This window comes from Sus scrofa, chromosome 1 (genome assembly GCF_000003025.6).
Source record: "Sus scrofa isolate TJ Tabasco breed Duroc chromosome 1, Sscrofa11.1, whole genome shotgun sequence".
In the NCBI taxonomy this organism is placed as follows: Eukaryota; Metazoa; Chordata; class Mammalia; order Artiodactyla; family Suidae; genus Sus; species Sus scrofa.
In genome coordinates, this window is record NC_010443.5 from 183,008,302 (window position 1) to 183,080,390 (window position 72,089).

Below are 72,089 nucleotides of genomic sequence, written 5' to 3' on the forward strand. Positions count from 1 at the left end.
GGCCCTTTGTTTCCCAACTGGTTTCTAGATTGGTGTTGCCATGTCTGTGGCCTCTTCACAGAGATTTGGGCTGCTCTGGAAGGGGGTGCTCCTAGAAAGTTCCTGAGGAGGCTTGTTGACACAACAGTCATAAATACATGAGAAACTGGGTTTCATCAGCAACACCCTGAGCACCCGGGTACAGACTATGGATGGCTGTTGTGCAAATGTTTGGCAGAAATACGGACTTTCCTTACTTTTAGGCATATCTGTGGCTTTTTGATACTGTAAACAACTGACACAGCCATGGAGGAGTAGTGTATCTGAAATTGTTTATACGAAAGAATTCCATCTGTCAGTCTGTTTACAGTTCACATGTGAATGGGCAAAACTTTCATAATAACCCAGCAAAAAAAAAAAAAAAATCTGGGATTTGCTGCAAATAATTGTTTCATTAGGGTGTATTGAGAGTTTTCCTCTATGAAGAGAAGAGTGATTTGCTAAGAAATGATGCACTTTGATGACTTTATGGGATTCAGTGTCCTTTAAAGTTAAGGATTGGAATGCTGGGGTCACATTTGGTGGTGTTTTATGTCAGGAGGTGCAGTGTTCTCCAAGGTTGGGCAAGAGAATTGGAAAAGAAAAAGGCCTTGTCTGAGGCAAGGTCAGATGCTGACCTGCAAGCATTGAAAAATCTTCATCATAAAAGATATTATGAGTCCCTAGCGTAAGGGAGTCCTGCTTAGTTTGTCCTTTAATCCTTATTGTTCCTCTTTGAGTAACATTTTATTAAGCATTTGCAGCTCTTAACTCCTATAGCTGGAGCTCTTCATTTGGCTCATCCCTGTAATTGTGGCCAAAGATGTAGGCACACAGAAAATACTAAAATAGCAACAGGAGTGTTTGTGTTGTGACTTGCTTACTAATGGTGTCCTGGTTTTTATTTTGAAGAACATGTTCTTTTAAACTGCTCTACAGTTGCTTCATGTGGAATACCATGATTTGAAACTTCATTGGGTATGGACTTAAATGAGGTCATTCAGTGAATGAGATAAAAAGGTTTTAAATTTTAAAAATTTGCTTAAAAGGATGAATTAACAATCATAGAGTTCAAAATTTTAAGGGAATTTTTCTTTGAGGAAAAAGAAGATCATCAAAGAAATAACTGTGCCTGAAAAATGAAACATGGGGGCAGATCTACCTTCTAATCACCTTCACAATGACTTATCTGTACATATCTACCATATGTAACTTTTTTTCTTTGGGCTTTCCTATAAAATCTCTACGTAGACTAGAATTCCTCCCTTAGTGATATTTTTGAACACCTTGGTACCTCCACCATCAGGGCATTTTCCTAGTATCTAAACTAACACCTGGGTACTGCTCATTTGGCTTATATTCTTTTCTATTTTGTCAACAGAAAGTTATTTTTTTAAAGTTATTTAAGTTATATTGATTCATATCTTCCTTTTTCACCAAACTGCAATCTTGGTAGGTCCTAAGTCCTCAACTTTTAGCATCACTGACATAAAAGAGATTTAGGCACTTAAACCTCATTGGGTTAATGAGTATTTTTTCTGGAAATATCCTTTCACTTGACTGGATTTTTAGCAAGTCAAAATAGCTTTATCTTCCTCTCATTCCCTGTTCTCCTTTCTTCTTCCCCTTTTATCTCCTTTCTTTCCACTGCATCTTCCTACTCGTCTTACATTTCTTCCCTTTACAATTATATCTTGAGTCACCACACGTGATGGGCTCTGAGAATAAGACAAACCCAACCAAAGGTACTGTTAGGTGGTTCCTAATCTGATGCATTAGACAATCAAGAATATTAGTGATTAAAACAGCCTAAGTGCATCCACATGACAGATGGGAGGAGCACCTACTTCCACAGGGAGAGTCATGGGAAGCTTCTAAGAGGCAGTGAGACTTCAGGCAAAAGAGAAGTTGGCCAGGCATATGAGGTTAGGAAGGAAGTTCCCTGCAAAAAGCGTTAATACCTTCCAAAGCCCTGAAGCAAGAAATGTGGTGGTTTTCTTCCTTTTTTCCTCCCTCCCTCCCTCCCCTCCTTCCTTCCTCCCTCCCTCTTCCTTTGCTCTCCCCTTTTTCTTTCTTTCTATCTATCTATCTATCTATCTATCTATCTATCTATCTATCTATCCATCTATCTATCTATCTATCTATCTACATCTGCTAGGGCTGCCATAACAAAATACCACGACTGTGGATTAAACAGAATTTTATTTTCGCACAGTTCTAGAGTCTGGAAGTCCAAGAACAAAGTGCCAGCGAGTTTGGTTTCTCCTGAGGCCTCTTTTCTTGGCCTTCTCGCTATGGTCTCACATGGTCTTTTCTCTAGGTATCTAAATCCCTGGTATCTCCTCCTCCTCTTATAAGGACACAAGTCCTATATAATCATAATTACATCTTTAAAGGCCCTATCTGCCCATGTAGTCACATTGGGAGTTAGGACTTCAAAACATTAATTTTGGGGAACACAGTTCAGTTTCATAACACTGGTTACTATATTAAACTCCAAAGCATGCCTACTACTGGTTGGCATTAAATGAGAGATGATTTTAGTCAATGCAAAAGTAACTATTACAATTAACTATGAATTAATCAAAGGCTGCCAAAGCTCTGGGTTTAGCAAAAAGCACTGATTCTATGAAATCAAAATCTCTATTGAAAGAAGCTTTAAAGATAACTAATTCATCCTCTTCATTTTTCAGAAGGAAAAATCGAAATCCAGAGAGTGAGGCAACTTGCCCAAGATCATATAGTTTGTTTTTGGAAGAACCAGGATCAGATCTTGGGTCCAGCTATCACAGCTAAGGCTGCATGTACAGGTTGAGAATAGCCTTTAGTTATCTCTATCAAATCCAGAGACTTTCAAGGTATATTCTGAGTTTTTGTTAAGTCACTATCATCAGCATAAAGGAAAAGAGGGTAAGTGGAGTAGAAGAAAGGGAAAAAGAGAGAAGACAGGGAATATATACTCATCTGGGAAGAAAAAGAAGAAAAAAAATAGCCTGGCTTCATTTAAAATTGCACAATCTCTTGATCCTTCTTGGAGGTTTTAAAAAATGATTTTATAATATGTGTGGTATATAGTAAAGGAACTACTTTAGGTAAATCAAATCTTATTTTAAGTTATCTTATTATTAATTTTATTTTGGTTCCAGCCACAATAATATTGATAACATATAGACCCACTTGTATGTTCCCTATTTCAAAAGTGATCCATATGATTTAATTTTCTTTCAGTAAATTATATAGTAAAAAGTATGGTATGAGGCAAATACACTGAAAATACCATTGTACTTGGTATGAAGACAAATATACAGAAAATGTTAGTTGAAATTTAGTTGTTTAATGGCATAAAAAATAGACAAAAATCCTTTTACTATCTATGTAATTCTTGCCTTTGGTGCTTAAGTTGTTTGATTTTATGATTTTTCTGTTTTCTTTCTAAATCTAAATCTGGGGGAAGTTTTGAGGTTGCCATTTACAAGTATTTCTGCAAAAATAATACCTTTCAAATATTGATCTTTATTGCCAGCAAATGAAAGCTAAATCAGGTAATAAATGTGACTAAAATTTTTTGTAATTTTGAAGTACCAGGGATTTCTTCATATATATAAAATTGTGATGAAATTAATATACTTTGTGAATCTGATGAAGATAAATTGAGTTGACTATGCGGAATTATTATTTTTATTCTTTTCATTTTTGTTATAATTTTAACATCAGGGTTCCTGATGCTTTTGAACTCTGAAGATCAATTGTGAGTATATGAATTATTCATATGTGCAATTTATATGCTGTGTGAATTATGAATATATGATTAAACAAATGAGAAACCGTAAGAAGATCCTCCCATAATGTCAGAAATATAAGAATAATTATGGCTAATATTTTTTAGAGCTTTCATGGAACAGCTTAATTTTTGCTCACAATAACCTCAACAGGAGGTGACTATTGGCATTTCACAAACGAAAACAAAACAAAAACAAAAACAGAGAAGTTAGGTAATTTGCCTGAAATCACACAGCTAATAAATGATGGATCTGTGTTCCCAGTTTGATTTCAGAACCCACACTCTTAACCACGTTGTTTTATTGCCACCTGCTGAATAAGTCCTAAGCAGACTCACCTGATATACACTTGGATGATCTCGATCAGCTCTGTTTAAAAGGTTAAAAAAATCGTTTAATTTTTGGATTAAAAACAAAAACAAAACTGGAGGAGAAACTTGCTACCATTAGCATCAATGCATTCCTTGTACATCTTGCTGTAGGTTTCCCTCCATGGCTTTGCTCATGGTGGACCTTCTGCCAGGTATGCCCTCCTTTTCTCCCTTGGCTTGGCTGACTCATTCTTGACCCCATTTAAGGCAATGGCTTCCTTCTCCTTTCTCTTTGCCTGGCTTAGAATGCTCTAACTTTCTCTGTGTCCTGGAGCACCCTCTCCTTAGCTGTGGTGGATTTTTTGTTGTCAACTAATCCCACCATCACCACCCACCCCACCATTACTGTCTAAGCCTGGGACTGCATTTACTAGAATCACTTCTTCTAGATAGCTGCAGATTTGACCTTGCCAATGAAAGGAATTCCTGTGAGATTTGGGAGTGGAAGTGAAGTGGAGACTATTGTTATCTGCATTGCTTGGGCACGGCAGCTCCCATCCAGTGGTCCTATGGGCTTCCCACCTCTGCACAGACTCTCACTCTTCAGACTTCCTGGAGAGCTTAGTTCCTCCACCCACACTCAGGGGCTCAGCTGGCCATCTTCACCATCCACCTGTGACTTTCGGAAGTTTTCCTGGTGTCTGCTTTCCCAGAGCTTCCAACAGGCCTGTTGTTCCCTCGTTTTATATTAAGTCTTTCATAGAGAGAGAGTGGCTTCTGTTTTAGGACCAAACCTTAACTGACAGGTCATTTTCGTCAATCTAACTATCTCATTAGGTTGTAATCATCTGTAATCTTGCATGACTAGTCCCCAACTAGACACAGGTGCTCTAAAGGCTGGACTGACTTTCAATGCCAAATACCCTGCATGGCATATAGTAGACCCTCGGTAAATATTTGACTGATGAAGACACTTGGCTTCAGGAAGCCTCAATATTTAGGGAGTGGAAGGTCCATATTTGGAGGTCTCCAGTGGGTTAAGTCTTGCCAACAGCTGCCACTTGCAGGCATAAGAGACAAAAGGAGGGAGAGAAACTGAGAGAGGGAAAGGAGAAGGCATAGGAGAGGAAAGTTAGAGGAAAGGAGTGAGGAATGTGAAGAGAGGGGAACAGAACAGGAAGCAGAAAGGCTTGGGTGGCTGAGTGTTCCCTGTTACAGGCTCTGGGCCAGGCAGTTGCTCACCCTGGAGCTGGAATATCTCACCTGGAGTGGCTTTTCTGTCTTCTCCACAATCCTGTCCCAGAAGAAGAACTTAGCTTTCCACCTTCCAGATTTCTGCCAGTGCCATAAGCCAAGGCTAGCCGAACTGAAGCTAGCTGAACCCTGGGGTAGGTACCACAGTGCCTCCTGCACCCTTGGGGACAGCCAGAAGCACAGCCCTGCAGGGAAGCCCATCAGGTTGAAAGGCACCCACTCAGGTTTCCTCAAAGGGGTGGGAGCAGGCAGAGCTCTAAGGGAAAGTTTCATAAAGGATAGATTCCAATTCTAAATTTTTTAAAATCTCAGGCTAATAAATTCAAATAGGTTTATTTTTTTTTGTTTACTAATAAGGAACATTTTTATTTTAGAGGCTAGAGAGATTAGAATGTTTTCAACCAGAAATATTAGAAGGGTTTTTCAAGGCGCATATTGTTAAGATATTATTTATGATCAGACGTAAAGTTTTCATGACCAAATTCTCGTGACTGAAAAAGATGGTTTTTAGATGAGCTGATTTTTTTAAATAACTTTAATCATTTGTGTAGACTTCTCTGTGCCTAGCTGACATGCTGTCCACTCATGATTCAAGACAACTGGAAAATGGCTTTTTTGGTTATTTAGTATAATACACACAGCTTCTAGCCTCCTTCAAAGAGGCTGCTTCCCCTCATCTTTTGTTCCCTTTTCCAAAGGGAATAGGTACCAAAACATTAACTACCAGAGAGCAAGTTGAACTCTTTGTGTAGATCAGGATGCAATGAAATTTAAATTTAAATAAGTGATTTGAGGCAATGTAGACTTAACAATTTTCTTTAAATTCAAAGAGTATGTGCTGCTCCCACTGACCCACTAGGAATATATCATTTTTATTAAGGTCTTTCACTGAATTTGCTTGCATATAAACTACAATAAAATTACCTTAAAATATTAAGTTTACTTACTTTCTTCTTCTTTTTTAAATGGCTGCACCTGCCACCTATAGAAGTTCTCCAGCCAAGGATTGAATCCACACCTCAGCTGAGGCAACACTGGATCCTTTAACCCACTGTGCAGGACTGGGATCTAACCAGTGACTCCACAGCTGCAGCCACTGCAGTCTGATTCTTCACCCACTGCACACAATGGAAACCCCTACTTACAATTTTTATGAAGTACCCTGGAGAGTTTAAGAAATTATATGTAAGAAATTGATCTGTACATATCGTTCTTATATATTTTAAGAAATTGTATACTTAACTCTTTAAAATAATTCTCAAATGGTACAAAATAGTGGAAACCAACAGGAAACAAAGGCATTAAAGGTGAATTGGGAGTGAGGAGAATTGTGTGGGGTGGGGTGGGAAGGGGAGGTGGAGTGAATGTTTGAACAAATGGAAGGCTTCTCTTTTTATTTTACTTAAATCTTGCTCTCTGCCCTGGTCTTCTGACATGTCCACAAATACAAATTCAACATTAAAAGTAAATCAAGCAGTAAAAAGAAAGTCTCTTTGGGGAGAGGGCAGGGCTGCCCACGAGGGAAGGCCAGAAGCCCATCCTGGGTTGCTGTTTCCTGCTTCCACTTCCTTGCGAGGTGAACTTGGATGCTGGGAGCCTGCAAACCCGAGTGGGCTAGAGATGTCCTGTTGAAGGCTGAATAGCAAGGGGGTGTGCCCTCAGGAACAAGTTTCAAGAGACTAGAGCCCTCTGGTGTGAGTGGTGAGCCTGCAGGGATGTATGGTCTTAGAGGGGATGATGGAGAAGTGGGGGATGGGGGTGGTAGTGGTGGGAAAAGAGAAGGACGGAGGAGGTGAACTTGGCAGTGCTCATCCCAAGCTGTCAGGCCCTTGGCTGCCGGCATCAGTGCTCCCTGCCATCCCAGGAGCAGGGGCAGTGCTCTCCCTCCTCCCGGTGATCGGGCAAGGACCCTCCCTAGCACACTCATCAGGAAAACACAGCCTGGTGCATTACATCAGCACAGGGTGGGGCCTGGAGAACAAAACAGCCCCTCACTGCTTTGAGTGGGAATGATTCAACTCCATTCAGGAATGGGTCAAGGGGGAAAATCCACAGCTCAAACCTAATAATTTTTGCCTCTTGTTTACAAAGAGTTTGAAATGTGAGTGAGGTAGTGAGCCAGAGCTGTTACAGCCTTTTGCTTTTAAAGGTGCTCCTTCTGAGGATGCCTTTGATATATCCCTTTGGAGTACTTTTTGCTTTTCTATACTCATCTTTAAAAAAAAGAAGAAAAAAACTGCTTTAGTTTTTAATAGTCCTTGTCATGATTTGAAGGGCCAGACTCCAGCTGTTCTTCCCAAAGCTCTGGGAGAGGCCTGGTTACATCTCGTTCTCGTAAATCTTGACTCCAGTTCTAGCAAGTCTTTAAGCCTGACCCTGACATGCCCAGGCAATAGCTGATTAGAAACAGAAGAGGTGGAAAAGTCCACTGCCAAGTTGTGTCCACTTAAAAAATACATCATCTGGCAACAACCATTTCAACATGTGGAGCAAAGTGGCACATGTCCTCTGTAGGAAGCAATGCAAGGTTACAGACTTACAGTTTTACTTTTCTATTTTTGTACAACTTTACAGAGAAGACCAAAGTCAAGACAAGTCTGCCGATTTGCTGACAATATTTGGGCCCACTGAGAGAGGCTTCTGTTAGTCATAAAAGTATATTTACCTGTGGTGCTTTGTGATGGTGATATAATTTAATAGATATAAAATAAACTCTTTATCAATACATATTTATCAGCACATGTCTTTGTATCAAATATTACAATTTATTAATAATAAATATTTATTGGTGTCACTCAATGTTTACCAAAGTTAAAAATTCAATTAATCATTGAATGTTCAAAATCCTTGGGTGGGGCTACATGACTTTTTCTGCTCAAAGCACTTTGAGTGAAATAATGTATGTCAGCTCCTGGCTGATGTGCTAAAAAGCTCTTACTTAACCCTTCAGCTCTTTCTTCTTCCCCTACTTCAGCCAGGGAGACTATACATTGATGTAGCAGAACCATCTGATAGAAGCGGTTGGCCCTGAGTCACAGTAGGAAGCAAAACTATTATGGAGAGTTTTCAAAACCTAAAATGGACTTTGTGTGAGCAAGAAATAAATGTCCATGTGTAAGTTGGGATTTCTAGTTTTGTTATTGCAGTATAACCTAGTCTATACTAGCTAATATATCCTTTACCAACAACTCCCTGAGGAAGAAAAGCTGTGCAAAGTAGAGGAATTATGTAAAGTATGCAGTTACAGAGGTAGCATCTTTACATTACTAGAAGTGTTAGTGGAACAAGGAGGAAGAGGCCATGAGGAGAAGGTGGCACCAGGCCAATATTTCTTATGCAGTGGAAAAGTGGAATATTAAAGCTTTTCAATGTTTAATACATAAAGCATTAGCCAGAAATTATTGAGAGGTAAATTGGTACCACATTTGTGTGAGGCAGTTGGGCAACATGTATGAACAATTAAATTATCCAGATCATTTGGCCTTGAAACATCACTTCTAGAAATCAATCCTTCAGAAATAGTTGGATAGGTATGAAAATGTATGTGTTTAAGAATGATTATTGCAAAATGAATTATAAATTATAAGCATCCTAAGTATACAATAAGAAATTGTTCAAATATCTATTTCTATTTTAGAATACTACATAGCTTTAACAAAAAGGAGACAGATTTATACATACAAACATGGAGTGACTGGCACGCTGGTAGGCAGCTCCCAGTGATCCCTTCCTCTTGGTGTATTCATGGCCTGGTTTAATCCTCACCTCCTGAGTGTGGGTTGAATCTAGTGACTTGCTTCTAATAAACAGACATGGCAAAAGTAATTGGATGACACTTTTGAAATTAGATTCCCAAAAGACTAGTTTCTGTCCTGCTCTCTCTTGCATCTTACTTGTATGCTGTTAGGGAAGTCAGCTGCCATGCTGCAAGCTGACCTATTGTGATATCATGATTTATCATAAGAAATACACATTTGGTATTCATCCCCATGCCTGGCAGAAAGCTCCTAAAATGTTTGGAATTTCCTAAATGATGAGAGCTATAGAGATGTCTCTGTATTATTAATGAGGGAAATTTTGGAAAGCACCTAGGTACCTTAAGGATGGGAACTGGTTTCTAGGGAACCCAACCATCTGATTAGAGGGTTGGAACTTTAAGTCCCACCCATCCCCCCGACTTTTGGGGAGCAGGGAGAGGGACTGGAGGCTGACTCAATAACCAATGGTCAATGATTTAATCAATCACGACTAAGTAATGAAGCCTCCATAAAACCCCCAATGGACAGGGTTTGGAGATCCTCCATGTTGGTGAAGGTGTGGAGATCCAGGGAGAATGGCACAACCAGAGGGGCATGGAAGTTCTGCACCCTTTCCCACATAGCTTGCCCTATGCCTCTCTTCCATTGGGCTACTCCTGAGCCATTTCCTTCTATAATAAATCAGCAATCTAGGAATAAAACATTTCTCTGAGCTCTGTGAGATGCTCTAGCAAATTAATCAAACCAAAGGAGGGAGTCATTGGAAGCTCCTGGGTCAGAAGCACAGGTGACGACCTGGACTGGTAATTGGCATCTGAGATGAGGGCAGTCTTGTGGGACTGAGCCCTTAACCTGTGGAATCTGAGGCTATATGGGGGTAGATAGTATTAGAACAGAGTTGCATTTTTGGACACCGTGCTGGTGTCAGAGGATTCTTGGTGTGGGGAAAAATCCCCACACACTGGAGTTGGGTGCTGAATCTTACCAGGGGGTGGAAAGGTTCTCTGTCTCTCACCATACCTGGTGCATAACAGACCTCCAACAGATATGTGTTGAATAGTTTTACTCATGTATTCAATCACTGTTTACTGAAGACCTGTAAGCCAGGTATCATGCTAGCTCTGTAGATACAGTGTTGAGCTGGTGGTCACAGTCCTTTGCCTCATAAAGGGTAGAATCTAGGCAGGGAGTCTGACATCTAGGGAGCAAAGAGAGCAGAAAATCCTGAGGTGAGGATGGTCTTGGAAGGTTTGGGAAAATAAGACATGGCTGAGGCAGAGTGAAAGGGGGCAGTGGGGAGAGGTGAGGCTGTAGAGATAGGCAGAGGCTGCATGAAGATTCTTTTTTTTTTTTTTTTTGCCTTTTCTAGGGCTGCTCCCGCAGCATATGGAGATTCCCAGGCTAGGGGTCTAATCGGAGCTGTAGCCACTGGCCTATGCCAGAGCCACAGCAACATGGGATCCGAGCCACATCTGCAACCCGCACCACAGCTCAAAGCAATGCTGGATCCTTGACCCACTGAACAAGGCCAGGGATCGAACCCGCAACCTCATGGTTCCTAGTCAGATTCGTTAACCACTGCGCCACGATGGGAACTCCTGCATGAAGATTCTTGATTTTCTCCTAAGGGCCAGGTGAAGCCACAGAAAAGGTTTTGTGTAGGCAAGAGGCCATTTTATTTTGAAACATTAATTTTGAAAAGATTATTCTGCCTGCTCTGTGGAGAAGAGGTTGGCACTGGGCAAGAATGGAAATAGAAAGGCTTGTTCTGAGGTGATGGTGTTGGTCCACAAGAGAGAGGTGGCCATGCATGGGAGGGAGCGGCAGGTCTGGTATGCTCTTTGGAGATAGTAAGACAAGGTTGGTGATGGATAGGGTGTGAGACCTCAGGGGAGGGAGGTGCCAGAATGACCCCTGTTTTCCTGTGCCATTTACTGAACAGGGGAACTATGGAAAAGTAGCTGCTGTATGAGGACGGATGAGAAATTCACTTTGAGATGCCCGAGAAATATTTGAGAAGAGCTGCCAACCAGGCAGTTAGACTGTGAGTCTGGAATGCAAAAAAGAGGTCTGTGGTAGAGACAGCAAATTTAGTGATGATCAGCTTACAGGTGGTTTTTAAGTCCGTATGAAAAGGAAGAGGGAGATTGAAGTGAGAAGTCAGGGCCTAGGGCTTGAGATAATACCTGGAAATATACTTATTAGCACTGTGTCTGGGTCAGAGGACCACTCAATAAATATGTTATTATTATCACTTATAAAAATGATTGTTGTTGCTGCTGCTATTGTTGCTTTTAGCAGAGACAGAGTTAAAAACAGAGAGGGTATGGTGTCATAGAAGGCAAGAGAAGAAGGTGTGCAGAGGAGAGGTGGCCAAGGGCTATAGAGTCAAGAGCCAGATGTGTTGATTTAGAAACATTTCACGTTCTTAGAGTGAGGCAGGTTCTGGGAGCACAGCAGTATACCTGACTCACTTACTGCCATTAAACTACCAATGGTTCTTTGCTGTTTAAACCAGGCCTGGGAGACCCCCATGGTGCTCCTAGCAATCTCATCTACAACCAGGCTAACAGAGTGAAGAATCTGTACCAGCTATGCTGAAATGAGTTTGTCCAGGATATGGTGGGACCTAGACACAGAGGCACTGGGGTTACTTACACTGTGTGATGTGATGTGGGGGATTTAGAGAGACCTCCCAGCTTGCCTCCAATTCTCTGATTGGTGTGGGGGAAGGACAGGAGGTGAAGTTTGTGAGCAGCTGGGGAATGAGCTGGTGATGCTGAACTCACTCCAGTGAGGCCTCCCATAGAAGGTCTGAGACAACTGAGAAGTATAGCCCAAGACACCAGAAACTGTGTGTTTGTTCAAATGCTTGTGTTTGATGAGTGAGCAAAGGACAGCCATGGCATAGAAAAGCAATGGAGGGAGGAGAAGGAAGAGCGACTACATAATTTTCCTCAGAGCTTGCTCAATCCTGGGCAAATCACCTTTGCAAGTTGGATTTTCCAAGCCATTTCAAGCTCAGGCCTGACCCAGCTCTGAGGAAGGTGCATTATCTGACTGCAGGGTCTTATCACAGTCTGCTTCCTGGGCACAAGGTGAGATTGGGACTTCTTGGATGCTGTATGTTATACAGGTGGCCTCATTTTAAGAAAATTCGATAAATAAAAAAATTAAATTCTTGAATCAATTCCCTGAACTGGAATGTGGTTGAGGGCAAAGATCGTGTCTTATATTTCTTCCACATCCTTCACCCATTAGGCCTTCCATAAATACACATTGTTTCTCTACTAAATCATTCATCTCAGGGCTCTGGGAAATAATGAGGTCCCCAGCACTCTAAAGATACATTTCTATTTTCAAAGATTCCTGGCAACTCTTAACGGGTGTATCTATTCTTTAGTCAAAAATACATCTGTAGACAATTTTAGTCCAAGTGCATATATAACCAAACAGAATCAAATTCATGCATTCATAACGATTTATCATGGCATTGCTCAGTCTGGCAATTGTATTTTAATAGGCAAATATGTGCTTTATAATCAATAATAATTCTATTCCCAGGTGCATAGAGAAAAAAGGAACATAAGACATACCACTTATAGGAAACTGGGTACTTTCAATTTGAGTTAACTTTTCCAGGAAAATAATTATAACTTTTTAAACATTTTCTTGGCTCTTAGAAGAACAAGTTTCAGGGACCCCAAAACCTGCCCAGAGGAGAAAATGAATCTGCTGGATTCAAAGAACTTGCATTAATTCCAGGTGGCCACATTCTTCTCCATCCCTGTCCCTGGTGTCAATAGAGCAGAGGGGACACCTTTGGTAGAAATGGTCCTCAGTGTGTGTGTGTTGGGAGGAGCCTGGGGCCTGCTGTTGGCTGTGCTGACTTGCCCTCCTCAGGCTCAGATCCTGATACACACATGCCACTCCAGCAACCCTGCATAGCCCTTGGGAGCCCTCTTACTCCAAGTCTGAAAAGGGTGAGAACTTTCACTTTTAAAGGAGTCTTTATCTTGTGTAACTAATAAAAAGTTAAGAGACTCCTTTCCACCAAATCTTTGTATATTTATTTATTTTTATTCTTCCTAGAAAGGTAGATTTTAAAGTATGCTACTGTTGGGCTTAGGATTGGGTTCATAGACACAGCCTCCCTTTTGGCATTTCTGTTGAATTCCAAGGAGCTAAGATGTGTCAGAGCAGGGGGAAGGGAGCTCAAGGGTCCTATCCTATAAAGAGCTGGATTTATTTTGCCCTTTGGTATTCTAACTCCCCTTGGTCTGTGTCTCCTGGTACCAGTGCTGCAGTACGTTATGACCACAAATATGCCTCTCCCCACAGAGTGCTGTGTGGCATGTTCCCAGAGACACGAGTTGTTTGAAGTGAATACGTTCACTCCTTGAGGCTCGTTAAGAACAGACTTTTATGCACTTATACCTGTGCGGCCACCCAGGGTGTAAGTGTCTTGGAACTTTGGGCTCGTAATTCAAGGAAACCACTTTTATGCATAAATGAGAAATGCATCCCTGTTTCGTGCATTACTGAGGGCTGGGCTGTGAGGAAATGGCAGCCGCAGCTCACAGAAGGAACAAGAAAACCACAGCTTTGCCTGCAAAGTTGGCTGTGTAAAGCAAAGTGTGCTAGCACTTTGGACAGGTTATATGCTCAAATTTGCTAAATCATTTATAGGAATCTCTTTTAAAAACAGAAATCTTTCCTTAAGCATCTGTGTTCTGAATTAGACACATCTCTATTATAAACTTCTTTACTTTTTACTATTATGGTGAAGTGCAGGTGCAAGTGTGGAAAAGTAAACATTTGAGAGAAGCAATGGTCTTTATAGAGCAGCAGGGCTCAGTTCCTAATCATCTGCTGCTTGGCAATGGGTGAGCAAAGAACTTAAAGAATTATATTCTCTTTAAGACAATGAGATCGTGAAAGAGTCCATTATTTTGACTTGTTGACCTAAGTAATGGAAAATAATATTACCAATTCTCTTTAGGCACAAAAGTGTCACTGAAGTCCTTTGTCATGGACAAAGTAGGAACTAGCTGCAGCTGGCCAGGAAGAAGGTCTTGAAATCCTGCTAACAATGAAGAACTGGCCCAGGTCTGCCAGCTGAGGAGTAAGTCCAGAGTAGGTGCCAAGACAAAAGGGGAAGATTGATTACTGTAGGTAAGAATACAGGTGTTAGAGAGTTAAATGCTGGTCCTTGGGTGGAGGTCAAGTTCTATGTTTGCTTTTATGCTTTCTGTTGGATGTGAAGAGAAGTGAGTTTACAGATTCTGGTTCCTGGCTGAAAGCAGATGAGAGATCTGGAGGGGGGGATGACAACGATGATGACCGTGACAGGGATGATTACCTGATGACTACCATGCTTCCTGTTCTAAACATTTTTATCTATTTTAACTCATTAATTCTCATAGTGACTCAATGGCATAGATCCTAATTGTCATTCCCATTTTATGGATGTAGAACATGAGACAGAGTGTACATAACTCACCTAAGCACAGTAAATGACAGAGCCAGGATTTGAACCCAGGAAGCCTATCCCCAGCATATGAATCCACACTCATAACTTGATTTCTTGGCATATACTGTCCAGCATAATTTGGCTAGCCTATTAAATACTTTTTCTGAGGAACCTGCTATGCAAGTCAACTTGGAAGCATAAAGCTTCAAAAATACACATATTCTTTTAGCAAGTATCTTTGGCAGCTGGGAAAATATGAAATAATCAGCTTCTATGATTTGATGTATAAATTGTTTCCATTTTTATTTGCCTCAAGAGTGTCCTTTGAATCCTTCTTTTGCACGCCCCTTAAGTGCTGACCCATGGCTAAGCAGGGGAAGAGGTTCCTGGCACTCTCTTCACACATCTGATTCTAAAGTAGTTAGCTCTTGAGAGCTGATGGTAGAGACCATTAGAATAATAACAGTGACCACTTTCTGGACACTGCCAACACAATAGGCACTCTGCTAGCATTTTGTCTGCATCATCTCCCTTAATCTTTGACCTGACTGAGAAGGTAGTTATCATAATCCCAGTTTTACAGATGAGAAAACCGAGGCGCAGAAAGCTCAATCATTTGTGTGCCCAATGTCCCTAAGTAAAAAGGTGGTAAACCTTGGATTGGAACTTGTGTTGGGAAGACTTTAAAGTTCCTGCTTTAGAACCCAGTAGTATTGGCATAGATAAGAATGCCAGGTATAACATAGGGAAGCAAAATTTTCCATCCCCCACTATCTCTTTGCCACGTGGATTATTTTGAACTGAAAACAACAGAGGCCCAAAAGGCTCAGGAAGAAACTTTGACCATCCCTCTTGGCTGCCTGAAGAATTTAGATAGAGGTTCTGCTACTGTAATAGCTATCACCAGAAATTTGCTCAGAATTTGGGCTAAGTGTGATGGAGGGCCTAGAGATCAGAGTCCACCTTGTGCCCTATTGTCTCTGTGTGGCCCAGCAACTGTTTGTTTTGTTTGAATCTTACCTATGAGATAAACAAGGATGGAACTCCTGTTCCATATTACAGAAGAGGAAGCTGAGGTCCTGTGAGGTTTGACGGCTTTCCCACAGATTGCGCAGGATTAGGACTGTCAAAGAGAAAACCACAGGCTCAAAATGGTGTCATTTGTGCTAAAACCCATGATACCAAACCTAGATTAAATACCTGACCTAACTGCAGTTTCGAACATCCCCAGGAAAGTAATCTTAATCAGCCAGTCTAGAATTTTTTATCTTCCCCAGGAATGCAATCTTAAACAGCCAGTCTAGAATTTTCTGGTCAGCACCCATGAGATAATGTATCACATGGGCCCATGCCCAATAAGCAGAAGAGAGTCTTCATGACAGACCCTCGCCTTCCCAACCTTCCTGCAAAAGAGAATGTGACCTGGCTTGAAACAATCCTTCCTTTTCTATTGCTAACAGCTGCCTTGCCCCACCCTCCTGCCTATAAAAACCCTTTCTGAATGCCCTTCTATTTATTAGTTGGGATGCTACCTGATTCATGCATTGTTGAAAGAAGCCGATTTGATCTTAAAGTTCACTCAACTGAATTTTGTTTTTTAACAAAACGTTTTTTTATTACACACAAAAAATGATTTATATTTCTAGGATTTTGGACCTAGAAGTTAAGTGTCCTAAACTTACTCTGAGTTTCAATATCATGATTTTTCAAACAAATGCACATACATTTGGTGTTAGATCTTGTTGCCTGGGTCACCTTTCTCTGTCTATGGTTTCAGCTAAGATTTCTTTCTTTCTTTTTTTTTTTTTTTTTTGGCCATACCCATGGCATGTGGAAGTTCCTGGGGCAGGGATTGAACCCACGCTGCAGCAGCAACTCAAGCCGTTGCAGTGACAAATTCCAGATCCTTAACCCACTGTACCACAGGAGAACTCCTGAGCTGAGATTTCTTAGTGGAAGTCAAACTATAAAGGAGCTTGATTTGGCATTTCCTCCTGTGTTTGAAAATAACCTACTTTTATAGACTGAATGTTTCCATCCCCTCTAGAGAGCTTAGCCTCCAATGTGATGATATTAGAAGTTAGGGCCTTTGGAAAGTGATTAGATCATGAGGGTGGTGCCCTTGGGAATGGGGTTAGTGCCCTCATAGAAGAGACCCCAGAAACTCCCTCATCCATTGTGCCGTGTGAGGACACAGAGGGAAAACTGCCATCTTTAAACTAGGAAGTGGGTCTCACCAGACATAGAATCTGCTGGCACTTTGAGATTGGACTCCCCAGCTTTCAGAACAGTGAGAAATAAAATTTCCTTTGTTTGAAAGTCACCTGGTCTATGGTGTGCTGTCACAGAAGAACCCAGAATGACTAAGACAGGTGCTGAGGAATTTTTTCAAGGCTCAGGCACACTATTTACACTCTCTTGTCTTTCATAGGCAAAGGTATTAGTCTAGGGCAAGGGAACCTAATAGTCCTAGTCCTATCTTCTGATCAGGCACCTTATAAAGGAAGCAGACCACTTTGAGGAAGAGCCATATTATAAAGTCTTTTGGCAGTGTATAAAATGGAAGTGATATATTTACATAGGAATGACATGATCAGGTCAAGCTCTAAAGGTCATTAACACATTAATCTCTTGCCTCTGGACAGAGAAAACTTTTTTTTTTTTCCTTAACACCGAATCTTACTTGAAATTTCTTGGAAACAGTTCTTGGCACTCATGAACCACAAGAGCACCCAGCCCACCAGAATATGTGCTACATGAAATCAGAGAGCTTGTCCGTCTTGCTTGTGATGGTCTCTAGCACCTGGTACATTACAAGTGCTTAGTGCCTAGGAAGCTCTCAAAAACACATAGAATAATTTTTTTTTTTTAAATTGAAGTGTAATTGATTTACAATGCTGTGTTAGTTTCAGGTGTACAGCAGACTGATTCAGTCATACATATATATAAGAATCTGAAAAAATATATTTCAGATTCTTTTCTGTTGTAGATTATTACAAGATATTGAATATAGTTCCCTGTGCTATATAGTTAGATCGTTCTTAATTGAATTAAATAAAGAGAAACCTTTGAAAATGAGTATTCCCTCTTGTAATGATAGCCATCAATGAGTGGCTATTTCATCCCAACTCTTTTAATTATGTGTATTAGATGGGTCTACACAGGTATACACATAGGCATGCAGATATACACACAGACATTTACTCTTATGACAAATCTCTTTCCCAAACTCTGCATTATAATCTCATAGGAATTTGCCACAAAAGGGTTAATATCTCTTTAGTGCAGGAGCTTCCCTGTCACATGGCTACACTCCCATCCTTACTATTGACTGGCATTCCCTACTGTCTTTTGGAAAGAGGTGAGAAGTGTGAACAGGAAAAGAGTAGGCCACATGGACACTTTGGTACCACAAATGTGGAAGAAAGAGAAGGAAGGGAGGGGTCTTCTGAACTGCTCCCAAGCTGAAACCTCTCAATAGACAAGTGATAACAGTTCTCCTTAAAGTTTTAACAATGGAATGGGAGGGAAGGACTTTTTAAGATGCAAGGGTCGGGGTCTCTCTGCTCTCCTGAGTTAACTGTCACGATGTAATGAACTGAAAAATATCATAAAGGAATAACTGAAATTTGGGAGCTGGCTAGTCTCTTTATCTCACTGGTTCCCTCTCCCACTCCCTCTCACCCCCTTCCCTACTATTTGTTTCAACTACTCTGTTTTCTTGCCCTGCTCTCTGGGATTGATCCTGATCCTGCCACATTTCCTTGGTCATCACACACCCTGACTATGAGCCAGAGCCCAGCTAGTGAATCCAGGTTCTCATTTGTTAGAAATTACAGCCATTTCTGGTGCTGTTATAAAGCTTATCTGCTCAGGTTATTTCTCAATATCAAATCACAGTAGAAAAACAGAATTCCCCAGCTTAACACAGGTAGGATTACACTTGGGAGCACTGATGACTTAAGCAAAGATTTTCCACCTACAGCCAAGTGATTGATGGCTTTGCCATCTGCACATAAAACCAATGTTTAAATCTTGGTTCAAATGGGTCATATCACCCGCAGTTTCCAAACAACCACATATTTTCCCCCAAAGTAAAATACCAAACAATGAGAACAAATGCTTACAAGTTAGCTTTTTTTTTTTGCATATGTAAGTTCCTGGGCTAGGGATCGAATCTGAACAGCAGCTGTGACCCATGCCATGGCAATGCCTGATTCTTAACTTGCTATATCACAGTGGGAACTCCAGCAAGTTAGCTGTGTATCCCTCCTTGTTCAAGGAACTGGAGGAGGCTGTTGCTTGTTCTGTTACTGGTTCTGTGTGACTCTGGGGTGGGCCCTGACAGGTTGGCTAGATTTAGTCTGTAGTTTGTTCCCATGTTGTCTTCTCACAACTGGAGAAGAAGTCCATCCCAGCAGGTGTCAGAAACACCAATTTCTTTATCAGTTAGAGCTAATCATGTAACTAGACACAATGGGTTTTTGACTTTCCTTGGAAAGCTGGGAGAATGTTTTTGCCTTAAAAAAGAGGAAAACTTAGATGTATTTCTGTTTTTTTGTTTTTGTTAAATTTTCCATCAATTTCATCTATCCCTAGATATCAAAGATTGCTTTCTAGTAACTTCTGGTCCCAGTCTAAAAATATGATGCATAAACTCAAGCGTCAATGTATGTATACATAATGTGTACACACACACACACACACTGTTAAGTCATTTCTATTTTGAACAGCATTCAGACTGGAGGTCTGCCTAATTGTCTAAAGTCTAGTATACATGTTACTTGAGTTATGCTGCCTCCTGTGCCCATATTAGTTCTCACCTGGACAGTGTGATCAATTCCTGACTAGACCTCTTGCTTTCACCCTTGGCTGGACAGCCGCTTTCTACATGATGGCCAGAGGGATTAAGTAAGCCAGACCATATCCCTCCCCCACTTAGCACTTTCTGGTAGTTTCCACTGCACTAGGAGTAGAATCCAAATGCCTTACCATGGTCTCAACAGTCCCACAACCTGCCTTTCTCTGTAACCCATCCCTATAAGGACACCTGGACTTCATTCTATTTTGGGATAAAAACCTCTTCTGCCTCAGGAGCCCTTGCACTCTCTTCCCCAGAGCTTGGTATGGCCAGCTCTTTCAATTCATTCAGGTCTTCAGCTCAAATGACATTTTCCATGGGACGACCTTCCTGCTCACCCTGGCTAATGTAGCTGCCCCCTCACTCTCTATCCTATTACTTTATATACATAAAGTAGGGCTGCACCTGTAGCATATGGAAGTTCCTGGATAGGGGTTGAATGGGATCTGCAGCTGCCAGCCACAGCCACAGCAACATGAGATCCCATCCGCATTTGCAACCTATACCATAGTTCATAGCAATGCCAGGTCCTTAACCTACTAAGTGAGGCCAGGGGTTGAACCTGCATCCTCATGGATGCTAGTCAGGTTCACTACTGCTGAGCCACATTGGGAACTCCTTATTTTATATTCTTTATAGTTTGTCATGCCTAAAATTACCATATGTATCATTTGTAAAAGTGTTTATTGTGTGGTACCACCACAAGAATTCAAGTGCCATGAAGGCAGTGCCTGTATCTGCTTTTCTGGCATATTCTAGGGACTCAGAGAATTATTTGATGAGTGGATGAATAAATGAATAATTCTACTTTAAAAGCAGTGTTGTGTCAATTTGTTGATTTGGTGCCAGCTTTTTTATTTTGAAAAACTTTAATCATAATTACTAGTGCTGATTGGTACTTAGGGAATATTTTAGTTGGAAATATTACACAAACATTATTCCAAAGAGACATTCCCTTAGTAACATCCCTGAGAAGAAGTCATCTACTTTTTATTAAAATATCTTCGGTGTTGAAAAGCTTACTCCTTATTTATGTAGCATGTTCAAATGTTAGACAACTCTGATTTTTTTCCCTTAAAATAAAAGCTTCCCATTATGCTGAATCTGAGTCCTAGTTCTGCCCTGAGAGGTTACACAAGATAAATCTTTTTTCTCTTCCACATTGAAGAACTAGCCCACAGGGTGTTCGCACGGCTACATTTCTTTTATAACCTTAGTGATTCCTTATATGACACTTTTACCAGACCCTTCATTGTTGTAACATTTTTCAGAAAACGTTTGCTTCCTCTTCCTTTCCCCTGAATGCATTCTTCTTTGCCAACATTCCTATTAAATTCTGCCTCCCAATGTAGAGCACAATATAAAGCCATTGGAGAATGGAAAAAAGAAAAATAAAACAGAGACTTGAGGTCCATAAAGATGTTGAACATCGTGAGAGTTTCCTAGGAAGGAAAGGTCATTTTTACCAATAAGAGTTCTTTTTTTTCATTTTGTTCTTTCTCTTAAATGTGGTGTTTCCATAATTAGTTTGAGGGAAAGGAATCAGGAAAGGCCACCATGGAGATGTCTGGGCTTGGCAAATGTCACCTTTCTCCTTGGACCCTCAGTAGGAGAGGAAGAAAGGGCGTCCTTGACTCGTTGACTGTATGGTTCTGCTACATCTTCAGTATGAAATCGTAACAAATATAGATGATTTTTTTCCAACACTTACTATTGCCTCAAAGGCCACAGTTAATTTCTTCCTGGTCCCCTCCCAACTTCAATAACAACCACGGTACAAAAGCTGGATTCAGAGTAGGAACAAAGTGGTGACTCTCCTTCAAACAGAGACGTGATCGAAGGGTAATCTCTGCCCCTTGGATTTTGCTGAAATTACTTTGCTCTGTACACTCTGTATGGCCTATGAATTACCTGGCTGTGTTGAAATGGCTTGAACGGATTCCAAGAAACCACTGAAGTCAGAATAAAAACAAACAAACAAAAAACACTTAGGTTTTTAAAAAATACCAGACCAGGAAATGTTATTTACTTATTTTTTTGGTTCCAAATGACTAGGTTTCTTAAAATCTATTTCTGTACAGTTAAGCTCTCTCTTGAAAACTAAAATCCATTTGATTCTATTATCTTAAGTGGTAGTCATTGTTTAATGAGAAAATAGAGTTCTTCAATGGCCAGTGTTGTCCTAGTCATGGGGTAGTTGATTTGACGAAGGCCATGGCTTGGGGACCCCTGTGCTGTTAGCACTGGGCAGGGAGAAAGACGGTGGCTTCACAAGCCTGTAAGGCTCACGATGCCCTCAGACATTGAGTACGCATTGCCCTCATCTTACTCAAGGCACAGAGTTGGACAACACTGTCTACTTCTGTACACACCTCTTGGCTGGCCTCTTGTACTTGGACTTTATTTTCCCATCCAAACCTGCCCTTAATCTCCATTGAAACCCTATAAAATTTTACAGCAATAGTAATGCCAGATAGAAGCTATGAAAGTGACCTGAATGATGTCCCTGGGGGACCGCCTTACTAGTTTTACTAATAGACTCTAGCTCTCCTGATACTTCCTTGAAGGTCCAGTGGTCAAATGTATGGCACCTGGACTTCACTAAGCTGGGAAGTTCCAAATGGATCCAGCTCAATTTTTTTTTTTTTTTGACCTTCAAGGTTATTCATTTGGGCACATTTGCAGGAAAGGAAAGATTTTAACACCAGGAACATCACTGATTCTAGACATTTGTGGTTAAGGATTCCAGATGAGAGAGTTTAAATATTCTTAATTTTCTTTGACGGTCATGGTGTTTTTATGTGATCTTTGTTAATACGTAGTCCTTGACAGAATGAAAAGAATGGGGAAAGGGTATATGCAAGAAGATAAATGATGTGCCTGAACCCAGACATGCTGTGGAGACTAGAGTGAGAATTTGAGGAGACCAGCTAAGAGGATTGGTAGAGTCCAAGGAAATTATTGTATCACCTGTTTCATAGTTCTCCAGGGAGAAGATACATATTTTGCCAGAAGAGAAGCCAGAACAGATTTATTTGGTAATTCCTGGCCCATCTCCCACAACTGGAGAAAATTAGATCTCCATCCATGAGGCAGAGCTGGCAAATGTATATTGAGAGCTTTTCTTCGTTACTAAAACATCAGTGCACAATGTCAAAGTCTAGAGCTCCTAAAGACAGTACCAGAAGTCAAAGATATATGCAGCTTAAAAATGACATCTCTTTTCTAAAGATGGTGGACTTTTTTTTATTATTTTATTTTCCCACTGTATAGCAAGGGGATCAAGTTATATACATTACATTTTTTCCCCCACCCTTTGTTCTGTTGCAACATGAGTATCTAGACATAGTTCTCAATGCTATTCAGCAGGATCTCCTTGTAAATCTATTCCAAGTTGTGTCTGATAAGCCCAAGCTCCCGACCCCTCCCACTCCCTTCCTCTCCCATCAGGCAGCCACAAGTCTATTTTCCAAGTCCATGATTTTCTTTTCTGTGGAGATGTTCATTTGTGATGGATATTAGATTCAAGTTATAAGTGATATCATATGGTATTTGTCTTTGTCTTTCTGGCTCATTTCACTCAGTATGAAATTCTCTAGTTCCATCCATGTTGCTGCAAATGGCATTATGTCATTCTTTTTTATGGCTGAGTAGTATTCCATTGTGTATATATACCACATCTTCCGAATCCAATCATCTGTTGATGGACATTTGGGTTGTTTCCATGTCCTGGCTATTGTGGATAGGGCTGCAATGAACATGTGGGTGCATGGTAGACTTTTATATAGCTATTGCTCATATAGAAATTTTTTACTTAAGTGTTCTTGAAGAATATATATAGGGTAAGAAGAAAATGAGGGTAGTAAAAGTTGCAAGTGGTAAACTGGTGTTTGTGGTTGAGATACTTAAACCTAAGTCTTCATCTTAAAATCAAAGAGAAAATATAAACAGAGTCCCTTGTAAGGGAAAGTTCTGTACACACTTTCGAGCTAGTGCTCTAGAAGAAATGTAAAATAGAGTGAAATTTACATGCGGAAACAAACTTTTGTTGTCTTTGTAGACAATTTATTCTCCTAGGGTAAATCAAGACCACCCATCATTGCAAAGACATTTGTTGGGATGGAAAGATGGGAGGCAGAAGACCTGGTAGCTTTAATTTTCCTTTGGATGCAGACAGCTAACACGATAGCATGCGGCACCTGTTCTCTGACTTTGTTCTACTTCTTTCTTGTTTAGGAATTCAGGTAGGGCTATCACTGTCCTTTCATTAGAGTCCAACTCTTTGCTTCATCTGCATGGCTACCTGGCATCTCTGTTCACCTGTGTTTCACAGCCAACGTTAGCTCCAGTTTCCATCTCCGCTCTCTCACAAGTCGCATAACACTAGGGAAGTCACTTATCTTAGCCCACCGTTAGCGTGAAAAACAAACCCTGAGGCAAAACTTTATGGTGTTATCACTCTAAAGGGAAATGCCATCCTAGAGAAATAATAGTGAAGGAAAAAAAGAGTGAGGCAGCACAGGAGGAAGAGCAAATGCAAAGGGATATATTCCCAAGCTGGCCAAAGTTTTATAACTAGCACAGTCAATGGCTGCATCTTTTAGGACATCTTCAGAGGTGCCATGTGAATGGTCATGTCTCAGAACAGTCCACATATGGGAAGGGAGAGAAATCATTTATCCATCAGCTCCCATCTCCCATTGGTCAAAGTTTGTCACACAACCCCTCTGCACTTCTAGGTTGGACCAACTGGTCTTCCTGTAGCTGCTGTGGGAGCCTGGACCCAGGAGAGCAGCTGTGTCTATAGTGAGCCACAGCCACCAGCCAGGGGCTCCACTGACCACTTCTTGTGCTCTACAGAGCAGGCACACCAGTCTATGTATTTGACCACCAAGAGGGCCTCCTGGTGACTAAAACAAAGCCTTTGGCAAGAGGCAGGCTGCTCTGGATGGGAGGTGGTAGGAAAGATGTTTTCAGTCACGTCCATATGACATCAGTTTCCGGGAGCAGCTGCTACAGCGGGCCCAGCGGGTGCAGCACACAAACTGCCTCCTTGAAGACAGATGAGCTTTCTGTTGGCAAAGATCAAAACCTCTCCTGCAGCCTGCCAGGCAGTACTTGGTGCTGGGTGAGCTTCTTGAGGGGTCATAAGAAAGAGGAAACGGTTACTGAATTAAGTCATATGGACCTTGCCTGACCCAAGCTCTCTGCCTCAGTGGGGAAAGGGTCTTCTTCTGCTCTGGTTCGAGCAGCCAATAATGAAACCAAAGCTGAGATCAACTCAGTAAAATCTCTATTCAGTGACCAAAGAATGGCGAAGTGAAAACAAGTTCACAGATCACCTTCTTGTCTGTGTGGCAAGAGGGATTGAAAGAGTAGAAACAAAGGGAGGAGTGGAGGCTCACGATGGGGAGGCATAAACATTAGTCTGGGGGGGGGCAGGGCTTTTTGAGGGAGTAGGGGACCACTCTCTTTTATCCTTTTTTGGTCTCTAACATCCAGTCTTGGTCCCTGGTAGGAGTGTCGTTTAATATTCTGACGTAGGAAAATCAGCCTGCCGTGAGACTTGAGGTCTGCTAGAGGTCAGATTTGTCACCAACTTGGTCCCAGCTGGTTCCATCTGGTTTTTTGTTTATTTCCCTATAGCTTCCTTTCTTATCTCAGGACCCTGCAACTTAAAGATTCATGTTAACTCCTGCTAAAGGTGGGGGTTGGTGGAATGTGAGCAAGGACTTGGGGCAGCCCAGGCAACAAACCCCTTTCTGAGTAACTCTAGGGCAGGGAGGTAGCAGAACTTGAATCTGGCGCATCACCCATCCTTTCTAAACCTTGGTTTCTTTACAGGTCATGAGAAATAGCTGCTGTTATTTCCTCTTCTTCTCCATTATGTGCTTCCCTCCACAACTCTCTTTCCCTCTTTCCAAACATATACCCCTCTCAGCTTCAAGTCTGAGTGCTTGAGGTCTCTCAACCTCTGATTGCCTCTTTTACCAGACGTCCCAAATTGCTTCACTGCTGGTTTTCAAGGATCTTAACAACCCATCCTCTTGTGTGATGCTTTCTCTGGACTGAATGGGAATGACTCTTGCATATCCCTTACCTTCCAAGCAAAATATATGAGTCTGTTCTTTAGGTTTCCCTAATGTGTCATGTTTGACGATGATTCGACAACGACAGGCTTTGGAATGCCCTGCTGAAATATTGTGGGTATCCACAGTGCCAGAATCATCTCTTAAAAGGCAGCATCTCTTAAGAGTACGAGCAGCACTCTCGCCATAGGAGCAAACTTGTTATAGCTTTTGGCTGTTGACATCGAGGAGTCAGGAATACTCCTTACTGTTACTGCTTTTCTTATTTTGTGTTATGAATACTTGCTAATGTCACTTTATTTCCTCTGGCCCTCTCACCTAAGGAGAGGGTTTAATCTTATTAATTTCTAAATCTAATTAATTTCTGTCCAGTCCCATGGTGTGAGGCTCCTTAATAAGATAACAAATTGTTCTGCAATACGGACAGATGATACACATCTCAATCCCTCCCTCAACTCCATGGGGTGGGGGCTTGACAGGTCAGGGCTGCAGTTTGGGTCTCAGGGACTAGAGCTGGGTAAGTAGATGAGGAGGTCACCATCAGGGTGTCCAAGAGTGGACAAATCAATGGATGATTCTGGTGCACTGTCCTTAGGGAGTGCGGAAGCTTAGCACGAGCACAGGCAAGTGCTGCTGTTAAATACATGGCACTGCCTTCAGGTTGGCTGATGAAGTCAAGTGTTAGGGGCTGGGTGGATCCAGAATGAGGCAAGATCAGGAGCAATAAAATGAAGTTTGGATCATTGCAAGAATGAAGCTAGGGCATGGGAACTCAACTTTAATGGCGATTAGTTGGACAGAAGTGAGCATAGGAGAGTGGTGAAATTGATTAAAAGTATGGCATTTAATTGGGAGAGATGTGCTGTATGACTGGAACTGCCCATGTGGAAGGAGCCTTTTAACAAGAGACATACCTGTCCTCACCTTTCCAGCTACACACAAGCATTGAGCTACACCTTGATGGGAAATACATACATATATATATATATATATATATATATATATATATATATATATATGTAATTCCAATTTGGTCAAGGAAATAACACAGCAGCAGGTGGCATTTACCCTCTTGCCTTGGCTTTCTCCCTATTGAGTGACGTCCATATTTCATAATTGGTAATAACTGCAAAGCATCACTTACCACCCTTCCCATGTGTACACCTTGGCCTGCACTTACCTTAGGCAGAAAGCCAGTAAGCCTTTGTTTCACACTGTCTCGAAATATTTCACCTTGCGTTGGACAGGGAACCTCCTTTTCTTGTTTTCGGAATGGTGCCTTTTCAGCTGACAGCCTGGGTAAGGAAGCCGTGTTTGGTTAATGTCAAATTTACTCTGAACTTTGCTGGCCTCAAAGTTCGGGTTGTGGAAACTGCAGCTCTTCCCATGGTTTGGATATTTTACATCTACACATTACATTCAAAAAGCCAGAGTTCAGACTCATGGAAAAAAATAGCTCAACTGATGACTAATTTTACATCAGAAACTTTCAACTGGAGAAATAGTGTGCTACAGAGTAAGCAGAGCCACCCCACCCCTGGCCCCCTGCCTTTTGCTTGGATCAAGGAGGTTTTCAAGTGTCTCTTTGAGAGGAGGTGGAGGAAGGACGATGCAGAGGCCCAGCTGCGTGGACCCACAGAGCAGATGGTCTTCGAAGCACAGGCGGCCTGAAGTTCCTCTCCACTAGTCTCCTCTGACTGAGCTACTGAGTCATGCAGCCACTTGTTACACTGAAGAGGATTGTTTAGGAGGAACATGGGGTGGTTTTTCTTGCTTAATATATCTGTTCCAGAAGGTCACAACCCATCTTTCTTATTGCACACACTTTTATTTATACACCATAAGGAATAATTTCCAACTCACTTTCCTTGCTCCACTCCTTAGCCAGAACATATAGAAATGTCCATGTTCAAAATGAAAGGCTCTTGTTTTCTTGGCTGAATATCAAGATTTTTGCAGACTGTCAACTCCTTAAGAGGAGAGAAGCATAAAATCCAGCTGTGGAAGCCCAGAAGTGACCTAACATGATCCAGGTGTTTCTAGTTTTCTTAGGAAAGAAGGCGAATGTATATTCAATGCCTGACTGACCATATCTTGAGGATTCTGCCCAATAACTCTAGGTTGCTGATCATTGTTTGGATGGGGGTTGGGAGTGAGTCCACAGTGTGTAACAACTATATTTGATTTATCAAGATTGGTTTTGCAGTGGCATTCTGAAAGTTTGTGACCCTTATATTTATCCACGTCCCATCTTATTCAATGCTTGTAAAAAAGGATTTGAAAACAAACTTGTAAAGACAACAGGGTGGGCTGGAACATGCAGGGAGTGAAGAGAAATGGGTTTTAGCCTCAGTTCAGCCACTTGTCTGCCATGTGTCTATGGGCAAGTCTTCAATCTCTCTGATTGTCATTTTTAATCCATAAAACTAAATAACATTTTCCCTTCATACCCTACTATAAAATGAAGCATTGTGTTGGGACAGATTTATTTATATGAATGAAATGGACAAAGCTATGGATGAAGGTGTACTTAGCAGTCTGCAGGTTTATCTGTTTTGTCTATAGTAACATAGTGATCCACCATTCATTGACCAGATATGGTTCACTATATTTTTAGGTTTTATTTTTTATTGATTAAAATTGAGCTCATTTGGCAGAATGAATTATTTCTTCAGAGTGAATAACAAGACACCTGCCAAAATCTTCCTCATTCACTCTGAAATGCCACCTATTTCTCAGAGCAATCCAAATTCTTTTAACCTGGAATGACTCCCAGCCCTGGCTATTTCCATGCAGCTCTTCTGTTAGTCCTGACTCTGGCTAATGGTCATCAGTGAATATGTCTCCCTCCCAGGGCCCAGGGACTTAGCCTTATTCAGCTTTATACCTGCCCACCTTGCCTTCTAGGGTGACATCATGAACACTTTCTTAATCAAATTACTTCACTTTTTCAGTAGAGTTGGCATGGGAAGGAAAAATGCTGGTGGCTGCTGAGGGGCATCTGGTGTTGGCAAGGATGGCACAGGGAAAGAAAATCAGAGTAAGAGTCAGAGGACTGGACATAGTAATCCAAGATTTCCTGCCATGTTGTATTATGGCCTTGGACGAGTCACTGAACTCTCTGAACCTTTGTTTCCTCCTCTTTAAAATGAGAGAACAGGATGAGTTGGCCTTTAAGGCTCCTTGTTTTATGCTACCTTCATCTAAGGTAAGCTGCGAGAAGAGCTTCAAGCAAATCAAGAGATGTTTTCAAATGGTCATCACCCAACAGGGTGATCCCAAAGCAGTAAGACTCTCCTTTGAGTGGTAAGCATTATTTTATCTAAGTATGGAATTCAAGGGTAAGGAATTTATCTAGGGTATCTGGGGATAGCTTAACATTTAAAACCTAGCATGCTAGGAGTAGTCCAAGATTATATCCACTTGGACTGTTGTACAAATTGTAAAATACGTTGTTAAAAATAAACATGGGAGTTCCCATTGTGGCACAGCGGAAAAGAATCTGACTAGGAACCACAAGGTTGTGGGTTCGGTCCCTGGCCTTGTTCAGTGGGTTAAGGGTCTGGCATTGCTGTGAGCTGTTGTGTAGATCGCAGACTTGGCTCGGATCCTGCGTTGCTGTGGCTATAGTGTAGGCCGGCAACTGTAGTTCTGATTTGACCCCCAGCCTGGGAAACTCCATATGGGTGTGGCCCTAAAAAGTGGAAAGAAAGAAGGAAAGAAAAAGAAAAATAAATAATGGTTAGAATTTTAATAAAAACTTTGAATATTGGTGGTTATTATCTTTTAAATTTTGCCATACTTTTTTGTTTCCACATTAGAAAAATTTGGAATTATTCTTGAAACTTGAAGTATGCTTTAAAATAGCACTGTATGAAATATATCTTTATTAGTAGAAAAGGACAGAACTCTTCTTTCACATGTTTTGGTTAGTTTCAGTTCTAAACTGCAGGACCTTCTCTTGTGGAGTCAAAGGAAATTTGGTAGGTAACTTAACTATAATCTTTGAGTGGTATGCACTACACCAAATTATTTTATTGCTGGGTCCTTCGTAATTTACTAAGACCACTAAAATGTGATCTCATTGGATCACATTTCACGTTTCTCTATATCAATTGTACTGAATCTGCAATGTAAATTTGGCAATCCAGCCAACTTTATGATCCTTTTATCAAGACTGACTTTCCATCTATCTTCTTAAAGACCAAGAAAGAAACTCAATAAATTTCATGGCTCTTCTTTTTTCTTCTTTTAAATGCAGTGGAATCTTTACCAGATGAAGTCAACTATTAAATGAGTGAACTATTTCCATTGTCCAGTTGTCCAAGTAAATTTAAAGCAGAGGGTGTTTCTGACAGCTTTGTTATTGTAGCTCTTTTTTTTCCCCTTGTTGGGTAATTCAAGCATAATTGAAGTCTAGTATTGAGCTTTAAATACATTCTTGAGACTTGAAAAGGAAGCTTGATGAGGCGTGCATAGCAGCATAACCTCCCAATTATTCACACATTTATATGACTGTAATCACCAAGGCCTCTCACTGTAAATATTATGAACAACTATTATAACCAGACATTGAGCTAACAGACAGTGAATTGCAACTAAAATGATGAAAATACAAATAGTAATCAGAATATATATAGTCAGGGTCTTCAATCATAATTAGCGTCATCACTGTTCATTTCCAAAATGTCTGATGCTGTATCAGGTCATATTTGAGAATTAGCCGAGTAATTTCCAAAACTTCAATCAAAATGTCAGATGTGTTTGATAACTCTATGGCCCCCAAACTACCCACTAGCTTAGTTGAGGACGAGGAGGATGGTCATTTTTGTGTCTTGCTCTTTTAGATTTAAGTGAGTTAGAAGGTCTCTGTTTATCACTCAACATGATCCAACAGCTGTATTTAGCAGAGTATCCAAATTTGGATACTGCTGGTCTAGAAATAGTTAACAAGATGGGAAGAAAATCCTGCAAAAATATTATTAGTGATCCCTACCTTCCTTTGTCCTTTCCTCCCCTCCTATCTAATATCAATTAATTAATTGAATCACTCCACAAATACTAACTGAGTCGTTATCTTGGGGAAAATACTGTACTAGGTACTGGGGAAACAACTCAGGCACTCTCTCTCATTGCTCTTACAGAGCTTAGGTCCTGAGTCATAACGAAGATTTTGAGTATTCCTGACTTAGTCTTATCCTGGACACAACCTCTAAGTCATTGAGCAATGAGTTGAAATGTATTCTGTTAGAATTTAAGTCTGGGTAACCACTTCCTTCTCCTTCCGTGGTGGATTAAGAATAGAGATGTAAACTAGAGCATTGCTGGTCATTTTTGTTTCTTTCCTTGAAGCAGCTGGGGAGATGGCTCAGAAGATAATAAAGGAGTAGGCAATTGCTTAAAAACATTTTGAAAAAAGCAGTTCCAGAAAGCCTTGCTGTGCAGTTTTCCAATTTCTTGAACACTCTTGGGATGAGCAGCAATAGGTGTCTATTTCCAGATTAAGTGAACAAGAGAGATCGTGTGTTTAAATTCTACTGTGGATTGAAAATTCCATATAGTTTATTACACATCAGTTAATGTATAATTATGGGTAACAAATGATCAGCAAGATCACAGCAGGGTTTGGCCACTCTTTTCCAAGTCCCTTCTCACTAAGGAATGTTGAAAACCCAGACCAAAGATAGCTAATAAAAGACATTAATACAGATACTGGAAATAATGACATACCATGCTAATAATGACATAAGCAGCAGTATTTCCTTGACGTGTGTTTCTTCGCTTGGGTCTTATAGTGGCTGTTGTTTCTCTTCCTAGTGTCACTATTACTCTTCTGCAGACTATTCTGGCATGATCATTCCCATGCATCAGGGCCCCAAGAGCATTTGCTCCAAATTTATTTAAAGCACATTTTTGTTGTTATTGTTGTTTAGTTTTCAACAATTTTGTTTCCAGGGATACCTTGCTCCACCCATTTTAGAATGAAAAATGCTTGCTTCTAATGACTTATTAGCTGCTGTCTTTTTGTGTGTGTGTGCACTCTTATAGTCTGAGGTTTTTTCCCCCTTTTAACCAAACAAAAAATACAAGGGAGAAGACTTTTACCTTCGAATCATTTCCGGACTGAAGTGCAAACAGAGTTCCCCATCAGTTGGAAACACAGCTGCCATACGCATCTTTTGTCTGCTCTTAAGCATCCTCCCTGACAGCGACAGACCCCTGGTGGAGTGTTTTGCCAGTTTCATGCCCTTAGTGTTTTGAGCGTGCTTGGACCTGTCCCTTCACAGCCACTGCCCTGCTGAATCAGTGACTCCACTGTCTGTCAAGACCAGATTGGATTGATGGGGCACACAGGATCCAAGGATGACCTGTCACCTCCAGCAGGGGTGTCCGAGTGGAAAAGAGGAGACATCCTCTTTCTGTTCTCTTGTTGGAATTTAGAATTGTGGGAATTCAGAGACGAAGCAAGTTAGCTTGAGGAACAGAAGCGAAGGGCTACGAGGTAGACTTCTGGTCTGGGCAGCAAATATAGGCTGAAAATTTGGGGCTGAAGGCCAAGAGCATAGGGGGACAAAGCAGAGATGTACTGAGAAAGTGTGAGTGGGCATCTGTGAAGTCCCCCAAAGGGAAAAAGACTCACATGGAAATTCGCGGACAGACACACAGCAAAACCCACTGCAATTCCTGACTGCTTTCTGTTTCCAATTTTGCCATGCTTCTTATTTGCGGCACCTGAAAAGAGGCGCCTTTACCCCTTATGACCAATATCAGCAAGGTCCATGAGTTTTTGCTGAATAATTAAGAGTACTGCAGCAACAAGATAAGTTAACGAAAAGATATCCGATGTAATCACTGCCCTCCTGCTACCACTTGACATTTGTGAAATTTTCTTCTAAATGCCTTGATATAGACTATTGTTAGAAAACCACTGGAAATTGTCTTTTCCTTTGTTGTCATTTAGAAAATTCAGATACCATCAATATCGCAACTTAGAGGTCCATATTATGTAGTCTTCTGTTATTTCATTTTAGTGAATGCCTATGGAATTAGTAAGTTGTTACATCAAAATTGGCTGTGAAGTTTTGCGCTGAATACATGATCTGGAAAGTAGAAGACATCTGTGTTTCACTCTCGTGTGTGATAGCGTCCAGCAGATAACTTAGTGGGGAACGCCATGTTCTGAAGGAATTTGAATATAGATATCAATCCTCTGGGAGGTTAAGTGAAATAAGTGTATTTGGGACCATTTACATAAATAACTACCCTACATTTGTTTGGTTGCCTCTCTCTGTAGAACATGGTTTGGCAAGGGGATATAATAAAGCTTTTATTTTGGCAAGTGCAGGACATCACTCATGACCAAGGTAGGTTTTCCCCAAAAAGCTGCTATATAAGATTTTCATCATCCATGCTCACTCACATATTTCTCTTGGGCAGTGTGTTTTTCTTCTTTTATTAGCTTTCCATGCTTGTGTGGACATTGTTCTTTCCTTCTGTCATCCCTTCAAGTGCCATGGAAAGAGTGAAGGAGTTAGGTTGGAATCTAATGCCATCTATAAACATAAGAAGGTAAAGTACTTTTAGGTACATAACTCTTGTGGTCCAGTGGAAAACAGCGTTCCTATGTGTTTTTAATATCCATGTATTTGATCATCATTGGTCTATATTTCCTACCCAGTGTCTCTAACTACACACACACACACACACGCACACACACATGAATAAAACCCCAAACAACCTAACATTGAGTTAGAAACTGTGTTTTTGTGCAGACATGAAAAGGAAAATTTTCCTGGCATAGAGTAATTCTAATGGTAATTTTATGGTGACTTTTCTTTCTTTAGAATTTTTCACTACAGTAGGCACAGTGAATTCAGCACTGGAAGCAGCCATCGTCCTGTGGGGAGAATCATCCATCTCATTAGCGCAGCAGGAGTGCCATGAAAGGCTCCGTGACCTGGAGCCCATATTGCTTTAATAATGGCTTAACACTCGTAAAAGGTTTTTAATGGCTACATGAGACATATTTAAATATTAAAGGCCATTCCTCTTGGTTGATTCACAAGCCCCAATGTGCCTGGCTTCTCACGCCAACAAGTGAACAAAACAAACCCACGAGCAGAAACACCTCTGCGCTGTCCTGCTCACTGGCTGCTAACCTGGGCTCCTCCCCACCTCGCAGTGCCTCATTCAGAAACACGATTTTTATCTGATTCTCACGTCTAATCCTGGTCTAGGAGAATCATGAAGATGGTCAAGTAGATGTAATGAGACTGTTTCCCCCCAACACAGCCTTTTGGCTTTTGTCACAATGCAGTTCATTTGCTTTGGTTCTCCAGCCACAGCACTGCAGCCTGAGAGGGGATCCTGACACCTGACTTGAAGAGTGCTTTATGCTTCTACCTAAATTTGAACAGACTGGTGCTCCTGGGCCATCCATAGTTAGCTTTTGGGAAGGACTCACATGTTCAGCAGTGACGCTACTGTCTTCCCAGGGCCTCATGATGGAGGGTATAGTTGCAGGAGACCCAGTGCTGTCTGCTCAATCAGAGCAAGTCCTCTGAGGCCAGCACCTGACATCTCCCTGCACTATTGCATGCAGATCCTGTGTGCCTTGCCTTCTCATGTGGATGCTTTCATTTATGGAAGAGTTACAGACTTCCTGGGGGTGGGGTGGGGTGGATAGACCTGTCTAGGGAAAACCATGGACAAAAGGTAGTTTCAAGTAGAGAGCTGGGCTATGTGAGCCCAGAAGCACTTGAGGTTTGGCAAACTCTGTGGTATTTTTTAAATATCTGGGGGGTACAGCAGAACCCAAAATATATTTTGCTCAAAGCACCATTTCCGTTTCATTTCCCAAAACTGTGTATATTCTAGGGAAATTTAATCTGTGTACTTTGGAATCACTTAACCCTCATTCGTCCAAACACTGCAAGGTAAATACTAGATCCAGGTTCAAGAAATCTCTTGAGCTCTTTGATAAGCAGTTTTTTCCTTTGAACTCAAAAGTAAAGTTTTGCCAGCTTTGAATGAACCCTGAACCCAGAGCAGTACAGAGCTAACTTCTCAAATTATCTCCCAGCCAGTGTGTAGAGCTTGACAGGTATCCAGTACAGAGCCACCATGGGCTTTTGGGGGTCAAGGCCCTTAAAAATAGACTGGGGACATTTCTGGGCTTTTCTTTTGGGGCCTCCTGGCACCCCTTTGGCTCTGTCAGCAGTAGGTCTCTCCTAGTGCAGCACAAGCCCAAGTTAGTTCTAGCCCTACCCAGGCCTGGTGCTTCTCAATCTCCCAATCCTTTCTTTCTTTAAAACTATATTTTGTCTATCGTGGGATTTTATGCACTAATTTTTATTTTTAAAACATTGCACTGAAACACTATTTATCATGATCACTGAGTTTTTTGGTGCCCTCTTAAATTTTCTGTCTCACTTGCCTCATCCCAGTCCCAGCCTTGCCTTGAACCTAGGGCTTCCCTGTCTTCTTCACTCTTTGATTCATGTCAAACATGTGCAGGGCATCTACACAGAGAAACAGCTCTTACTTGGAGCGGTTGGTGCAGGGGTGGGGGTGAGACTTGAGAAGGGGATCAAATCTTGAAGTGCATCTCTAATCCATTTGAGGCACTCTGTGTGGGTGGGCATGGTGGTTGACAAAGTCTGCTCTAGTCCACCCGTCTTTTGGTTCAGCTGGATTTTCTCTTCCTGGGGATATGGCCTGTATCCAGCGTGTCCAATCTGGTGCCCCTTCTCCCATCTGTCTTAGTGCTGAGGCCATGGGTTTGTAATTTCCCTCTTACGAAGTACAGTGCAGAATAAGAATGGAATAGACACTTGCTCCTAGGACATAGACTTTTTCGCTCAAAATGATTATTTTGTTTTAATCTCATACAGTTTGGAAACAAGAAACATTCTATTCACTCTATTATTCATCCCAGTCATACCTAGGGGTAGGTCCTGAGTCAAAGGAAAGGGAAGAAATTTGTGTTCACATGGAATACTGTTGTTAAGACTGGATTTAAATTCAAGGTCTTTATAGTCATAGTTGATGCCTTCATTGTAATCGTTATTGCCAGCAATGATTGAGCAATGCCAGGCCCTATGTTAAGTATCTTCTTAGGTGCATTGTATCATTTAATCCTTACAACAGTCTGAGGTCAGAACTATTATCCATAATTATAGATTAGAAAACTGGGGTTTTGAGAAGTTAAAGATCACCAAGATCACCCTGATAGCTAATAGCGGGATCCAGGACTTTCTAACTCAAAGCTCTGGTTCCTACCCATCCTTTTGCATGCCTCTTTTTCCTATAGTCTACACAGTGGAAAAAATTCAGTTTCTCCCTTTTTTATGGGGCATGCTGATAGCAGCTGTTCGCACTTAGACCCTGAATAAATAGAATGCTACAATTCTTTCATTAAAGTTTTGATTTTAATATTTTTTTCAGATTATATAATGAAAAAAATGCTCGCGTCTAAATTACAGCAAAGCCAAATCATTTTGCTTTCCCATGTTGCATCCCTCACAGTGCTTTTCTTCTGGAGTTCAGAGGCCAAGTTTCATCCAAGCAGCTGCCCCTAAGCTTATTTCTAGAAGTCTAGATGGAATCAGATAGACAGCAATTTACTGTGAAAGTTTTGAGGTTGGGTTGAGGGGGAGAAAGCTCTAAAGAAATCACATTCACCTGGTAACAAGAGTGTCCATCTGCTCTTTTTACAATTTGGTCTGGACCTACTGTGGGTTCTTTACTGGCTCCTGCTCTGAGCACACTATGGACTCTACAAGGAGTTTCCAGCAGGTCTTCTTCAGTCTTCCTTTTCTGGGAGAGCTTTTCTCCAGAGCGCCAATGAGAGCTTCCCTAGGCTGTTCTCCAACTAAGATCCCAGTCTTTAGATCTGGCCTATTTTTGGGATATCTGACTTGGTACCTTGGGAACTGCCAGGCCCTGCCCTCATGTGGAAAAACTCCCACCCCCCACTTCCCACCTGGTGAACTTCAAATGCGGAGGCCTTTAAGAAGGAGCTCTTTAGCTAACAAGGCAGCTTCATGGGTCTGGGATTGAGAGCACAGCAGCCTGTGTCCAGGACTGGTTATATAAGAGAGACTCCAAGAGAGGACGGAACATGGCTTTCTACAAATAAATAAGGCAGAAAGGCTGCACTCACAAGTGCTGCAGCTGGGAAGCAACTATGAGCAATGGATTTCTCATGCTAACAAATCCAAGCTCTTTGGAAAACAGATGCTGAGCCCTGGGACTGGCACTGGATCTCCCCTGGCAGGAGCTGCAAGGTTCAGTGATGGAAGGGTATCTAGAGACCATTTGTTCGTAAACACAGCTGAGGGCCAGCAACCTGCTTTTATGCCCTGCCTGGGTTGCACCGATGGACTCTTTCCATGCAGCGTTTGCACAACGATGAAGGCAGACATGCAAGGCTTCTGCAGCCCACGCTCTAGAGAAATAATTAAACAGTTTTTCCTGACCTCTTGAACTTTTCATTTATTATTGCCATCCATTATGTCTACCTTCTCAAATCACAGAATCCTGAAACTGAGCTCTGGGGTCAAGGGTTTATTGTTTAATGGAGATAGAACATTTTGTAAATTGCACGAAGTCACAATGTTTATAATAGAAGCTTCTGGTGTACTGAATCTTTTCCATTTAACAAACAGTGAGCTTTGACATGTGTTCTTCCTACATAGCAAGAAATTTGGGGTAAGTGCAGTACTGGCATGAACACGTTACCAAATCTTTCCTGTAAACCAAGTGACATCCGCAGTCAAATAAAAACATTCCTTCTACCAAATACCAGGAAATGCTAAAAGTATCACTATTCTTCTAAGGTCATGCTAAAATGAAGTTTTGGCTTTTAGAACACAGAACAAGGATGAAGAAGGCCAACATTTTTGTCCAATACACATTTGCTGCTGCAAGTCTTCAGGGACGACCTCCTGGTTCAAATATGAACATGTGTAAGGGGAATTTTCCTAGGATTTAACCCTCAAATGAAAAGTGTAAATATTTTAAGAAAACGTACAAATGGTAAAAAATATTCCTGTTGTCTCTGTTTTTACTAGAATTTGTACTTTCAAGTCAGAAACGGATTTGCTTAAAACAAAGCAAACATCCTCAAAAATGTACCCAGCCAAAATAACCAATGTATAAATACCTAGGATTAACAAAATATGAATATTCTTCAGTAAAGAAACAAGCATTGAAAGTTATGAGGGAAATGATAGGAAAGAATGTCTTAAACCTACATTTTTAACCCTTTGTGTTGGAGATCTAATCACATTTTTAAAGGAAAGAGTGTGCATGTTAACACATTCCCTCATGTTTCTTTTGGGACTTCATTAAGTTAATGCTACATAAAATCTTTTGGACTATAAGTGAGGCTGGTGAAAACCAATGTTAAAAGTGACTCTCCATGAGTGATTAGCATAACAATTTTCTTAAGGCTTAATAACTGGTTCATAGTACAAGATACATTTTTGCTCAAAACATACACTATACCTAAATTTTATATTTGTAATGGTTCAGGAAGATTTCCTAGAAAAGTTCCCCCTTCCTAAGTTGCCCTTTGAAGGGAAAGGCTCACTCATTTTTTTTCCTCAGTGTCTAAAATAATTTTATAGTATTTAGTGTTTGTTTCAATGGTCTTACTTGCTTACCTCAGCCCAGCCAAGGCCTTTCCTTTGCAGGGACTCAGTCCCGCCATTCTTGATTGACCAGCAGGTGTCACTGTGGGTTCGGGTGGTAATCCAGATGACCACAGAAAAGAATGACTGATGGGGGTAAATAGTAAGAGAAGGTGAGAAAGAAAAATGTAAAAGCAGGTTCAAAGAGGAAGAAAAAATTAATTAAAAATCCTTATGTTTACCAAGACATTTTCTTTAGGAGCTCAGAGTTCTTTGTACCACTTTCCAGTTCCTTGTAGACCCAAATTTGATGTTGCTAAATTAGTCCCTGATGATAACATCACAGGATAAAACAGCATAAAGTTGAGAAAAGTTGAGAAGTGGATTCTTGCAGTCTTTTCCTAATCTCTCACGCTTTAGCTTTGTGCCTCATGGATATACATCTTTTTGAACCATGGGCACCTCTGCTTAACCTCAGAAAGTACAATGTCTTCCAGCTCTTTGGTAGGTCATAAACTTGTAGTCCAGAATAAGATTTTGGCTATCATTAGCCTTAGCGGTAAAATAAATTCTGCCATTTTATTAGTTGAAGGGGCATCTTGGTCTGGAAAGCTGGTTCTTATATCTTCCCCAAATCTGGATTGCTCATTTTCAACAAAGCTAGCCTATTCAAGTCATATATCTGAATATGTGAATTTCTTAATAAATAAAATTTCAATTGGTGAAATTAACACATATTTCTTGAACAACTGTCAACTTTAAGAATGGATGGCCATAAAATCTCCCTGCACAGAGAGGAATTCACAGCTGGCCTAATTTGAATAACAGGCCCTACAATAATCTCTTTTTTGGCTTGATACATGAAAATGACATCCATGTTGAGGGTGCAGAGCGAGGGCAATTTGTTAAGAAAAGATACATAGCTTGACTTCTCCAAATAAGGCTTAACATACATGAAACATCTTAATTTTAGTCAAGTTCTGAAGAAAACAAATCAGAAAGGGGTTCTGAAGGAAAACAGAAATCATTCTATGCTCTGGAGAGCTTCTGGGCCCCTGAAACTCTCCAGCATCAACTCTGTACCATCCCTTTCAGATCATGGACCATCATCTCATGATGAAATTGGAGTACCTCACTGCTTCAGGTACTACAGCCCAGGAGGGTGAAAACAACAATTTCAGCTCTGTTATGAACCTCCTACAGTTTCTATTTGATTTTACTTCCCTCGCCTTTGTGTATATAAAAGGTTCTAATGATATATTCTTCTCTTGCTGATTCTAATTAACAATTAAAACAATAAAGCTAAAAAAGAAACAGACTAAATGTGCAGGTTCAGAAATACTTAGAAAATCACAGAGTGTGACTACTTTGTTTCCAGCTATCTTCGTTATCCATTCACAGAGATAAATCATTCTGAAGTGAGTTGATTTGGTTCCATGGAAGATAATACAAAGGATGACTTATAACTATTAGTAAAAGTTCTTCAGAAAATTCATGCATTTATATGCACATTGTGGTATATGGAATGACTGACCATTGGGACCTGCTGTATACCACAGGGAACTCTACCCAATATTCTCTGAAATTTATATTGGAACAGAATCTGAAAAAGAATGGATGTGTGTATAACTGAATCACTTTGTTGTACAGCAGAAATTACCAAAACATTGTAAATCAACTGTACTTCAACAAAACTTTAAAAATGAATAAAAAGAGAAAATTCATGTATTTATATATACGTACCCTTCCCAACTCTGAGTAGGCCATTTTGTTTGTACATGAGAATGTGTCATTAATATAACATCATTTTCTCTGGTGCTCATAGATTAAGACAATCTTGCTTGGGATTTCTGGCAGAATGTGAAGGAATCATAGCAACAGGCACTATAAACTCAAGCAGCTGATGGGTGTGGGGGTGAAAAGAAGAAAGAGGGATGTTAAGGTATAAAAATATTTATCCAGGGTAACAGAGCATCAACAGAATTTTCTTTTCAATTAGATGTATACATCTGTGAAGAATGAAATCCTTGGCCATTGGTTTATCCTTTGGAAAAGTGCCCACTATTTCCATGACAACCTCTTAGACTGTTAAAAATAATAGTGAACATGATTTCCTCTGAGACACTATGCCTTTTGTGTATCAGACTGCTACTGAACCCATAATCACGTTTGACTGGGTATTCTGTGGATGTGTAACAATGTGTGCACACATACTTGTGTGTTTTATCAACTAGAATCTACTTACTCAAGGATAGGAGCTGTGTGTTATATATCTCCTATCCCTTAAAACTTCTGCCTTGATACAAAGCATTTGGTAGGACTTCAATGAATCTTTGTTGAATGAATGAAAATTATAAAGGATACTTTTTTTTGGCAAGCATTGGTACTGCTAGATTACTTTTATGTAGTCCATATAAATAACTCACTTCTTGTGGTTCCATATCCTGAAGTGAAAATTATGCATTTACTGTGTTTTCATAGATATTAATGGGACCTATTAAAAACTAGAAATTGTTTCTAGGTTGGTGGTCTTAGACCTCTTACTGAATGAAAAAGATGTGATGTAAATTTTAATTGTGAAAGGAACAAAAACTCTACATGTTGCTTTGTTAAAGATTAGCAGTTTGTGTGCATCACTTTTCTATTTCATGAAGAATAAGACATTAATTCTCTTTAATTTCAGCATTTAGTATAAAAGAGCAAATGGAGTGGAGAATAAAGAGACAGGAGTAACCAATCTGGCACTGAGATATTTTCCTTCCTTTACATCAACTGTTTTGTTTAAAAAGTGTAGCTTAAAAATCAAACTCTACATATATGATTCAGTTAAAAACTGAAAGAAAAAGTGTTATGTTTATGTTTTGGTACGTCAGGTTTAGTTATTATGAATCAGATGATATGATGTTTCTGTTGGGAAGATATTTTCAGAAGTTGTTTAAAGAATTATTGAATAAGGCAAATCAAATCATTATTATCTATCCCTTTTGGAGAAACACTGTAAAAATGTGCAGAAAAGACTAATGTTTATGTACAATGATTTCATTAACATATTTCTACTTTGTCATCCATGGTAAACTCTAAGGATATGTCATGAATTCCTGAGCTGCAATAAATCTGTGAATGTCAGACTCTGTGTGTGGGTAAAATGGATAATTTTCTGACCTTTAGTAAGCTTTCACCATAGTAAAGGAAGTCCCTCCACATCGTGTGTTTCCCTACTACAAAATATTGGCAGGAAGCCAAAGTATGCCCTCTGGCAAATTTCCAGTCTGGATGGCTTTCCTGGAGCTAGAAGACATTCATGAATCTGTCCAGCCCTGTGAATTTTTTTTTTTTTTTTTTTTTTCAGAAAGCCTCTGGAAAGACCTTTCCAATGTGCAACCTGCTGAGGGAGATGTGCGAACACATTAATCATGGATTTCTTCAAAAGGAACTGGAGGCCGTCCTGCTCTAACACACCAGGTCCACCCTCGTGCTCAGCGTGAGCCGCAAGACTATCACAAAAATGCTGGAGATAACCTAGAAGTGGATCAACTGAAAACTCAGGTTAGGATAAAAATAAATTGGAATTTTCTGACTCTTGCTGATGAGGTACAGCCACGGTTGGCTTTACTTCTGGAGGACAGAACTGATAGCAATTAAACTATGTTAGTAAATATATTACTTATTCTTATTCTCCAAAGTTTTATCCCAAATCTCAATTTTTCCCATCACTGTTTAAAATTAAATCCATTTTCATCTTAAATCATCACAAGCTAGAACTATCTTACAGAAGTAACACATGGTTCTTCTAGTCCTTATCAACCTTAGAAGTTAAATACATTTTTCTTCTGCTTTTATTTAATTACTTCTCATACTGTCAGTTGGTTTGACATTGTTGGAGAGCAGCTGAAATTTAGTTATTAGCTGCTCAACAAACTATTCTGAAAGTTTTCTTGTTCTCAGATGTATATTCAGAGCATGACCTCTCCCCTCCCAATACTGAAAGAAAAAAATGTAAGGAAGGACCTCTCAAAAATGTTTAGGTAATATTTAAGCCTTTTAGTGTTATAAACCAATACAATTCCTGAGATGATTTTTTTACACATGCTTATAAATAATCCGCTCTCTTTTGAAAATAAAAGAACCAAATAAAAACCAGCCACGTCCACAAATAAATTATTGGCCTAGAATAGACTCACTTCTGGAGAAAATAAAATTAAGAATTACAATAAGAATACTAGAGTGTTTTTCTCTTAAGACTGAGCTGTTTGGGTAGCTAAGACTTGCTCAGACATTTCCAGAAGCTGATTATAGATCAATAATATTCTGGTGTTATATCTTGCCATTTTTCAAATTTACTCCATCATCCAGCTTATTCACGACTTTCTCTTCCTCTGTCCATGTAATTTCCTCAGCAGCGAACATCTCCCTAATTTAATCCAAGCCCAGTACAACCTCCAGAGCCCAGACAGCTTACCACCTCCCCAAAGCCTTCCACCTTATCTAGAAGAGAGTCCCAACTCTTGGGGCAACTTGTTTGTATGGCTTACAGCTAGAAGGCAAGTTGCTTGACACTAAAGATCATTTCTCATTTGTATGTATATGCCTGCAGTATTTAATATAAATTGCTTAACCAACATTTGTTGAGATTAAAATGTGAAATTATCTTAAGAATGCAACGAAATGATCAGATTCCTTCTTTGAACATAAATGGTTCTATAGAGAATCTGAATTACAGTTTTGCTTCATTCCCTTTAATCACTAACTTCATTTGTTTATTCATGCTTTCAATAAGCATTTGATTGACTTTTAAGGATAGCGCTTAGTGAGGGGCCAAAGGGCTTGACAATATGTGGGAAAAGACTGCAATTAAAATTAAGATGGTAAAACAAACTTTAAACAGTATGAATACTGCTGATGACAGGTTAGCAAAGAGGTGAAGCAGGTGCCCTGGATACCATGCTCTGATATAAATGCCTTGCTCTTTCAAGCCAATTCAGAACAAGTCTTAAGGTTGATCCCACCGTTGAATGAAGCTGGGATTAGGGATTAGGCTGAATCATTTGAAAATGCCAATATTTTAGTATTTGACCTCCAAAAATTGACAGCTGTTCAATGAATTTATTGACTCTTTCCCCTGCACTAAAATGTAATTTTCTTCAATACCATATCACAGTACCTGGGATAGTGTCTAGCACATAGTAGGCTCTCAACACATGTTCTGGATGAATTAATTAAGAAGTGAATTACTTAGCCCCAAATATGCTTTTGGACAGAATTTACTATATTCCTTAGGACACCTTCAATTATAAATAGCAGAACCCCCATTTATATTATTTAAGCAAAGAAAGGAAGTTACTGGCTTACACAATTGGAAATCTGAAGAATATCAAGTACTAGTTTCAGGAACAGGCAGACCCAGGGGCTTGAATTATGTCATAAAGATTTGTTCTCTTGCCCTTGTTCAACTCTGATTTTTTTCTGTGTTGGCTTTATCCTCAGGCGAGATCCCTCATTTTGATGATTCCTAATGGTTCTGGGCTTATAGTCATTAGCTTAGAAAACCCCAGTCAAAATAAAATTGCCTCTTTACCAACTGTTCAAATCAAAACTCCTAACTTTGAATTCTATAGAGTCTACTTTGGCAATATCTGAGGAACTAAGGGAGAGGAGTCAAGTCCACCTTGGACATATGTACTAAGAATGAGAGAGATGGCAGTTCCCTGAAGGAATATCATGGTGCTGCTACCAAAATAATAATTATAGTAATAACTGATACTTACTGAGCACTTATCTCCTTCAACAGCCCTCTAAGGGAAGCACTATTAATTATCTCTACTTTATACATGAGTCAAATGAGGTATAGAGAGGTTAAGTAACTTGCTCAAAATCACATAGCTGGGAAGATAGAGTCAGGATTGAAACATACACAGTTCCATTTACAGCCCATTCCCTTTACCACTATACCTTGCTACCTAAAAAGGAGTTTTGGGATAAGGGAAAATAAGGATATTTTTAATATTTAAGGATAATGGATGTCTACTTTATATCCCTTATTAAATTACAGAGCCAATCATGTGGCAGCATCTAATTCATGATGGCAAATGGAGTATTTCTGGTTCAGTAGTTGTCAGAATGTTGCCAGGGTGACAGTTTCTCTAAGACAGTCCCAGAAGTTGTTCTCTGACTGCTAAGAAAGTGATTCCCAACAACCATAGGAGCTCTCTTTTTTTATTTCATCCCACATCATTTTTCTCAGCTTGACGACTTCCACCAAGTCAATGTGACTGTGTTCAAAAGTGCTATTTAGAGTGTCTTCAATGTACTCAAACAAGAACCCTCTGTGGCTGCTTGAAAATATTATTAAATACCCGAAGTTACATTATGTTTAGACCCTTTCTAGCTTTGACATTCCAGTAACTTCAGGAATATAGGTCATCCACACTCTAGCTGACACACTGGGTGCTGAAACTGATTCTCCAGTAAATTCCATAGTTCCTTTTTGTCCCTCCATTGCCTAACATTTCCTTGAGAATAATTATCAAAGCTCATTTCTACCTGGTAAAGAATGTGGAGGGTCAGATGTTCTATTTTCCATTAAAATTTGTGCCTGGTGCTTGGTTAAAAGGAGATCTGGAAAACTGGAGAAAACAGAGGGCTGAAAGCATGTCTACTTACCTGGGGTTGATGGGGCTTGTCTTTGAGGTAGAACATCTGATCAGCTTTTTTCCCTGTACAATGGGAATAGTCAGGTGAAAGATTTAGGTCAAAGTTCTTCCCAATGAGGCTTCTACTTGGCTGACTCATGCATGCAGAGCTGTTGGCCTGGTGGTTGTAATCTCTGTTCCTCTTTGCAGATCAGGATCCTCTGCAACTTAGTTTCTGTTTTCTCAGTGACATTAGCTCTGTCTTGTCTGGGTGCTACCTCTGGCACTCACTATGTTTAACTGATTCCACCTCAGTTATTTCAAAGTTTTAAGACCCTTACTGGTTCATCCAAAATTATCAATGAGGTCAGTGTTAGGTCAATGAATTTCCTTCATCCTGTAAACTGTGGCCAGAGGGGTCCCAGATGATGTGGTATTGATACGGACCTAGGACCAGCCCTTTACTAAGGGCTTGGGTGAAGAGCAGTTTCAAGGGAGAGCATATGTGTGTAGGAGTGGGGGTGGATAAAAGAGCATAGAAATGATGTCTTCTACCTTATTCAAAGTGTTTTTTGTTATGTAACAAAGTGATTTCTTAACTGATATATCTAAGGGGAAAATACAGGGAGTACTAGATTTCATAATAACGATCTATAGATTAATTCTGAGGTGACTTCTGAATTCTCATAGACTATGGTCATGGAGGGGTTTTTACCATTATAGGTGGTTCATCTTCTCTTGCTTCAAAGATGGCAATCTGGCCTGGCCATATAGATAGCTCTCCACTAATCGGGATATTGTGTTACTCCCAATACCAACAAGAGCTGCACAAGTGCTCTCTGGCTCTTAAGTTCTCCCCTCTCCTGCCTATGGCACTCACTCTGGGGAAGGTTATCTGGGCCTTGTTGCCCCATCTCCTAGCTGTCTGACATAGAGGGGAGGAGAAGTGGAGACCATGAGGAGTCTGAGTGATACCTGGAACAGTGATGATAAGACACGGAAGAAATGCAAGGAAGTGCTGAGCTACAACCAGGGCTGTAGATGAAAACCAGTGGAGAGTGGCTCCAATTCTGCCTCTTGTGGCTCTTTTTGGACCTTGGTTTCCTCATTGGAAAAGTGACATGGATTTCGTCCAGCTCTGGTAGTGTATGACTCTCTCTTGCAAGCTCTTGCTGATGAAAACATCGTGTGGAGAGATGGTGCCCAGAAAGCATGTGCCTGCTCTTCACTCATAGCCTAAGGAAACAGCCCACTGCCCTCCGTGACCCAGTGCCAAGCACACACAGGGTCTCATCCCAGCCGCCTTCCTGTTAGATAGGGAAGTAAGACAAACATGTTTGCTCTGATCCTTTAACATTTTTTTTTCCCCTTGGAATTCTTCTAAGGAAATGTGATATGCAGAGATAACAGATAAAACTGGCACATTTAAAGATGCCTTTCTGAGGGCTGTGTTGTCATTCCTTTGAGTGATTAATTGTGTAGGATCATCTGAAAAATAGGAAATAAGGTAGAATTACACTTTGTATAGAAACCATGTGAAAGCAAGCTCCTCTTTTAAAAGGTTCAAACTATGAAAAGCACCAACAGTCTAAAATAAAGTGCCCTTTTCATCAAAGACTTTTTTAATTAGGAAAATATAGGAACTCCTCCTCTCCCTTATTTTTTCTGAGTATTTCTATTTTCTCCCCAGAACTTTAACATCTCTTGACCAAACAGACATGGGCATTTATTATATAAGCCAAAGCTTTCAGGCTAATTAAAATCAGTATTAACATGTATCACTTTCTTTTCTGATGGCTTCAGCTCTAAGCTGCTCCCCCAAAGGGCCACAGTCCACCTCGGCCATTCACAGTGATGGGATTCACGAGAGGAACACTGTTGAGGGGTTATACACGATATGCAACACAGCTCTGTTGCCCCAGCAGGGAAAAAATGTCTTTCAAACGCCAATGTTGAATTGTACATTTTCATTCTGCCTCATGAAGAAAGACCCTCATTAATTTTTCTCAAGGTTTGAAAGCATTTCTTACAGAATGACAGAGGTGTCCTTCCCCACAGAATCAGCACTCTATGGCATGTTGTAGGATCAGTGGTCAGCTGAGCAGCTCTTCCCCCAAGGAAGATCCACCTCTCTATTGGTGATTGCTGCAACAGACCAGATGTTTTCCTTTAACCTCCTATTGGTTCTAATCTCCCTCAATCTTTGATCCCAGCCCCACTTGAAAGTAACCCCTCATTTAGCTCCTCTTGGGTGGTCCTCAGTGGAGATTTAGTTAATTCTAACTTCTTGTACAGTCTTCCCCCATGTGCTTCCATGGTAAAATTCTACCTTTCTAATTGCTAAGAGGAAAATTGTTAATCCTTTTGATTCAGGGAGCAGTGTAATAGCCTTAAAATGGGCAACTTAATTGAAAAACTCAGAAATTGCTGACTCCTTGTGGTTGTTCTTTAATAGCATTTACTTCCCCATTCTTTTCTTCATTTTTTTTCAAAATAAAAGAAAATAAAATTTGTTATTATTTAAAATGTGCTTACAAAAAGACTATCTTCTTATTGCTATTTCGAGGTTCTGTTTGGATTTCATGCATGGTCTCAGGTATTTTATTGGCTGTTAAAGGTCAGCTTAATGGGTTATTATAGAAAATGATCACCAGAACCCAGAAAGGACATGAGACACGGACTAATGGGAACTAGACATTCTTCCCACCTCCTTTCCCATTATGCGAGAATAAACAACTTAAACTGCTACTCTTAGATTCCAAGGGTTGTCTAGGCTACATATGTCAAATATCAGTGTGAGTTTTGGAGATTTAAGTTATTCTGCATTGCAACTGGTATATATTACTATTTTCCTGACTTCATTATCAAAAGCTAACCAAGTAAGTTAGTTTTTTGAAAGAAATTTCCAATTTTGCTTTGGGTTTATAAAAGCAAATTCCTTTAAAAAATTCTGGGAATAGAAAGGTTTCTGGCTTCTTGGCATATTCCATTGATCTTACTTATGAATAGTGAAAAGGTCAAGGATTTTGCTTATTTGTTTTCCATAGGCACTCTACATTTTAAGAGATTTGGAGACTTTTAAGGGACTTTTAAGAGACACTTAATTTGTTACAGATGCATTAACATATTGCATTTATGTGAAAGAGTGAAGGCCAGGCAAAGGATATTAGGTTCATTATTTATTAGTGGAGCTAGTCAAAACCTCCCTGTTTTAACCAAGTAGTGGTTTGGCCCCTATTCAAGAAGCCATCTCTTAATATTGCTGTCCCCAGCAATTAATGTAGGGTGGTGTGCCTTTATTATACTCAACTGTATCAGATTCTAGACTATGCAGGTCTGTCTTGCTTCTGCACTGGACATGATGCTTCTGTGTAATTATCTCAAAATATGTGCTACTCTTCCTTTCTACTCAAAATGAAACCCATCAGTGAGGCCTACAAATTATGCAGTCTGGGCCCCTTTTCCCATCACATCTCACTTTCCATCATATTCCCCCATATGATTTCCCTCATATTCTCCATTTCTGTACAAAGATATCTTGGCCTTTTCTCAGTGCCTCTTACCATGTTCCCTCGTCTGCACAGAAAACTATTTACTCATGGTCACGTAGTTTACTCCTGTCCTGCCAGTCTCTTCTCATGAAAGACTTCCCTTCCTGACCATGTCACATACGGTTATAATATGCTCTTACATTACCATGTTCTTCACATCACAGTATCAATTTTATATTTATGTCTTGCTTTATTGTCTTTTTACTCCACTATTTTGAGAGTGCCATGAGGGCAGAGATGGGGCTGAGTATTGTTCACTCTTATTTCTCTAGTGCTTAAGAACTTGCCTAATAAAAGCATTCAATGAACATCTGTAGAATGAATGAGAGAATGAGTGAAAGAATGAATGAATAACATTAAGGTTCACTTGACCTGCATCTGACTATTCCATGTAGGAGGTCAAAGTTTTTATTCTGAAGTTCATACTTTTGGGTGTATCTGCATCTCCTCTTGTATTTTTAAAATTCTAAAGGGTGAAGACTGGCTCTCAATCTTCTGAGACAAGGTTGTCTGGTCCAGTACTCAGTTCAGTCTGAGAGAGTGGGGTAAGGGAGCCAGGACCACCCCTACAGGGTTGCAGAACAGAGAACCCAATAACACATGCCCCTTTTCTTTCTGTACAGAGAAAAGTATTTAAATCAAACAAGGGGAAAAGAAGCAGAGACAGCACAAAAAGGCAAAGGCAGTCTGAGAGGTATGTGAGACTTAAGTACCTAAGTACATTTGGTAATGACTCACTGGAATCTCAAAGCTGAGTTAGTGCATAAAAAGTCTTGCATTTCTCTGAGCACCAGCCAGCACTGGACACTTTCCTGCCTTATCCCTATAGGAAAGAGCATATGCCATATCTCCACTGGAATCATAACATAACTTTCAAAGCTATATGACATTAGCTATGCAAATTGCTAACCATAAACAGTTTTGTTCTGTAATGATATAATCCAAAACGAAAATTAAAATGGACCATGCCATGTTTCAGTTGCCTGTCCTTTCCTTTATCCCCAAATTTAGTCTCATGGAGCTTCTGCCCCTTTATGGTTTTGTTGTTGTTACTGAGTGACACTGCAGTTCTGAGGCCCTCAATTTGGCCATTGGGGGCTCTGACCACACAGGCTGTGCCCCAAAGGACAGGTGTTGATAAGGAACTTGCATTTAAATAATCACTTATAGCACTAGAGTTTCCTACCTGATTATCTCTGGCAGAATCTAAAATTTCTCTTTCCAATTAGCCTTTACTCTAGAAATAAAAGCTAGAATTCAGTATTAAAACTAGTTTTAGACAGTACCTCCACTTATTTTTGCTATTACTTTGCATGTTTTAATTTTCTTCTTTAAAACTATGTTCTTGAGGAGTGATTTAAAGCAAGAATCCAATTTTACTATGTCTTCTACCCACACTTGTCTGTGTAGAATTTATGCTGCTGCAATGAATAAGGCAAACTTCAACCTTTTGAATAAGAAAAGTTCATCTTTCTGCTGGTAACTATCAAGGGGAATATAATTTTATCAATATATATTTTCTTTATCCATTGCATTCCAAATTTAGAAACAAAAATTGGAAAATCTCACACTTTCTAAATTAGTCCCTATAGTAAAGAGAACCTTAGCTCTATTCTACAATACTGCATAAGACAGTGCTTTTAGAAAGCGTTTACAGATAGGTAACAATGTGTCTCAAAGACTGGAGATATTGATTTATAAAGTTAGGTGTGAATAAAATCTAAAGATAAATAGAATATCATTAAAAAGTGAAAAATTATTATTTTGATTCATACTTGACAATTTTTGAAAGAATGTTAAGCTCTTGTATAAATACATGGCCTCCCCAGCTGTTCAAATAGTATGATTAATTAAATGGATTCTGTCTGAAAACCAACACTGGCCCTTGTTCTCAAGTTGCAAATACGTCCAGTGTAAAAGGAAATGGGAAAGTATTTCTTTGGTATCTACTGTATTTGAGGTAAAGAATTAATATTAAAAAAAAGAATATTGTTGAAATTCCAAAGTATTCCTTAGGATGTATTATGTATGTATATGTGTGTGTGTGGGGGGGTATGCACACGTGAGTGTGTGTCATATGTGTTTTTCAGTTTTAAACTTCACCTGCAGGGAACTTAGCTATCTGACAATCTCAGCAATCCAGAAGAAAGCCAAGAGTCTGTTAAAAGCCAACAAAAGAGACTTCTCAGAAGCCCAGACAGAGGTGGTCAAAGCCCACTCACTATATCTCCTCCACTTAAATATAGAAAGAAAAAAGTCATAGACCTTGAATTAGAATATTATCATGCTTTATTTTAGTATAAGTTAACCAACTTGCCTGAAGGCTGCAAAGCCTTGAAGGGGCTGCTAAAGTGACTGAAGTAGTTAGGACTGGAGAATGGAAGGCCTTAGTTATTAGTGGTTAGGACTGGAGAATGGAAGGCCTTAGTTCAGTATACAACAAGTTACTGAGCAGGAAAGAGACAGTATCAGACAAGTTCTTCAGGAAAAATAATCTAAGTGAGTAGAATATATTTCAGAGGCTGGAAATCAAAGGCAGTTATCATACCAATTCATTGGTCCAGAAACTAGGGCATTAGCCCAGATGAGCTAGGGTATGGAGAAGAACATCAAGTCTTAAATATTACCAAGTAGAATAAAAAGGAATTGTTTTCGTTGAGAGGAAAATCAAAGGTGTTTGAAAAATTCAAGTCTGTGATAGTAAGATGGTGCTACTGGCAGAATTAAGAAACACAGGAAGCCAGAAGTCTGTTCTGCATGTCCACGATTTTCTTTTCCATGCAAAGGTTCATTTGTGAGTGTATCAGATTCCAGATATAAGTGATATCATATGGTATTTGTCTTTCTCTTTCTGACTTACTTCACTTAGTATGAGAGTCTCTAATTCCATGTTGCTGCATGTATGTGTAACTGGGTCATCTTGCTGTAGAGTAGAAAAAAAAATTGTATTGGGGAAATAACAATTAAAAAAGAAAAGAAAAGAAAAGAAAATTGACAGAACACTGTAAACCAGCTATAATGGAAAAAAAATTATTATAAATGAAAAAAGAAAGAAACACAGGAAGGTTTGGGTGGGGGTGCAGGATGATGGAAATATCCAGGAGGAGATGTCTAATAAGAGCTGCAAATGCAGAGTTGGACTATCTCTAGGAGCAGGCATGAAGGCAAAAACCATAATAGCTAATGTTTACTGAGTACTCACTAGGCATAGGGTCCTCTCCTACACATTTTTCATGTGTTATTCACACCTCTCTCATGAGGTAAGTACTATTTTTAATTCTTTACAAATTTATTTTTAATGATTTAGAAATGGAAAAGTGATAATATAATCATTGTAAAAATTCAAACATTAGCATGATGAGTCAAAAGAAAGAGTAAAATGTAGTAAGTCAAGTGAATAACAGGGTTTTTTTTTTCTCTAACTAATGTTTATAGCAAATTAGAAGCAATATTCTAAAAGACACTTTAACAGGAAATTAATAGCTACATAGAAAAGGAAAAAACACTGAGACCATACGAAGAAGGAAAAAAACAAACAAACATGCCTCCACCAAGGGGGAGGGAGTGGGATGGATTGGGAGCTTGGGGTTAATAGATGCAAACTATTGCTTTTGGAATGGATTAGCAATGAGATCCTGCTGTGTAGCACTGAGAACTATGTCTAGTCACCTATGATGGAGCATGAGAATGGGAGAAAAAATTATGTATGTGTAACTGGGTCACTATGCTGTATAATAGAAAAAAAAAACTGTATTGGGGAAATATCAATAAAAAAATTAAACAAACAAACAAAAAAACCAAAGCTTATTTATAGAAATCTTGGGAATTTTAGGAAAGAAATAGTCTCTCTCACTTTACTAAGCATTGAGGTTCTAACTCTATAATAGTCCAGTAGGTAATCGATTTTAAAATTATATCAGGAAAAAAGTTAAATAATAGTTCATGTAATCTTAGAAAGGCATAAAAATTTCATCTTATAATGGTTAAAATCAAAGATCTTTTGCACAATGAATTAAACTATAATGTAGTCAATAAAGCCAGCAAGACTATTGAGTTTCATATTATGTTTGTAACAAGCTAGGTAGCAAATTTTCCTTCTCAGGCAAGCAGGGACCAGGCCCAGGTTAAAATTCTACCAGCAGGAACTAGTATTGGAGTGGGTGTGTTTTCTCTGCACTTTGAGGGCTCTAATTAAAGGGGAATCAGAATCAAAGTTGAGGTAAGGGCTGGGGTGAGCCCAGGAAGTATGGGAAGTTCCAAAACATCTGGTCCAAGGGTAATGGCTGAAAAAACAAAAACCATGTTTAAAGCAATGGATCACATCAGAGAGCTGCAGACAAGATGAAGTATTGAGGTTTAAGAGCAGGCACCAGAAAGAGTCCCAGAAGCAATGGGTTAGAGAAGGTGCAAGACTTTTCTAGGGTAACTAGGGTTAAACATAAGGGTAAGGAAGGAGCAACAGGGGGCTAAATTCTTTAAGCAAAGAAATCAAAGTCCCATGATTATAAGAAAATGAAAAAAATCCAAGGAGTTTACAAAGACTGTAGAGAACCATCTGGAAGGCAAGAAAAGCAAGATGATAAATATCTATTTATCTCTTTCATATATATTTATATATAACATGTATAATTATAAGCATTTATTTTTATATATGTATGTGTATATATACAAAAGAGAAGGTGAAGGCTAGACAGTGATCAAACAGAAAGGAGAGAAAGGAGCTTAATTTTTAATGAGAGAAATTTTGTTAGCTTTTTAACTATTTAACAATATGTATTCTTCCCTTTGCATGTGAAGATATCTCTCCAGAATTATAAGCTGTAGTTTTATACAGCCATTCATTCATTCTTTTAAAAATTAATTCCTCCATTCATTCAGTAATATACTGAATGGATACTATGCGCCAAGCACCCTACTAAACACTCACTTTACACTGGCTAATAATTCAAAGGCACAAATCAAATAATTACAAATTGACAAAAATTCATAAAAGAAAACAAATGGGATAATCAGATTAAGATCTAGTTCAGATCCAGCATTTAGAGAAATTTTCTCTGAGGAGCTAACTTTTAAGCTGGAACCCCAAGGGCAAATAGGATTAATATGAGTGAAGAATGAGAAGAATTGTTACTTGTTATCTATTGTTGCATAACAGACAACTCCAAAATTCAGTAGCTTAAACAGTAAGCAGGTCCCTGTTTTTGGTACTCTTATAGTGTACAACAAAAAATCATGGACAAAATACACAAAACAATATTAGGAGACACTGAAAGGTGGACAGAAGCAAGTAGGACTCAAGAAACAACCCAGAAAGGAGGTTCCTATTTTTTTGTTTTTCCTCCCATACATGTAGGTTGAATGTAGCCAGAGGGAAAAAATAACTTCAAGAAAACAGTTTATGGAGTTCTCACTGTGGCACAGTGGGTTAAGAATCCGACTGCAGCAGCTCTGGTCACTTCAGAGGTACAGGTTTGATCCTATTGACCTGTGCTACAGCTGTGGCTCAGATTAAATACCTGCCCCGGAAACTTCTATATGCTGTGGGTGCAGCCATTCAAAAAAAAAAAGAGAAAAGAAAACAGTTGATGAGACCATCTCTACTTGATATCAAATCTTGACAAAATTAGTATAAGAAAACTACAAATACCATTTATGAACAAAGTTAAAAATATTTTATCAAAATATCAATCCAGGAATATATAAGAAAAATGAATTACATACCATTGCAAAAAAGGATTTATGCCAGAAACACAGACTGGATCAATATTCAAAAACCAATCAATGTAATTCACTAGATTAATATCAGAAGAACAAGGTAAAACACATGATTTAATCAACAGATGAAGAAAAGTATTTGGCAAAACTCAACAACCATTAGTAATTAAAAACTCTCAGCAAGCCAAAAAGTAGAGGGGTATCAACAAAGCCCTAAGATAACATGATATATAATATGAAGAGACTGAAAGCTTTCTTCCTAAGATCATGAACTAGGAAAGATGACTATTGTCACTGCTCCTATTTGATACCCTATTAGAACACCTAGCAAATGCAATAATGCAAGAAATAATATAATGCAAGAAATAAATAAAAGATATTAAGGTAAGAAAGGAAAAGAAAACCATACTTATTCAGAGATGACATTATTGTGCACAGAAAATCCTAAGGAATATGCAAAAAAGCTCCAAGAACTAATAAGTGAGTTTAGCAAGGCCACAGGTTACAGGTCAACATCCTAAAATCAACTGCCTTCTTGATAAAAACTCTTACCAAAGTGGCTGTAGAGGGAACGTACCTTAACACAATAGAAGCCATTTATGACAAACCCACAGCAAATATAATACTCAATGGAGAAAAGCTGAAAGCATTCTCACTAAAATCTGGAACAATACAAGGATGCCCACCCTCACCACTATTATTCAACATAGTATTGGAAGTCCCAGCCACAGCAATCAGACAAACAAAAGAAATACAAGGCATCCAAATAGGAAGAGAAGAGTTAAACTGTCACTGTATGCAGATGACATGATACTATATATAGAAAACCCTAAGGACTCAACCCAGAAACTACTTGAACTGATCAACAAATTCAGCAAAGTAGCAGGATATAAGATTAACATTCAGAAGTCAGTTGCATTTCTATACACTAACAATGAAATATTACAAAAGGAATACAAAAATACAATACCTTTTAAAATTACACCCCAAAAAATCAGATACCTGGGAATACACCTGACCAAGGAGGTGAAAGACTTATATGCTGAGAACTATAAAACGTTAATCAAGGAAATTAAAGAGGACTCAAAGAAATGGAAAGATATCCCATGCTCCTGGGTTGGGAAAATTAATATTGTAAAAATGGCCAGACTACCCAAAGCAATCTACAGATTCCATGCAATCCCTATCCAATTACCCATGACGTTTTTCACAGAACTGGAACCAACAGTCTAAAAATTTATATGGAACCACAAAAGACCCAGAATTGCCAAAGCAATCCTGAGGAACAAAACCCAAGCAGGAGGCATAACTCTCCCAGACTTCAGGCAATATTACAAAGCCACAGTCATCAAGACAGTATGGTTCTGATAACCAAGACAGACAGACAGACAGACATACAGACAGACCAATGGGACAGAATAGAGAATCCAGAAATAAACCCAGACACCTATGGTCACTTAATCTTCAACAAAGGAGGCAAGAACATCAAATGGGAAAAAGACAGTCTTTTCAGCACGTATTGCTGGGAAACCTGGACAGCTGCATGCAAATCAGTGAAACTGGAACACACCCTCACACCATGCACAAAAATAAACTCAAAATGGCTGACAGACTCAAACATAAGACAAGACACCATCAAACTCCTGGAAGAGAACACAGGCAAAACATGCTCTGACATCAACCTTACAAATGTTTTCTCAGGTCAGTCTCCCAAAGCAACAGAAATGAAAGCAAAAATAAACCAGTGGGATCTCATCAAACTGACAAGCTTTTGCACAGCAAAGGAAGCCAAAAAGAAAATAGAAAGACAACTTACAGAATGGGAGAAAATAGTTTCAAATGATGCAACTGACCAAGGGTTAAATCTCTAAAATATACAAGCAAGTTATACAACTCAACAGCAAAAAAGCCAGCAACCCAATGGAAAAATGGGCAAAAGACCTGAATAGACATTTCTCCAAGGAAGATACACAGATGGCCAACAAGCACATGAAAAAAATGCTCAACATCCTTGACTATTACAGAAATGCAAATCAAAACTACCATGAGATACTACCTCACACCAGTCAGAATGGCCATTGTTAACAAGCCTACACATAACAAATGCTCTAGGGGGTGTGGAGAAAAGGGAACCCTCTTGCACTGTTGGTGGGAATGTAAGCTGGTACAACCACTATGGAAAACAGTATGGAGATACTTTAGAAAACTATACATAGAACTACCCTGTGACCCAGCAGTTCCACTCTTAGGCATATATCCAGACAAAACTTTCCTTAAAAAAGACACATGCACCCACAAGTTCATTGCAGCACTATTCACAATAGCCAAAAAATGGAAACAACACAAATGTCCTCTGTTGATGATTGGATTAGGAAGATGTGGATTAGGAAGATGTGCCAAGGGGGAGGGGGAGGGAGTAGGATCTATGGGATGCTTTGGGTCACTAGATTCAAACTATTGGCTTTGGAATGGATAGCAATGAGATCCTGCTGTGTAGCACTGAGAACTATGTCTGGTCACTTTTTTTTTTTTTTTTTTTTTTGGCTTCAGTTCATTGTCAGTTTCTTCTGTAGTCTTCTTTTAATTATTATTATATATTTTTTTCTACTGTACAGCATGGGGACCCAGTTATACATATATGTATACATAATTTTTTCTCCCATTGTCATACTGTGTTGTAAGTATCTAGACATAGTTCTCAGTGCTACACAGCATCTCATAGTTAGTCCATTCCAAAAGCAATAGCTTGCATCCGTTAACCCCAAGCTCCCAATCCCTCCCACTTCCTCCCCCTCCCCCCAGGCAACCACAAGTCTATTCTCCAAGTCCATGATTTTCTTTTCTGTGGAAAGGTTTATTTGTGCTGTATATTAGATACCAGATATGAGTGATATCATATGGTATTTGTCTTTCTCTTTCTGACTTACTTCACTCAGTATGAGGGTCTCTAGTTCCATCCATGTTGCTGCAAATGGCATTATTTCATTCTTTTTTATGGCTGAGTAGTATTCCATTGTGTATATATACCACACTTATGATGGAGACTGATAATGTGAGAAAAAAGAATGTATACATGTAAGTGTAACTGGTTCACCATGCTATATAGTAGAAAACTGACAGAACACTGTAAACCAGCTATAATGGAAAAAAAAATCATTATATATATACATGCACATATATATATACATACACACACACACATATAAAACAAAATCAATTGCCTTTATGTATTCCAACAAAGAACAATTGGAAACTAAAATTCTGCAAAAAGATAGCATTTACAATAGCTTTAAAACCTGAAACATTTAGGTATAAATTTAATAAAATATATTCAGGATTTCAATCTATACCTCACAACTTATACAAAAATTTACTTATAAAAGATCTAAATATTTAATGTGAAACTATAAAACTCTTAGAAAAAATTATAGGAAGAAAATCTTTACCTTAAGCTAGGCAAAGAATTCTTAAATACTATACCAAAAGCAGAGTCTAAGGACAAAAAGATAAATTTTACTTCACTAAAATTTAAAATTTTGTTTTTCAAAGCATGCCACTAAGAAAATGAAAAGAAAGGCAACAAATTGGAAGAGAATATTTGCAAATCACATATTTGACAAGGGATTTATACCCAAAAAATATACTCACAAAATTTAACAATAAGTAAACAAATAATTCAATAAAAGCATAGGCAAATGACTTGAGCTAACATTTTGCCAAAGAGGATTAGCAGATGCCAAATAAGTACATGAAAAGATTCACAACATTAATAGTCATTATGAAAAGGCAAGCTAAAACCACAATGAGTTACCATTATACATCTATTAGAATTACTAAAATAAAAATACTGAAAATAGCAAATGCTGACAAGAATTCTCATATTATTGCTGGTGGGAATGCAATATGGTACAGACACTCCAGCAGTTTCTTACCAGTTACACATACACTTAGCATATGACCCAACAATCACATTTTAGCTATTTATCAAAAGAAATAAAAAGACATTTTTTCAAATAGAAAGCTCTACATGAACGCTTAAAATAGTATTGTTTGAAATCACCCAAAAGTGGAAATAACCCCAAAATACTTCAATGGCTAGTAAATCCATAGGGTAGATTACTACTCAGCAACATTAAGGAACAAATTAATAAGACATGAACAAATCTCAAATGTATTGTGCTACTTGAAAGAAACTAGTCTCAAAATGTTGAATACTGTATGATTCCATTTATATGACAAAAGTCAAACTATAGGTTCAGAGAATAGATCAGTGTTTGATGGGCATACTACTAGTAATAGAATCACAGTAGTAGAGTCACAACTTCTGAAGGGGCAGTGCAGGAGAATATTTTTGGATGTTAGTCTATTCTGAATTCATTTGTGGTGCTGGGTTGATGATGATCATCATCATGACCAACCATGTGATTAAAGCATTAGAGCTTGACCTGTGTGCTATCAGCCTAACCTGAAGGGAGGGGAATGATGCTGGAGGTTCATTTAAATCCTGTGGCCAGTGATTCAATCCATTGTACCTATGCAGTGAGACCCCAGCAAAAACTATGGCCACCTGGAGCTGGGTTGAGCTTTCTGGTGTGCTGGGACAGTGACAGGTCCTAAGAACAATGGGACTCTCTCAGATCTGGCCCTATGTGTCTCTTCATTTGGCTGGTCCTGATTTATATTTAACTGTAATCATAAATGTAGTTCTTTTCTGAGTTTTGTGGGCCCTTTTAGTGAATTCTTGAATCTGAAGTTGTGGTGGGAACCCTTGAATTTGTAGTCAGTTGGCCAGAAATACAGGTGGCCTGAGAACTCCAGAGCTTGTGGCTGAAGTCCGAGGTGAGAGGAGTCCTGTGGAAGACTGTGCCCTCGACCTTTGAAATTGCACTTCAGGGCCCATAATGGGAAATCCAGTTGGACTGAGAAAATTAGGCCAGGTAATGGCACTAGACTTGGAAAGGAGAAAAAGTACAGTATAGTAACAAAAGCTTAAATTTAGTAAGTGCTTGCAGTGTGTCAGAGGAACTGCCGGGTATTTTTTAGGTATCTTAGGTGTCTTCTTCTTGCATTTAATCTCCTTCTGTCCTACTGCAGAAAGCATTAGTAATCATTTTAATAGATAAGTACTAAAACCAAAACAAAACCACCAAAATAACAACATGGGACTCTTCACTAGTCTGAGATTTGCCATTCTAGTGCTACTGATCTCATAAAGACCATAACTTTCATGACCTCATGAGCCCTTCCATCTCACAGATTTTATGATTCCATATAGTTAAGGCGCATTCTAAAAAAACCATAGGTTATGAAAGTAGTAACAGCACATTTAACTTTGGACATCCATTTGTATCTTCAACAAATGTTTATTGAACATCTGCCATGTGCCGTATGCTAGGCTACGCTTTGGAGATACAGAGATAAGCAAGACTGGCATGATTCCTTTCTTCTCAGAGTTAATAAAATCATATCCTCAATACCTCTACTATGGGGTATATTGCCTTCTTATTTCAAATGAAATTTCATTTAAATGAGCAGCCAGTAAGAAAGTGGGTAGATTACAAGAAGGCAGCAGGTTGCATGGGGGTGAGAAGACTGGGAATGAGTTTTGCCTTGCTATAAGGAGAATGGAAGACTGAATGGAGGCAGAATCCTAAGGACAGACTGTGGCCATGTGAGAGGCATGTAATTCCCAGGTAGTGCTCTTGTGGAGCAAGCCCTAACAGTAACATGTGCGTGGATTCTGTACATAGGTGACAGGGAGGCAGGACAATACTTCTACATAGTTATTCTCAGGAACAACTTATCAGTTTCATAGTGCAGAAAAAGACGAGACCTTTAAATCTGCAGTGGAAAATTCAAGGGGAGGAAGAAACAGGACTGGCTGGCCAGGGTGACATTAAATATGCATAAAGTTAGACCAGTGTTTCAAAGCTTGGTAAATAAATACCCAGAACCATTTGGGAGTATTTTGTTAACATACAGATTATACTCTAGACTTTAAAAATCAGAATTTCCAGAAGAGATTTAGGGATAGGGCTTCCGAGATGATTCTGATTCTCTGCAGTATTTGAGAACCACTGGTTTACTTGACTGGCAAACAAGGATGGTGCATAAAAACTCAAAGAAAGCAGTCATCAACAATGACCACCTTGCTGTACTCTCAGGACATCATTCTCTTCAATGGGTCAGTTTGGTTTCTAAAGCTATTGATGTATGGATCCTCCTTTCCTTTCTACCATATGCGGGTTTTTATTCTCAGTTTCTTTTGTTGGCATCTGAAATCCTGAAAGTTAAAGAGATGTGTTTTGCATTTATTTGGGGCAGGGGATTGTTTCTGCTGTGTATAGTAGACAGAGATTGGGTGTTTTTGGTGAAAATCTCAAGGATGGTGTGGAAAGTAGATTTTAACCATCAAAATCATTTGAACTAACCAAATCAACAATAAATCACATACTCCAGATTTTGGTTTAAAGGGGAGGAGACTAAGGAACTGGATGTGCAAATTAGCCAGGCCATGACTTGCTGGCTCTGGTTCATTTTGTAAACAAAAGCAGGCCTGAATTCAATCAAACATTACTTGTTAAAGTAAACTAGCTAAAAGCTGGTGAAAATTAAAGTAGAACAGAAGATGGTTTCAATAATTTCATTCTCCAGCTTTTAGCTTAAAAAAAAATCTAGCCACCATTCCATTCTATGGGGCATGTCCTTCTTTTTAAGGCACTTTTATGAAAATTAAAGAGCATTTTAGTCATGCACATATTGAAAAATGCTACCTGTAGTATTGGGTAAACTGCCTTGAAAATAAAATTCTGAATACTACTATCATTTGTAGTTTAGGCAATATTTCTGTGGGGTTTTAGAGACTTTTTAAATGAGAGAAATGGGACCCAATAGATTGGCTAGCCGAGAGACTAAATTGTTTGATAAATACCATGTGTCTGGTATGCTATACTTATTTGAAGTGACACTGAGAGATTAGTTGTTTCTAGACATTTTTTGGTTAAGTCTTTAATCTACAGAGAGCTGTTGAGTTTCCCCTCAAAACTGAACAAAGCCTGAGGGGTTTTGTTCCATGGGGCTAGAAACAAGTGGACCATTGCTTCTGCCTGAGGTGAAGTTTTCCTTTAAGGTGACAGGTCTGAACTTTTGCAAAGGGGGACAGTAGGAAAACCATCAGAATCCCCGGATGAAGGGAACTGCTAATTATTAAGCCTTAGCTTAAAAGTTTCAGTAGGAATTTTCTACTCTGCAAGTAGAACTGTCATTTTTGGGGTTGTGTGGGGGCAGAGATCCAGAAGGTCATTTCTAAGAGTTTTGGGACTAGGTGTAGCTGCCCAGCTGTCCACCTAGGCCAAAAGCAATCCTGAGTCATTGCCTGAAATTGCCTCCACCTGTGAGCTTGTGTTATGTTCCAGCAACTGAAAGAGGTGTTGATTCATTTCAGGCCTAGTTTGTCTATGATGAAGTTCAACCCACCACAGAGGGACTCAGGGGAACTCCACTGCGGGCTCTCAGTCTGTGATTTATGTTTTGCCTGTGCTTTTCTTTGCATTGTTGATAGAAAAGTAGCTAAGTGGATGCATTTAGCTCAAAAGATAATGCACAGCACCTCACAGCAGTGTAACATGAAGGTGGACAAGAAAATCTTTCAGGCATAAACCAACCACTGATGATGAAACAACCAGCAAAGTGAAACAACCACAACTATAGCAACAACACTCCTCTGCTCTAGAATCAGATCCAGGAGGCAGGCATTTGCAACTGGCTTCCTCAAAGACCACTCACCATCATCTAACCCTGGTGTAAGAACTTGGGTTGCTTCCTACTTCAGTATATTGGCTGACTGTGGAATACTCAGCATGGGATGGAAGTAGATAAGGACCCTCCCTGCCCTACCCATCAGAACTCTTATGACTAGAAGGGGCTTCATTTAATGCTTAATGATGATTTGGATATAAAAAGAGTTACCAATTCATTTTCTTTCAATGCTTCTATTGTGGCTCCCCTCAGAGACAGTGTATGGGTTGAAATGACCTCTTGCAAATTCATCTTATCCTACGGTCTCACGATGATCTGTTTCAATGACATCACAGGGTGGAAACCATTTTCTCCTGACACTTTAAATATCAGCTATGGGAGGAGCTTTTTCTGCTTTAGGGTTGTGGCTTTGCTCTGGGAGTTGATGGTTCTATTTTGAGAAATACTAAATTATTATCTTCCATCCTGGTACCCATCAATAGCATTGGCCCAACAGCCAGTTAAAAAAGTAAGTGGGCTTGCAAAAGGTCCTTGGGGGAAAATGTCCTGGATTATATTCTTATAGTCCAAGGAAACAAAAACAGCTTCCTAGCACCCCAACCTTGATGCCTGCCCTCCTGGGGTGATCAGGAATGATGTTTGCACTGTCTTATATCTCTGCTTTTACTCCTTTGTGTTTATTCCATCGCTGAAAGACTCAGAACATCACTTTTTCTAGCACACATTGTTTGTCTGAAAATACACCTGGAGAGCTGCCCAATTTGGAAATGACTTAAATTACAAAAAAAGCACAGCTGTCTTTAACAGCTCTAGGAGTTCATGCAATGAGCCTACAATTTATTGAGTAGGATTAGATGCTTATTGCCTATGACACTTTAAATACCATTACATTGAAGTTTATACAAGAAAGTCCAAGTTTAAAACTGGAATCTTAGCAATAACAGCTGGGCCATTTGTTTATGTGATAGGCAGGAAAGAATGACTTCTGTAATCTTCGTATTTGGCTTCAAGATTCTGCTTAGGAAAAAAAAAAAAACATGGGGAGGGGGGAGAAAAGCTAATTTCAGATTGTCAAGCTGAGCTGAACACTACTTGCTAATTTGTCCCTCATGTTAAGACCTCTGCCAAGGTTCCTCTTGTATCCTCTTGCTCTCTCACACCTGACAAACCCGTGCTTGAAATACTGTAGCCCACCTCTCTGACAGCAAGGGGTATGTCGCTAGCTAGCTTGCTGCTCTCTCCCCCAGGCGGCTCACATTCCGCATTTTGTTTCTAGCATGAAAGACTTTGTTTTAAATCATAATAGCAACCAGGCTGTAATCACATTAGAGCGCACATGGAGAACTTGCAAAAAGTCATGTGTTTTGGATTTGACATTCTGATTTATGGTTGTGTGCTCCAGTTACACAGCTGCAATCTCATTTTCCGACAAAGATGTTTTCTATTTTTCTATTACTTTGCTTCACCCTGTCTTTATGTTGGGGAAAATGAAAGCCACCAGGTGAAGTCATAACATAAGTACAAATGTTTTCGTGTTTGGGTTGGAGAGCGTAATAAATGGTGTATACCGGCATTTCAAACACAGCTTGTTATTTTTGAATAAAAGTGTAAAGGGAATTGCTTACTTAAGGTAATCGCAAATTAAGGAGGTACATGGAAATTTGTTTGTAAAACCCAGAATTGTCCCACAAACTTTCTATCTCCATCATCTGATATCAATTTCCTAGGAGGGAAATGGATGGCAATGTTCCATTTCAGATATTTAGGTAAATTGAGCCCCCTACTTAGTATGTTCATTTCACAAAATTCTAATAAGTTCAGGGTTGGGAACTCATAATCTCCGCCAACCTCGACATTGTGCAAATAAGGAACGTGAAACCCAGAGATGCAAAGTGACTTGCCCAAGGTCACACAGCTGGCTAGTAGCAGAGCTTAGACTAGAACTCAATTTCTTTTACCTCAGTCCAATGCGTTTCCCATCATTCCATTTAAAAGCAAGTTAAATAGCGCTTTTTATGGTAAACTGACCATCACAAATAATATTCCAAATAAGTCTCATGAAAAAATATGAAAAAGAAAATTTGGAGTACCCACAGTGGCTCAGCGGAAATGATCCGGACTAGGAACCATGAAGTTTCGGATTTGATCCCTGGCCTGAGTGGGTTAAGGATCCAGCATTGCCGTGAGCTGTGGCGTAGGTCACAGACACGGCTCTGATCCTGCGTTGCTGTGGCTGTGGTGTGGGCTGGCAGCTATAGTTCCAATTCGATCCCTAGCCAGGGAACCTCCATATGTCATGGGTTCGGCCCTAAAAAGACAAAAGAAAGAAAGGAAGCAAGGCGGGAGGGAGGGAGGGAGGGGGAGGGAGAGAGAGAGAGAGAGAGAGAGAGAGAGAGAGAGAGAGAAGGAAAGAAGGAAGGAAAGAAAGGAAGAAAAAGAAAGAAAGAAAGAAAGAAAGAAAGAAAGAAAGAAAGAAAGAAAGAAAGAAAGAGAAAGAAAAGAAAGAGAAAGAAAGAAAAAAAAGAAAGAGAAAGAAAGAAAGAAAGAAAGAGAGAAAGAAAGAAAGAGAAAGAAAATTCCTCTTGCTTTTTCACTTTTACTTCAAGTCTAAACTTTTTGTTGTGGTGGTGGTGGCGATGGTAAAAAATTCAGACTCACCTGGTTCACCAATACACTTAACACAGTATTCTGTCTTGGTCTCATGTTTGGGGTACATTGTTGGTGGCAAATGTAACAATCTTGAATTCAGATGTGTTAAGATTTAACACATTTCAATTCTTCACAACATGTGAACAATCCCAAATATAGTTATGTTTTGGCAATTCAATATAATCTTGATAAAAGGATAAAAAGTATTTGTGTAAGAAAAATTTAGAAATATGTAGCATGAAGGTATGCATGGGTACGAATGGTCTGATTGGTGTGGAATCTCTATGAAAAATGGAAAGAACATTAGCGCTCCATCGTTTGGATCATCATGTCCATGCCTGTTTTCCTCTCACATCACTGGTTCAGTCTTTGCTTTATATGAGGATTTTGGATTCCAGTCATTAGGTCATCAGAGTTTTCCTACAGAGAAAATCTATATACATAGTAATTAAATGTAATATTTCTTAGCAGGGGAGTTCCCGTTGTGGTTCAGTGGGTTAAGAACCCAAATAGTCTCCATGATGATGTGGGTTCAATCCCTGGCCTTGCTCAATGGGTTAAGATCTGGCGTTGCTGTGGCTGTGGCAGGCCGGCAGCTGCAGCTCTAATTCAACCCCTAGACTGGGAACTTCCATGTGCCACGAATGTGACCCTAAAAAGAAGAAAAGAAAAAAATACATATTTCTTAGAAGGATTTTCTAAATTGAAGATAAGGATTCAGTTTTTTCCCCTTCTTATTCAAAGTGGAGAAATAATGAGGAACCAACAGTTTTATTTGCTATTTTTAGCTGAATGCAAAGGAAAAGACTGCTACGTCAGAGTTTTAGATTCTATTACGTGTGCAGCAATAATACTTAGCAGGTGTAGTAGACAAGTTTTTGATGTTGATACCCCTCTCCTCCCAGCCTCTATTCTTCCATTTCTGGCCAACAGCACCAAGATTTTCCTATTGGTAAAGTTACTCCTACCTCATTCTCAGACATGAGATGAACATCCTTATCATCTTACACAGAACTCAAAGGGTAAGCTAAGCTTTTGTATCAGTCACCTTATCTCACCTGCTCCTCTGTGGCAATGATGGCATATGACAACGTGGGGCAAAAAGATTGAATCCAAGGGCTTCTGAGGATGTTGGCATTCAATGTGCAGTGGTGAAAATACAAGGCCTGGAACTTAGCAGCTATTTTTTTTTTTTTTTTTTTATCTCAAGGGGAGAACTTGGAGCTTCTAGCAGCTAACATTAATGAAGCCAGAATGGAGGGATAAAGACAAATTTTCTATTGATTGAGCTGCTAGATCAAGCTTCTGCTGACAGTGGTCCTACCTGAGGTTTTAGTCACATTTTAAAAAAATTCTATTTTAAGGTTTTGTAGCACTTGTAACTGGAAGACTCCTAAACTTCTAATTGATATCCCAGGGAGGTAGAAATAGTGAATTTTCAATCTGATCCTAGATATCAAAATGGTCCTTTAGGAAAAAGGGCTTTGTGGAATCTCATCTATCTCAGAGCGGACTGCATTTGTATACATTGCCAGCATAGTGACTGATCAGAATGGAAGCATCTATGAATTATAGCTGTTACTACAATGACAGTGGCAATTACGATAGCTAGAGTTTGGGTTAGAGAAATTATTTAGCAGATACAGAGAGAAAAGGTTGAGAAATATATCTTTGGCTGATAGGATAAAATAGGGTGAGATTACTGTCAATTAAAAATTGCACTTTACCACAATGTTTATGTAAAGACAGACTTTAAAATTTGCTTAAATTTCTCAATTTAGTATTAAAAAGATCTGATTTTGTTGTTGTTGTTGGAATTTTGTATCATTTATTAGGTGAGTGACAGAAAAATCCATAAACGTCTAATGAAGACGAAATGTTACCTGCTTGCTAAACCAGAGAGGTGTCCTTATAATAACATCAGTCCCAGTAGAAAAAAAGGTCTGATATTAAGTCATCTCATCCTTTCATTGTTTCTTTAATGGGTCTTTAGTGAATGCTGAGTTCCCCTTCATGGCCACTCCCATTATTTTATGAGAAACTTAAAGCTGGCTCAGGATTTACATTGTTCCAAGACAATACCCTGAAATATAAGCAGCTTTTGTTAAGCCATATCCAAAGTTCTATTTCTGTTGTCCTTGTATTTTTCAGGGTACCATCTCTGAAAGTAGAGGCACTGGAAGTGATGCCAGCACCCTTAATTACACTCTTAGTGTGGAAGAAACAACTTCCATTTGCTATGGGTAATCTACCAATGATCAAATTTGTCAACCAAAACATGTATAAAATTTGTGTTGACAAACTCTTACAAATTATGTAACTCTTGCTTGAAATAGTTTTGTCAGAAAATTGGAACTACCTGTGTAGATAAAATTTGTGGATTCTTGAAAGGCACTGAGATTTTTTGCTTGTTTGTTTTATTATTTTTTTTTTTTTTTACTTTTTTTTAATCCATGACCTACAGAAGGTGCATTTTTATCTTAGAAAAATTAAGGGAAGAATGTGCGTTCATATACCCTGATAATACCACTATTCTCATTGCCATCATTTAGCTGGTGTTCACTAAAAATTACCAGAGTGTTACATAACTTTTCTGACAGCGGATATGAGATGATTAAACCACCTGAGCTGCACATTTACTGATATGACACAATGAGCAGAGGAGACTAAGAAGATAATGAAGATTAAGATTTAGGACTTTATACTTTCATGTTTGTTCTGAAGACCTGAGATGGACCCTAGCGTTGTGATTTCCTATTACTTGTAATTTTACTTGTAATTTTCTATTTGTTTTTCTACAGTGGGCTTCCCAAAATTTGTAAGCCTCATGCTTCACAAAAATAGGGAATATTTAAATTCTATGCTTCTTTCCAGTAGTAGGAGGAATGAGGGAGCAAAATCCATTTTAGCTTGAATCCCCAATCACGGTGACTTTTTCAGAAACAGGGAGTTTAAACTATTCCTTTTCTGGGATGCAGAGAACACAGCTTCAGAAGCAATGCCTTAAGCTGGTATTGGTGAGAGAGAATTGCAGGGCTGTACAGCCATTCCTGGTCCGTATGCAAAGCCACAGGTTATGCTGTGGTGTGAATTGTATGCATTAGCTTGACTGGAATAACGGGTATGCACAGAGCTGGTAAAAGCATTATTTCTCCCTGTGTCTGTGAGGGTGTTTCTGGATGAGATTTGCACTTGATCTGTAGACTGGGTAAAGGAGAACCCTCACCAGTGCATGGGCATCATCCAGTCCACTGGGGCCTTAATGGAACTAAAAGGTGGAGGATGAGAGAATCTGCTCTCTGTTTGGGCTAGGACATCCATCTTCTTCTGCCCAAGGATGCTTGTGTTCCTGGTTCCCAGGACTTCAGACTCAGACTGGGACATATACTGTGGACTGCCCTGAGTCCCAGGGCTTTGGGTTTGGACTGAAACTATACCACCAGGCTTCCTGGGCCTCCTCCAGCTTGCACACTCATCTTGGGGCTTCAGCTTTCATAACAAACTGAGCCAACTCTTTACAATAAATAGCTTTTCATATATCTCTCCATATTGGCTCTTGGTTTTCTCTGGAAAACTCTAGTACATATGTAGCTGTGGAGACTTGTAAGGATTTCTGTGACTTGTCATCAGTCCTAGGATAAGAGAATGATAACACAGGGCAAGTGCAGCATGCTGGCATGAGGACATTGAGAAGTGGAACCACGGAAACAGGAAGAAAAGTGAGTGTAACCAGACCAAACAGAGATTTCTGTTTTCAACAGGCTACTTAAGTGTCTGTGTCAGCCTTTTGTGAAAGGAAATTGGCAATTAGCATCAGAAGCTCTGCACATCCTTTGGAAGCTGGAGCTTTAAGCTAACTGCATGGTCTGTAGAGTAAGATAAACATAGTATTCCACTATACCAAATATGTAGTAGAATGTATTTATCATTTTATAGCACAAGTCGTCATGTAAAACATTTCCATAATGGTAGTAATATATGAATACAAACCCATTTAACACACACTCAGACAATACAAATAAAGGGAAAGTCTGTTCTTGGCTGTTTCCCTCCCCCTACATCTACTGTGCTAACTTTACTCAGCTCCTTAGGAGACATAACTCAAGTCATCAGTGTGTGTTATGTTCTTCCATACCTTTCAATACACGGGTTTACATCTGAACTGCAGTACAATGTAGATACTATCTTGTTGAACTTTTAGAATCAACTTAAAAAAGGTAAGTATGGAGTATCCTACAGTATAGGTTGTGCAACCTTCCTTTTAAACTCAACAATATATATTAAAGAGCTTTCCACATTAGTACATGTAAAAAATGTTTCTTTAGTTAACTGCTGCATAATATCCTGTGATGTGACCATACCAATATTTATTTACATATCCCTAATAGATAGAATCTTTTGTATTATAATCAATGCTGTAATATATATATTTTGTGCATTTCTCTGTGTATTTATGTGTAAATTTCTCTATGAAAGATTACAAAACAGTAGAATTACTAGGTGAGTGAGTCCTTATGTTTTATATTAATAGTATCTATCGGATTGTTCTCCAAAACTATTTAGTTTACATACCAACCATATCTGAGAGTGCTCAGTTCCCCCATCTCCTTAGTAAATGATGTCATCAATCCTTTAATAGTTTGCTAACTTGATGAGGATAAAGGGTTTTCTTATTACTGGATTATTTAATTTTTAAGTATTTATTTTGATGTCTTAAATTCCTCGTTAAAGAACAATCCAAAGTTGTTTTTCTTTTTATATTTAGATACTTGTATTTATAGCCTGTCTATTATGGGTGAGATTCTGGAGCCCAAAGTTGCCAAAACAAGGTAAGCAGCCCTTTCAAAATGGGGACACAGTGATATATATTTTTGGCTAGTTGGGCTGTGTATAAATTACATCTACATCAGAGATGGTATCTACCTCAGTACTCCGAGGGAAGATAGGAGAGATGCTTAACTATCTTTAAATACATCTAATAGACATAATTAAAGCAAGTTTAATTTTAGAAACACTTATTCAGCAACTATTATGTTCATAGCCCTTCACTAGGGCTAAAAAGATAAATGAGGTATGATTCTAACCTCGAAGTATTTCACAGTTTACTAAGGAAGACTGATAGGCTGAAAAGGCAACATAAAGCAAAGAATATTTCCCTAAGGGTCAAATAACATATAAACTGGTTCTCTAGAAATTTCAAGAATTCTAAGTGGGATATCAGGGCAGGCTTTAGAACTGGCATCTGGGCAAAACCTGGAAAATATACACATTTCATGCGGCAGGGGGAACAGAGAGGGACATTCAAGGATATCAAGGCTGAGAGAACAAAGAGAGGTGCATACAATTTGGACTGTGCATCGTCCCCTGTGGCCCAATGTGTTAGTGTAAGCGTAGGTGTATACATGTGCATGTGTGCACACATCATAAAGATGGGAGTTGAGAGTTAATGTGGGAGCTAAGCCTGGAAAGTTAGTTGGGCCTGGGATAGAAATTATTCTGTAGTACAGCGTTTTTCAAATGGCAGATCACCAACATCTGTGAATCTGTTAGGCTGCTTATTTAAAATGCATACCTGGAGTTCCCTGGTGTCAGGTTAAAGGTCTGGCACTGTCACTGCTGTGACAGAGACATGGGCTCGATCCCTGGGGTGGGAACTTCCAAATGCCATGGGCATGGCCAAAAAAAAAAAAAAAAAAAAAAAAAAAAACCCAACAACAACAACATACCCCCAGCCTCACCCAACTGGATTAAAATATCTGAGATTATGGGGGTCTCAGGAACTTCATTTTTAACAATATTCCCCAAAGGTTTGGGTTTTTTTTTGTTTTAAGGTGCACTAAAATTAAAAATCGCTCTTTCAGATAAGGGTGGTCTTTTGAAAACTTTGATCTTCTTTCGGGAGTAGTCTAAGGAAATCATCATTTAGGGAATGACCCTGAAAAAAAAAAAAAAAAAACCCACACACAAAACAGTCTTACTGTCTAGGTGCCCTTGGGACATGCTGTCCTTAGGACTGCTCTAATATCAGGATGTATGATGGTCAGAGCAGCCCAGGTCAAAAGCAGAGATGCATTTAGGACCATTTGAAACCAATATTACCTGTAATGCTCTTTGAAAGAGGCATAATTAGGAATGTAAAAGTCAGGTTACCTCTGATTAGTGAGGACCAGAGTGAAGGGTGAATCCATTAGAAGCTACTTGTAAGACATTCGCACTTTAAGAACATTGCTTTGATGACTTTGAACAGGCTGGAGTAAGGGAGAAAGGCAGTAGAACCAGTTCCTACATCAAAGACTTATTAGAGTGTTTACCTTTTCAGGGCCATACTCCTAAATGTTTTGAAGAGTAAAAGAGCAAAAGGCTCTTTTAATTTGAATAGGACTGATTTGGCCATTTGAGGTAAATTTTGGTTGATAATAAGAATAATTCATATTTTGAGTCAACTAACATTTCTAAAATTGTTTGAATTTGCCTGTACAGATTTATATTTTTATTTGTATAATTCCATATGTTCTATGCATTTTCAAATATATTCAAGATTCTAATCCTTGCTACCAAGAGATATTTGGGATAGGGATCTTTATTCCCTATTTGGAAATAAAAGTAATTTCTTTCATTCAATACCAGAAACCAGGTTTTCCAATTCCAAATCCAGGATTCCTCTCTTTAAACTCATTGAAGACAATTAAAATATGATGGGAATTCACTGTGGCAAGATAAGGAAATTGTACTTTGTCCCCTGCAGGTACAAGCTCTTGGAGAAACACTGCAATCTGAGAAAAGAACTACTATGAAATCCTGAAAAGGATTTTGAGAAATGTGGCTGGGAGGAGGTAGAGGCAAACTGCTGGAACACCTTAAAGTCTTCCCTGCAGAGAGATGTTTAAGTCGGATTTTTTGCCTGCTGTAGCTGAAGCAGAAGAGGTTTCACCAAAATATCCCTCATTAGGGGCATCATCTTGTAGAGAAGATGCCACAGTAATGATTGGAAGGAAGGACTGAATGAGAGTGAGGAACGAGCTTGGGGAGGTTTTGGGGAAGAGGAGATTCTTACACTAGGTCACAAGGCAATAAAAGGAACCGTGTTTAACAACATACATGGTGTACCTAACCAAGTAGTGGGCACTGTATTATTTAAATACCTGGGAACTGGAAGAACAGATAGGATCCAAGAGATGTAAACTTTCCAAAGTTGTCTCCCTGAAGGTGCTGCCAGAGTTTCCATTAGCAAATAGCTTTAAACAGCTTTCTAAAATAAGAAAGGGATACGGGATATAAGAAGCATGGCAGCAGTCACTAGAAATGGCATATGTGGCTAGAGCAATATATGAGATTCATGCTGGTATTGATTTCAGGGCCCCAGCCCTAGAAGCACAGTATTCCTTATTGCCTCCAGCACCTTGATATTTTAAAACTATTCTTGGCTCTTCATTTAATCCCTTCTCTGAATATTCATATACACATCACTTTGGGCTCTGAGCTCGTAAATGAAATAGGATCCATGCCTTGATGAAACTGCATGGGAGACATCCAAGAAAAATCTGCTCTAGGAAATGATTTGGTGATTCAACATGCTGGCACTCTTTCTTCTGAACCAGGCCTGTGCCAG